Source organism: Dicentrarchus labrax, unplaced genomic scaffold (genome assembly GCF_905237075.1).
Source record: "Dicentrarchus labrax unplaced genomic scaffold, dlabrax2021, whole genome shotgun sequence".
Classification (NCBI taxonomy): Eukaryota; Metazoa; Chordata; class Actinopteri; family Moronidae; genus Dicentrarchus; species Dicentrarchus labrax.
In genome coordinates, this window is record NW_026136718.1 from 9,212,902 (window position 1) to 9,265,216 (window position 52,315).

At 38.8% G+C, this 52,315-nt stretch overlaps 3 protein-coding genes across 4 annotated transcripts; 2 read left to right on the forward strand and 1 right to left on the reverse strand.

Annotated features, from left to right (window-relative positions):
* The first annotated feature begins 9,635 nt into the window (after window positions 1-9,635).
* On the forward strand, window positions 9,636-13,458 carry pdcb (phosducin b). Its single transcript, XM_051377075.1, has 4 exons — window positions 9,636-9,880; window positions 11,069-11,130; window positions 11,578-11,726; window positions 11,949-13,458. The coding sequence occupies exons 2-4, from the start codon at window positions 11,085-11,087 to the stop codon at window positions 12,462-12,464; spliced, it is 711 nt and encodes a 236-aa protein (XP_051233035.1). The 5' UTR covers window positions 9,636-9,880; window positions 11,069-11,084; the 3' UTR covers window positions 12,465-13,458.
* Window positions 13,459-18,385: 4,927 nt separating this feature from the next.
* On the forward strand, window positions 18,386-41,559 carry tprb (translocated promoter region b, nuclear basket protein). Of its 2 annotated transcripts, none has more exons than XM_051376316.1 (51): window positions 18,386-18,559; window positions 18,907-19,011; window positions 19,102-19,175; window positions 19,692-19,788; window positions 19,881-19,984; window positions 20,112-20,276; window positions 20,537-20,629; window positions 20,802-20,882; window positions 21,246-21,333; window positions 21,503-21,643; window positions 21,784-21,887; window positions 22,651-22,848; window positions 22,976-23,083; window positions 23,192-23,418; window positions 23,602-23,765; window positions 23,950-24,092; window positions 24,798-24,946; window positions 25,130-25,292; window positions 25,472-25,606; window positions 25,690-25,830; window positions 26,047-26,215; window positions 26,806-26,972; window positions 27,508-27,660; window positions 27,812-27,928; window positions 28,152-28,355; window positions 28,437-28,624; window positions 28,816-28,963; window positions 29,280-29,417; window positions 29,560-29,691; window positions 29,869-29,999; window positions 30,097-30,307; window positions 30,402-30,548; window positions 30,786-30,984; window positions 31,112-31,305; window positions 31,778-31,851; window positions 32,040-32,236; window positions 32,422-32,712; window positions 33,197-33,351; window positions 33,463-33,540; window positions 34,054-34,242; window positions 34,352-34,507; window positions 35,892-35,985; window positions 37,681-37,841; window positions 37,968-38,021; window positions 38,128-38,213; window positions 38,668-38,777; window positions 38,872-38,970; window positions 39,134-39,278; window positions 40,200-40,318; window positions 40,445-40,537; window positions 41,275-41,559. In XM_051376316.1, exons 1-51 carry the CDS (start codon window positions 18,409-18,411, stop codon window positions 41,322-41,324), a joined length of 7,080 nt encoding a protein of 2,359 aa, XP_051232276.1. In that variant the 5' UTR covers window positions 18,386-18,408; the 3' UTR covers window positions 41,325-41,559. The 2 variants fall into 2 exon arrangements, with proteins under 2 accessions (XP_051232276.1, XP_051232277.1); XM_051376317.1 differs by having other exon boundaries at window positions 38,131-38,213.
* On the reverse strand, window positions 40,912-49,673 carry prg4b (proteoglycan 4b). The gene is made up of 13 exons (XM_051376318.1): window positions 49,437-49,673; window positions 49,247-49,331; window positions 48,792-48,908; window positions 48,202-48,324; window positions 47,541-47,600; window positions 46,265-46,504; window positions 45,177-45,974; window positions 44,574-44,660; window positions 43,641-43,777; window positions 43,345-43,501; window positions 43,147-43,254; window positions 42,378-42,506; window positions 40,912-41,679 (listed from the first exon to the last, which is right to left on the reverse strand). Exons 2-13 carry the CDS (start codon window positions 49,311-49,313, stop codon window positions 41,570-41,572), a joined length of 2,133 nt encoding a protein of 710 aa, XP_051232278.1. The 5' UTR covers window positions 49,314-49,331; window positions 49,437-49,673; the 3' UTR covers window positions 40,912-41,569.
* Window positions 49,674-52,315: the final 2,642 nt, after the last annotated feature.

Sequence of the window (52,315 nt, forward strand, 5' to 3'; positions counted from 1 at the left end):
AATGTTTGAATTCAGTACAATGTATTTTATGTTTGTATTATCTTACCTTATCTTATCTTGTCTTATTTGATCTTATCCGATGTACCATACATATATATATTATTGTCTGTTTTTATTTATAGATTTTTGTTCAATCACACTCTATCCCAGAAATATCCTAAACTTTGAATCATTAAAAACAAAACAAAACAAAAAGATTACCAGATGACAAAAGCAGAATGTCGATGACATAATGCTTCAGAAAACATGGAACCCCTCAGCAGTCGCTTTATAGTGGATGAGTCATTGTAGGCTAGAGGTTGCACATAAACACTTTTAGTCTGAAGGCGGAGGTGGTGCAGGTGGAAGCGTAAGACAAGCGGAAAGGGAGTGGTGGATGGTGAAGCGTAAGGAAGACATACACCTGAGAAAGGACAACTGGGTTCTGTCCTGCATAATGACCCAGAACAATTCATTTGTATTTTAAATACACTCACATAAAAGTGCATTTGGAAACATTTCTAATGTTAAAATAAGTTACCATAGATTTAAGATCAGGTCTTAAATAAGATTATGTTTCAACCTAGCTGAAAGCACTTTCAACTTCCCAACAAAAAAGAACATAATTTCTTTTTAGAGACATTCATGACCTATACAGCTCAATTTCTCAAGCTCTCTGGTGTAGTTTTTCATACTTTTAAAGTAAAGCCTAAAACATATACAATTTTGACATATTGTTCATTAAAAAAAGATGACACTTGCACTGAACAGATTAGTATTATGAATGTTTCATCTGGTATCAGGGCTCCCAGACTTGTCTCAAAATTGCAGTGCAATGACGTATGAACCACTGTCTGTGAACTTGTTGCTGGATTGAGCTGGTCTAAGCCACTCTGAGGTGATTCTTGAAGAAAGCAAAACAGAATGAATGTCAGGAGCAAATTATATATTACATATTTAAAGTTAAAAATCTTTGATGTGATTAATAATTTAAAAAAAATATATAAAATATGCTGAATTTATTATTCATTAAAAAAATTATAATAACTGTAGGCTTAGAGGTTCATTTACACCTTTTGCAGTAAACTGTCTTCTTGAAAACTGTAAAAATGACTTTTATTTTTATTTCACCTCTTATCTGTGTTTGTCTTATTTGATTAACTTTGCACTGATTTGATCTCTTCCATTGTTTTACCTTGTGCTCCATGTTGATTGATTTCTTCCAGTTATTTCACAGTGTTTTAATCTTTATTTGCTCACCATGTAATCTGAATTTGTGAGTTAATGTATAAATAGATATCAATATTAGTATCCTTTTATCTGCTGATTTATAACTTTCCTCCATGTGAAGTTCACTGACTGGCTGGGATAGCAGATTCTTTTGGGTTGCTCTGTGTTCCTGCAGCTCCTCCTAGTGGTAGATTAGATAACATAAATAAAAGACAGTACAATGTCTTTAAAGTGTGCGTCACTTTTTCCCTTCAAACAGTTGAGGAGGCCCTCTTGGTTGGAAACAGAAACACCAACATTACAGCAGGATGACTAACATTTATGAATGGCTTGCGATAGTAGCAACAGCGGAGAAGTGACTGCCACCTCGTCACTCCCTCCCTTCCTCACTGTTTTACGCACTACTGGCTCAACCAGCTTTAGTGTTGCACAACAGACACACACAAACACAGAGTGAATCAGGGGTCTCCGGGGTGAATATATTTAACCACTTAACCACTGATTACATCGATCCATCTTCCTGCTTTTTTATGACTTTCTCTTAATTCTGTGTCATGAAGGGTCATAACAGATGAGGAAAATTACTGACCAACAATGTTGGGTATTTCCACTGTGGCTGCAGTTCCTGTGTCCATATATTCACTGGAAAGACAAACATTAAAAATATGATTTCCAGGGATTCAAAAAGTATGAGTAGAACTGGATGTCTAAATCCCAGGTGCAGTGCAGAGATTGAGAAAGTCAATAAATGAACCACTTACTCCTCTAAAATGAATACTAGCAAGACAGTACTAGACCTATAGAGAGCTTAAGTTGCACGAGTTACACAGGAGCACGGTTAGGATTTTAGATAGTCCTTTTAATTAATTTATTTCAGTTATGCAGGAAAAGTTAACATTATTATTCATAGGCATTGTGAGTGTATAGAATAAATAACTAAATAAGACTGCTTTTTGCAACAATAATGTACTTTCCATTGTCTTATGTTCAGGAATCCACTTGGGGATACAGCTGTGTAAGAAAACGTCATGAAGCAAACTGCAACTCTATGAAGAAGATTGCAAGTACTTAACCCTAAAGAATTCAATACTTAAGAAATAGATATTGTTTTTCAGCCAGAGAGTCTCTGATTTGTATACCTCATGTGCAGTCAGATTTTGATTGGTCTTGCTAAAACATGGGAATGTAAATGTAAAAGGCATAAAATAAAAATAGCAATGAATCAGATTATCCTCCAAACTGCATCAAACCTTGATATAAAAACTGTTTACATGTGACATACATTTAAAACATTAAGAAGGAAACAAATTCTGAGCAGATACGTGCAGTCTCTTATTTTGTGAAAACAATTTTAATCCAATTGGAGTGATAAACTGACTTGAATTTATTCATAAATAACAGTGGATTACAAACTGTTTGCAGATTTTCCCTTTGAGCACAGAAAAAATTAGTTCATAGTTCATAAAAGAATACAGTATGGATTCATTTCTTATGGAAGGACATTTTGTGTTGGCTTTGTCTGCAGGACATTCGTGCCATTTTACACGCAGGGAGAGCCTTTAGGAAAGAAAAACATTTCCTCTCAATGAATCACTGAAAAAACAAAGGTTATTTTCTAATTTTCTCCGTAAGATCAGACAAGTGTCCGTGCATTTCCAGTGCTCACATGCGGACGCTGCGGCAGACACACACGCATATAGACGCAACATTCATACAAAAACATTTCCTTTTCTGTGTTAAACCATATTGGTCTATCACGATGTTGATTCATCCTCATCTCCATTGCCTGTTTCAGTTTACCCATTTCAAACCAGTCCTCAGTCTATCTGCACTTCATTACAATTTCCATCTGTTCCATCTGAGAGTTAACATGCACTCGATGCTTTTGGCACACGCTGTAAGTGAAGGCGGTAGGAAGGTATGTAAGTTTTGGGTTCATCCAGTTCATCAGGGCTTTAAAGGGTTAGATCACATTTTAGTGCAGTGGTTCTCTAACTGGTTTTTGGCATACCCCCTTCATAAACCAAAAAAAATTTATGTATGTATTGTAAGCAACTAATAAAAAAGTCCATACGATGGCATCAGCAAACTCTTGTTTATCACCCTTACATAAATCACATTCCTTCAATAAAGTTTCAGTCCATATTTTTCCCCTGGTCACCCAAACCCACCCTACAGTTTGAGAAATACTGATCTAATGGTAACTAGCCATGCAGATATTTTGGGCATTCAATTATGCACATTACCTGTATATATATATATAAAGTCATATGGTACGCAAAGATGGGGCCTGTTCAGTCCAATGAGAATTGCTCATCTGGTGCATACACCCAGTGAGTTTCTGCTCAGCACATAGACTTTACATTGTGACAGATTTTGAAATCGCCTTTCTGAACCGTTTTACAAATATAAAGCCTATATTCTATATTTTATACATATAAAAGAGTCATATATGACCTTGTTTGCAGTTTGAGGCATTAGAGTCATCTGTTTTATAATGGTGGTCTATGAAGAAATTGCTTTTTGGGGCTACAGGTGATTATTTTGCTGCAATAACGTGAGTGGCCACCGGGTAAAATTAGAAGCAAAGTTGGGCGTGCTGCTTTATGTAGTTCTGTTACATATCTGTGGTATGATTGCATCCTCCTTCTGACTGGAAACACGCACACACAAGCACAGACCAGGACAGGAGGACTCTGCCACGGGTGATTAAAACCACCCAGGAGATCATCGATTCTCTAATACCTAGCAACAGTGATATTGGTGAGGTGAGTCGCCTGCAGAGCCCAATAGATACTAAAAGACAGCACCCACCTCAGCGTCAGTCTGTTCACCCTGCTGCCATCTGGAAAGAGATACAGAAGCTTCCTCTGCCGTCCCACCAGATTTCAGGACAGATTCTTCCCTCAGGCTGTTTAATTCATCCTCTGCACTTCCTGATGCAAAATAGGATTATTTAGTATACTTTAAATAGTTTGTATGTTGTTGTTTTATGAGTAGCTAAAAGGAAACTACAAGGTGAATTTCATTATACAACCCTGCCTTTTAAATGACAATTTAATAACCTTGTATCCTTGTATCCTTACTCAGCCTCCTTTGTCTTATGTCCTTGTTCCTCTGCCAAGGAAAATGAAATAAAAACTTTATTAAAAAAAAGACATCTGTTTAATTTCTTCCAAGGGCACCACAAACAAAATCATATTCTCCTTTTAATATTTTGGTGAACTGACAATTTAATGAGTTACATTAATTCATTTGATCTTCTCAAAGGAGCTCCCAGGTTTGGCGTCTCCACTTGCTTGCCAGGACCTGCTGGGAGGAAGAGAAAAGGAGGGAAAGAGGCACTGGGGAAATTTTACCGATGAATTATGAAATTTACCAGAGTTTACCAAAGAAGTGAGGAATGTGCAGAAAAGAAGCGAGGTGGATAACTTGGAGCTTTCACAGCTGTGTGCACCTGGCAGCAGATAGTGAGTAAGAGATGGGACACTCTCATCTTGTCACTCATCTCAGAAGTTTGAGTTTGCTTAGCACAGAATGAAAAAAGAAAGTACTTCTTACTTTCATACTTCGAGTACATTTCAGAGCCTGTACTTTTTCACTTTTACTTGAGCAAGAAGTTGGATCAGTACTTTTACTGGAGTGTTTTATACACAAGTATCTGTTTATCTACTTGAGTAAAGAATGTGTTTTGCCACCTGTGTCTGTTATTGACCTTCGTACAGGAAAAGCAAGACCCTGCACCAGACAGACTTTTAGAGGAAGAACCGTCACTTCATACGCCATAAAAAATCCTTCATCTAGAGACAGGCTATGGAGTGGGATGGTGGGAAGTCTCATTAATCTGTGTCACTGAACTGGAAGTGAAAACCCCCTAGTCAGTGTAACAGAAATGAGTTGGTTGGCTCTGGGTCTGAAATAAAGCAAGGCTGGACTTTCAGACAGCCTCTCATAACAGTGTAATGGTCCACAGCTGTCATAACATTGGAAGACTCTCAATTCCTGTTCATAAAGGGGATTAAAATATCAGAAGGAAACCACATCTAGCTCGTAGCCTGGCCAGAGGAAAATTACAGAATCGTAAGCGTTTTCATTTTAACAGACCAAAAGCGCGGTCACAAACTCAACAGGCAATGTTACTGATTATGGAAAGGTTTGAGAGGGAAACTATGTAGTAGATGTTGAATAGTTGCACTTTGCATTGTAAAGAGATTACATCTTTATTATAGTGAATGAATTTGTCAGAAGGAAACACCGAAATAAATAGGCTACTCAAGAAGTTTGTTGTTATAAGAAATTACCGTGGTTTCCTGTTTCAGTATTCACATTCTTCAGCCTGACAGTTGCCATCAACTCATGACATAAAAATACCTTGTTAGAAATACATCTATATTATTCGGAAATAAATAATCTTACCCTGGAAAGAAACAACTCCCTCAAGAAACAAAGTGACATTGTGCCTCATGTGGCAGGTGTTTGATAAGAAAGGTATTTGTCACCTTATCTGTGAGTTTCTTCCTCCTAGCAATAGTCACTGATTAATAGCCTCGGGGGAAAGCCATTCCTTAATTTAACTGCTCCTAACACCATTAGCTTATCTAAGGTATGCATACATAGAAAATGAGACAAAGGGGGACTCACCTACATACCTAATACATAAAAACACATATATCTATATCATATATATAAATAAAGGAGTTCTGGAGGTTTACATTCCACATCTAATCTGTGTGACTCATCTTGCTGTGGACGTATGGGAAGCAGTGACTGGTTGTAATTGCAGGCTTTGAGAAATAAGGTAACTCTATACCCTTAGTTCCACATACAAAGATGTCATGGAGAGTATGGTTCATATAAGAAAATATGTGCTTCTAGATACTTATGAGGTAAAGACAACAATCACTTACTGTAAGTTTCGTGGTCCTGTATGTCTTTTGACTAAGTGTGTAAAGGTTATTTTAGGTATAAATACTGTGTGATATTTATATTGGTTATCATGGTTGTGTGAATATATTGTCACTCTTTGTACTCTCCGCCCCTGCATAGAGGGGACATACCGGTCGACGTAAATGCGTATTTGTAAACCAAACATAGACATACTGGTGTCGTGAGTCATAAAGAAATAAGGAAGTCCAACATTTCTTTTCTTGTTCTTTTAACTTTACATCCTGTGCACACTGGGATCAATCTAAATATTCTTTAGCACAACTGATAATGAAACCCGGTTATTTTTACCTTTGAACTTTTTTTTTATTATGACTGAAGTGTTCCTATGGTAATGTAAACTTAAAAAAAAAAAAGGTAGAGTACATAGCAGAAGTGAACACAATTTAGAAAGGTTAAAGGAAGTAAAAACACACAAGATACTGAGAAAACAAAAAGGTTTTATTTTGTTGCTGTGTAGTGCGAAAAAAACGTTTGCTCATTTGCTCATGCTAGAAGTAATCACGGCAAATGTCCACTTGTGGATTTGGGGGTTAGAGAGGTGGCCACAAAGATCATGAGCCTAGATCAGCATCGTGACTGCACGTAGGAAAGAAGACGACACTAATTGAAACAGTGGGGACAGGCCAAGAGATATTGGCTCTGCGAAGGCCTGCGTCAAGACGACACTAATTGAAACGACACTTAGAAAACAAAAAGGTTTTAGCTGTTGCTATTGCTATGTAGGGCAAAAAAAACAAAACAACAAACAACAGGTTGTGCATTTAGGGCACAACATAAACAGTTAAATAAGATGATATGTTATATTCAGATGTACACACTGTGAGACTAAAGAAAAAAATAAACTCTTCATGTGTCCGAGCTGTGCTGTATATCAACTTGAGGATATATAATTACAATAATAGGATTAAATCTACGGGATTAAATAGAATTAATTGGATATAACAAAGCTAAAAGTTAGGTGTAAAAGCAAAGATTTATTACACATGGGAAACTGTTATAATCTACGGTCAGTCAGTGTTCAGTATTTTAACCCGACATGGTCAATGTGTAAAAGATCATCAATTTAAAACACAGCTCTTTACGTTAGGCCCTATGAAGGCAGATGGCTGCCCTCTAGCTTTTAAAAAAAGGTGTGAAAGCTGACCTAGTGTTGCCTTATCCAGAGAACTGATCCAATGAGCCAGGATGATGTAACACAATGACTCTGAATGGGCTCAAATGCACAATCCTCTGTACCCATACAGACACTGAAATGCCTCTCCCATTTCCCTTTAAGGGATGTTTCTTCTCAGAAAGATTGCTCTCGGCCGTAATATGTTGTTGTGGCCTGTATTACAGTATTGTGTGATTGGTGGCTTTACAAATACATCCGTTCTTTGCTGTTTGAACATGTTGTCATGTGAGTTTAGTCATTGTCCTACAGGAAACACATCCAACCCTTTTCCATTATAATAATTGAATATGTGCTAAAGGCAGGTTCAAAACCTTTTTTTTTTAATAGAAGTTTAATGGGAAAATTGGATGATAGGTTATTGTGTCTTTATCTATGTACGTACATGTGGCTGTGTATTTGGTGTAGCAAAAAGAGAGGGTTTTTCTAGATAGATAGATAGATAGATAGATAGATAGATAGATAGATAGATAGATAGATAGATAGATAGATAGATAGATAGATAGATAGATAGATAGATAGATAGATGGACTCTAAGCTGTGGCTGACGGACATTTTTAGAACAGAACGCGCTAAATAATCTTCTGAGGTCCATTTTAAGCAACCCATGAGTATTTAGGGAGTGGGAATAATGAAACCCCACCTGACATGCATATACTGTGTCCCTGAATAAAAAAGTCTTGTAATCCTTTAAGCCAATAAATACAGGACGCCGACAAAGAGGACAGAAGTCAAACAAGGTTGTATGAGCTATCCCTGAAAATATTGTGTGGGTGTGGAGAGCGTGTACCCTTCCAATTTGCTCTGCAGTGATTCAGCACTCAGCTAAAGTAAAGCTTACAATGAGGCAAGAAAGACAAAGAATTAGGAGTGATTGAGGTATTGCAGCTGCAACTTATAGAAATATACACCCTGGAGTTTATTGGATGAATGTATGTTGTTCTAGTGTTGTAGTTCTCACAGGAGAATATAAAGTTTCGCTGGTACTAGTCTTCCATGAGCATAATAAAACAGGGAAGCTGTTTATTTGAGTACTATAATTCATTAAAATTTTAATTTAATGAGTATTTCAATTTTATGATACATTATACTTGTACTTCACCACATTTCAGAGGAAAATGTTGTTCTTCTGATTAATTTAGTCAATAATGTTTAGCTAAAAAAAAACCTGCTGCTTATTACCAATTACGGTAAGGATATGCTACAACTGCATTGAGAGTTATAGTTAAGTCAAGATTTTATGTATAAAATATGCATTGTTACAGATTAAAGTACCTAACTTGACAACATTAAAATGATGTTTAAATGTTAATGAATCAGTAATACTCAAAACATATATTTGAAAGAATATAACACTCTGAAAGGGGAAATTTTGTACTTTTACTTTTTATACTTTGAGCACATTTTGCTTCTGTACTTCTGAGACTTTCAATTGTCACTGAGTAATTGTGCACTGTGTAATTGGTACTTTTACTGATGTAAAACATTTCTACACATCTTCCAGCATAGAAAGCTTAAATTCTTGAGAGCGGGACAAACGTACAAGACAGCAGGCATCTTATTACAAATTTCACCTTTTTGATATATAATGAAATTCAGCCTTTTGACCATTAAATCTTCCATAACTTGAAGAACCTTAAGCGCTTAACTATAAAACATTCACTTTGCCATGTTTTGCTACCGATATCTTAATCTGTCTTTGTTGAAATGCATTGTTTTTATACTCACAAATAACATTTTTACATCTTCGTTCATAAAATAAAAGTATTTTCCTAACTTTAAAGCTGCTTGGGGGGAAATATAAAAAAAGGAAAATCACAGTTTAAGAAGAGTGAAAAGATTACAGTGTGATGTTTGTGTTGAAAATTATCAAGAAGCACATGATAAAACATCACTAGACATTCCCCGCCTGTAGCTAGAGGTGTTTTGTGTTTTGAAAGACTCCCATCATGTGTTCATTTTCATGTGAAGCTCTATGCCTTGAAGAACTTTGAATTCCAGACAAGATCACTTTATTTCAGAGTTCATCTTGAGGATATAGTGCCCTTGTTTGAGTTAACCCTTAATATGCTTTTCATAGTAGTGAAATACAATACAATAGCGCTTGTGTACTACTCTTGAATAGAAGAGGCTCTTATTTAAACTTTCCAAGGTTTTTTAAATGAAAATAAGCGTTCTGTTCTCTCTCTTCTCTCTCTCTCTCTCTCTCTCTCTCTCTCTCTCTCTCTCTCTCTCTGTCTGTCCCTCTTTCTCCTTCTCTTTTTATCTTTCCCTCTCCCTCTCTCTTCATTGGGTGTTGTCGGGCCTTTATCAAGCACAGGCGTCTAATTCCTGAAGTGAAATCCTCTTAGGATCTATGCTCTATTTCTGTTTGGTCTATAGGGTCTTTTTTGAAATCTCCATTAGACCAAGCTCATTGGCTGGAAAAGACACACGCATGCACACAAAAACACACACCATCCAGCAACAGATAGCTTAGTGAAGTGATCGAGTGTGGACCAGTGCAAGGTAAGCTGCTGACACAAAGGGAGGACTTCACTGTGACGGTGGGAGGTAAGAAAAACTCTATCTCTCTTATTCTTTTAACATAATGGCGTGAAGTTCACTTTGTAGAAATGTTCAGAAATAGGAAGTTTAGTTTTGAATGTATGTTACAGGAGATGAATTATTTGGTTTGTGTGTTTTTAAATATATTTGGGGGCCATCTTGATTTTTCATGTATAAGCTATATTTTGCCATTAACACTGTTGCAGCATTAAAGCATAAGATATCATATAGAGAGGACTTTTAAAGCAAAAAGTTTCTTTTTAAACTAAAGGCTTCTGCACAGAGTGAGAACAAAAGATTCTTTCTTTTGGTACTTAGTTAAGTCATGAGTCTGTGTCTAATTGAAAGTCAGCTGTTTACAAGAGTTTATTGTCTTGTCTCTTGCTCACAAACATACACATACAGAATTAAAACATTAACACATGACTTCAGTTGCTCATGCTAGAACTAATCACAGCAAATCTCCACTTGTGGATTTGGGGGTTAGAGAGGTGGCCGCAAAGATCATCAGCCCAGATCAGCATCGTGACTGCACGCAGGAAAGAAGACAACACTAATTGAAACACTGGGGACAGGCCAAGAGATATTGGCTCTGCGTAGGCCTGCGTCACACACATCTACTGATCCGAACACTGACACAACAGACGTTACAAAGCAGTGTGAGAATTGAACAGTGACTATATGAAATCACATCATCATCATAATATTGAACCTTAAAAGGACATATTGAAAAATGTATCTGTTTTCCTTTTTTTAATATAGAAATGAATACATCAACTGTGTTATATATACACACATATATGTATTGCTATCATTTAAATTATTATGTCATGCTGTTGTTGTCTGATTTTGTTTTGTTTTTTCTTCATGGTTTCATGTTTTTAGTTGCCAATCCTGTTCCATCTTAAAACAAAAGCAAGCAAGAGCAAGATCTGTTGCAGTTCAGTAATCCTCTTAGACTGCATTAATTTAATTAAATATCATGGGACTCACTTGGTATCCAGTAGCTCTGTCACAGTGCAAAGATTTTAAATCTGTAGCTATACGATGACCTAACTGAGGACAATAAGAGCAAACAAGTGTTCTAGCCTTAAAGAAGTAAAATGATTATTCATTCAAACATCAAAAGCCCCCATCATGTATACAATACCTGCATGAATGACCTCCTTTAACTGTCTAAATTTTGTCTTACAGGAAGCTAAACAGGACAATGTCTGACAGAATGATTGATTTGGAGGAGACTGCAACCCACACAGGTAAGTAGAAGCAGTGTGTTCAAATGTCACACTGTAACTGAGCCTCTGACAATCTTTGTTTTTACTTGCGCCTTCGGCAGTGGGTCTTTTTGATCTATCTGTGGAAACATACATACATACATTTCGAGTATTAGTCATTAAGAAATGACTTGTGCCTTTACACTGATGACATTGACCATGACCAACAACAGTAAGACCAAAGCAGAGTACAGATCTGTAGAGCTTTAACTAACACGCTAATCTTTTTCTTACGCAACAGTAGTGCATTTAGAAGTCTTCCTAGAGGATTGGGATGAAGCTTTAATCCCCAAATTAAAACCGGACACAATGCCCACCAATGATTAGTAGCTGCACAGTGTAATTTTATTCATATAGCACCTTTCTAAATTGAATGTTTTCTGAAAGCTTCAATAATTGAATACAAAATGCTATTTGCTTTGTCCATAGGTCCAAAAGGAGTCATCAATGACTGGAGGAGGTTTAAGTTGGAAAGTATGGACCAGGAAAACCTGCCTCCTGCAAAAAGGGAACTGCTGAGACAAATGTCATCCCCGGGCAAGCCAAAGGAGGACTCCAGAGGAAACCTTAACCGCAAAGTAAAACCAAACAGACCACAGCAAAGATGGCAAACTTTTACTTTGAAAGGCAGCAATTGCTTTTGATTGAGAAGGAAGTCTGGTGAAAGTTTGTTGTAGTTGTTTTAGAAAAGTCTTGCCTTAACGAATGGATGAATGCATCTAACCATTAAACCAAATGGCAAATAATGCGATTCCTAGCCAATATAAATTGTCACAATTGTTTCAATGTCATTTTTTCAGATGAGTGTCCAAGAGTATGAACTGCTCAAGGAGGAAGATGAGGGATGTCTAAAGAAATACAGAAAGCGGTGCATGCAAGAGATGCATGATAAACTCAGCTTTGGGCCCAAGTTTGAAGGTGTGCATGACCTGGACAGTGGAGAAGCCTTCCTAGAAGTCATAGAGAAGGAGCATTACAGCACAGTGGTGGTTGTCCACATTTACAATGTTGGGGTCAAAGGTTGTGATGAGCTCAACAACTGCCTTGACTGCCTGGCCACTGAGTACCCCACGGTAAAGTTCTGCAGGATTGATGCTGTCGCATCCGGTGCTGCAGAGCGGTTCTCGGATGAGGTTTTGCCTACGTTGCTGGTGTACAAGGCTGGAGAACTACTCGGGAACTTCCTGGCCTGCACGCAGCACCTAAATGAGGAGTTCTTTGCCACTGATGTGGAGGCCTTCCTCAACAGCTATGGCCTGCTGCCAGAGAAAGAGCTGCCTGGTGTGGAAGATGAAGAAGAAAATGATGTAGAGTAAACAAAGAGTTTGGCTGTGGAGAAAAAAAAAGAAGCTGGATAGAGATGAAAGACAATTAATGACTACAGCAAATAGAAAAACCCTACCATCTCCACTAGCTCACTAGTGTTGAGGATTGTTCTCTAAAGGAGAAATTTTACATCCAGTTGGTGAAGAAACCTTGATGTTCCAGATATGGGTGCTCTCATATATGGGCCGGGGTTACAGTAAGTTGAGGCGACACAGCATTTATTTATTTATAAAAAATATATCACAAATCCCCTCACCACCACCACGAAAGCCAAAACCTGCTGACTGTAATTTTAAATAATTGCAATGTATTATTTTGTAATGATAGAAACTATTATATGTATAATATATATGTATAATATATATAATGTATGTACTTTTTTGTAGCATTTTATTAGGTTGGGAAGTTATTTATAAATCCAGGAAGTTATTTATAAATCCAGGGTTCGTACGAGTGACATCTTCAAATGTAATACAATATTTAAACACATGTACACTTAGGTTTTTGGTTTTTTTTGCCAAAATGAAAAAGAAAAACTTTAAAGAGCTAAACAAAACAGAAACTCTTAAGACTGAAGAGGCCAAAGCACTCTGGATGTAAAAACATTATTGTGTAAACATGTCTTCCATCTGTCTGTAAGCCAATGTGGTGGGAAGTGCATATTGCATCTGGAAAAAACCTCCATGGGACTATTTTACTGATATTACCATCAGTGAAACATCATCACTGAGGAGTATGTCCATTTCTTCATCTCATATTTGAAAGTCTGGGAGAAAGTCATGGAAATACACATAACGCAAACTGAGGGTCTTGGGTTTTCTTAGTGTGATATGAATCAACCAACAATTCCTCAGCGATGATCAGTATCATCTTCATCATATGTGATCTTACTGAGGATGTGGATACTATTTGTAACTGTGTACTGGAATGTGATGAAACATAGCTGAAAATAAAAATAAGAATAAAATCACGTAAAATAGTGAATTTTGTATTGCATTTTATTGGTTTACGATACTAGAAGGTCTGATTCTGGAAAACTAACAGTGAGAACAAGACTCTAGGAAGTCAGGGAAGTAGCCAGAACTTTGAGGTGCTGATTAAGGAGCTATAAAGGTGCTTAGTAGGTGGATTTTTTTCACCTTGGACAGAGCCATGCTAACTTTCCCCCTTGTTTCCAGTGTTTGTGCTAAGCTAAGCTAACAAGCTAGCAAGCTTATGAGCTTATCATCTCACTCTTGGCAAGAAAACAAATAAGCATATTTCCCAATTGCTGAAATATTCCTTCCCTGTAGTTCCTTCTTACAGACTGAGCATTGCAAAATTCAAAGGAAGGGCTCCTTATTCAGCCCATCTGTTTTCAAGGGCCTGTCTTACACTTCGATACAACTAAAGTCCCAAAATGTGACTGAATCTCAAGTTTAAACCTAATCTTCTTTATTAAATATTTCTTTATAAGAACCATTAAAAAAAAACCCTCTCAAATTGCACCTCTACTTTTTGCAAGAAATCATCTCATCTCAATTCAAAACAAAGGCACCAAGCTCAGGAAATGGCAGGCATGCAGTGTTACATATCCCTGCAGAGGACATCTCTCTTCTCTCCCGTTGAAGCAGGCTGCCGCACGTTAAATAACCTCATCTGCTAGTTTTGTAACTTAGACTTGACTCCCCTGTGACCCCAGTGAGCTGCAGGCATGCCAAAACCACAACGTAAAAGCAGGTTAATATAAAAGTAAAGACTTGCAATACTAACCCACAATTTGATATGTTGTGAATTAAATGAACATGCCAAATACCTGTACAAACTGACAAACACATTACAACACAAGCACATCTACTGCTGCTGCAGGAAACAGAGATTTGTAACAAAAGCAGATGATTGACTCTAATCAATTTTTATGTTATATATTTATGTTATATTATATTTTTAGGTATGTGAACATTTCTATATTATCTATATAGAGCCAGTTCAACTTTCATGAGTCACAGCTTCACTTGACTTGCCAGGAAGTCCCAACAAGCTTTTTAATTGTTGGTTTGTTCTGCTTTTTATTCTCTTTAGCTGAACTAACAGTCATAGTGATTGTTAATGTGATGATTCAGCCTCACTTTAACCAAGCTTAAAATAGTCCTATCAGAGAGCATATAGCAGCTTCATCACATAGTATTATTTGATGATGCCCAGTGCAGACATCTAGATAATCAGGCAAATCCTCTTACAAGATTAAAGTTGTAGCTTTAGTAGTAATGGTACTGAGTGTTTTTACACCTGTTGAGGTCCAAAGGCAAAAGAAAAAGTGTTAAATAAAATCTCAATTCCCCTGTTAAAATGAATAACATGAGGTAATACACAATTTTCCAGCTGTATACCTTTGCCAAAGCACCTCCAAACATATTCCTGCCTACTTTTATGTGGTTTCATGTAAGTTCCAGTAATTTCTGACTTATTGCCTGCAAAAGGGCACTTGATTTCTAATTACTCAAAATGCAAGAGATAGTGAACTGTGACACGCTAACACAGTGCCTGCCTTTCCACAGTACCACATCTGGCATGGCTTGCATAGCCTCTAGCTGGTAACTCCTCACTTTCACACAGTAGCGTGTCTAAGATTTATCAAAACCTTTCTAGATACCTCCCACAAGAACGAGAAGGTTTGAGGTGCCCAAACATGTCAGCCAGGCTGGTTGCTGCTGACCTAGAGAACTGTCTGCAAGAGTGGCAGTCAAGTAGCCAAATCATCCTGACTCTTCAGACAAGTGCGTGTGTGTCACCGCTGCCTCACAGAGTCCACACCAATTAAAGGAGCTTCTTCCCAGGAGTGTGCCTCTGAGCTTCAACCACACTCGTACAGTATATTTGGCATTCTTCCAATACGGACCACGGTTCAATGAGTGCAACAGAAGAGTCCATGCAACAGTTGAGAGAAGTATCAGCTAAATAGAAGATGATTCATCTGTTAACAATAAACCATAGTGAGGAGGCGTATTTTGCCTCATAATTTTGTAGAACGTATCATATAACTGATTGATCTCTTCTGAGAAGCAGGTTTATTGAGAAATCTGAATAACTCTGCTGAATAAAATTTAAAAGAAAATGATTTTGCATGTTCAAGACTTGGGGGTGTTTCAGGTTTTACCCTGTAAAGTTACCCAGTTACCTCAGTGAACTTGATTCTTGGAACAGGCCTTGCATGATTTGACTCATCACTCCCCTCAAACCAATGTTTACCTCAATGTTTACCCCTGCAATGGCCACCTGATCCCACCCCCATTTCTCATGTTTTGTTTACAGGGCTCCGCTAATTGGAGAACTTTTGTCATTTTTGTTGTTTGGACTCATGGAAAGCCCAGTTGCCACGCTCTAGTTCACTCACATAAAAAACTACTTGCACTGAGGTGATGTCATGACACGGCAGCGGAGAGCAGATTTGAGGCGCGCATGGCCCTTGTGACCAAATATGGAAAGTGGATGTTGGTGAGATGACATAACTATGAACCTTCCTCACTGGCCGTCATCATATATGTGTATTAGGTTACTTTGTTTAGGTGTTTGTAAATCGGCTTGACTAATTTTTTAAATGATGAAGTGATGATGTTAATCTGCTTGACTCATTTACTCCTGATGTGATTAAACAACTACATCAACACAGAATACTATTGAGTTATTATTACTAAAACAAAGGTGGAGTGAGCAAACTCTTAAAGATAACAAGAGGGAGGATGGAAGTGATAAAAATCAGGAGTATATGGATGAGAATGAATAACGAAGTTCTAAACTACAGATCACCCCTTTATCACAAATCCGACCTTTGGGTTGGTCTTACTGGGGTTTCTCACGCAAGCCTGACTTTACAAATAGTTTGAATGAATGGACAGGTAGATAAATGGACTGATGTAGATATGGAGGAAGGGATGGGTGCATATCCTAATCATTACACATCATGTTCTTTTGAATTTATAGGCTACAGGTCACTGCTGGGCATTTCAGTGTTACATTGAACTTAGACCATGCCTCAACTACTTCAACCACCATTGATTGCAGTGTGTAGATTGCATACTTCTGGATTTCCCTCTAATGGCAAGTGCTGACAACAATTAACATGGCTGACTCAGATTTAGAGGTATGCAAAGCAGTGTTGGTATAGGTTACTGTACATCTTGGTATCCAGGCGTGACAGCAGAGTGTACAAAAAATAGTTGTGCTGCCTGGGGCAAACATCTGCCTTAACAGTTCTCGTGTTCGTGCCTTGAGTCTTTTGTCTTCTTAAGAACCAATAAACCACTCAGGTATTTGTCAAAACTGGCCCAGGCAGGGTCTAAATACCTACCAGGCATATATCATTAGGGACGCAGTTAATAAATGACTGAAATTGAAACTGTGGAAGTAATTAAATACCACACACAGAGTAGTCATTGAAACTTGAAGGATATCAATCATTTTTGACATTATCTGCTGTTAATGAGCTAAACTCTATAAGTGTTTAGCTTTTAGTGTGAGGGGTTTTCAAGGGGGTGAAGACAATGTCAGTTAATTCAAATCCATTCAATGACAATATTAGCTCTGTGGCTGTGGGAATATGTTGCATCTTTTCAAAGCCCTAGCCAGGATTTTAAAAAACGATAAGGTCAGGAAGTGTTATGAATATATCAAAGATCACAAAAACTCACATTTTTTTATTAATTTAAATTAAAAAAGAAATTCTATTTAAATTATGAGGGAAATTATGTTTCACAGCTTTCTCGTCACTGTCAGTTACAGTATGTTTTGCCTTCAGATTTTAAGATATTTAGTCAAACAAGTTGTAAAAGCTTAAAAAAAAAAAAAAGCTTTAAAAACGTGTAATTGTAGGAAACAAACACTGACCTCCTAATTACATTATAGGTAATGTTGCAGCTCATAATGACAAGTATTGTTAGATGGACACACTTTCTCATCAACCCTGTGCTTGATTAACAAGTTCACCAAAGTATATTGATGATACCAGGCATCTCCAGTAATGGTCTCTGCACAAAATACTCTCATCTGTTATTGCTTTACGAGAAAGGCTTGAATCATATCCAATATCAATGTTGTTGTTGGTGAGAGGTTCACTTGTGTGTGTTCTTTGCTGTGCTGTTTTGTATTATATATTGTTTTGCACCTTATTGTAATGTAACTGGAATCTGATAGAGGGGGGTTCTGCTTGGTCATCTCTGGACTTCCCAGGAGTGCACAATTTAAGTTTTTCCATTTAAGTGACACATAGTGATACTTTGTCACACACACACCAGCAGCACATAAGCAGTCTTTTAGTTGGCCTACGTGCTGGCGCCATCTGCTGACCATGTTTGACAGAGGGAGTTGGTATTCGGTCAACACCAGAGGTCAACACAGAGGATGTTAATAAATTAATGGTTTTCACAATGCTATTTAACTATTAAGTAATAACAAGAGTTTGAAAACCAAGCTACAAGTGATTCCATTGTATTTCTTTAAAGAATATATTGAGCATCAAAGTTTATCCCTGACCTTTTCACACAAATAATCTTAATTCAAGGTCCACTTACACATACTAGCTTTCTTAAAAAACAAAAAAAAATATTTATATATATATATATATATAGCATATAATGTGACTCAAATTTGAATTTCCTTGTAAATATTTGTATGGATATTTCAACGCACACAAGACACGTTTATTCTCTCTCTTTCTAAAATATAAAGTAAAGCTATTCGTTGCGGAATATGCCTGCTATAAGTGGGATACATATAATAATGTATATATATATATATATATATATATATATATATATATATATATATATATATATATATATATATATATAGTGCTTTCTGAAGTTTAAACGTAAGAAATACAACTCCCATGATGCACCAGCGGCACTGACGAACTCAAATCTCAAACTGCGCCTGCTCGAGCCTCTTGTTGTCGGAAAAATGGCGGCACTGCTGCTGCAGGAGTTGGACAGTTCCGAGATATCTAAGCTACCAAAACCAGTTCAGAACAAACTAGAGAGGATTCTTTCTGATCAGCAATATGAAATCGATTGTTTGAAAGCACAACAGGAACAGTTCCGGGTCGACAGCGGTAAGATATCGCCTGCTGTGTCGTTAGCTTTCGGTGCTCACGATGCTCACACGTTCGTTAGTTTAAAGTTAAAGTTAAAGTAAACACGCTGATGTTTTAATCTCACGTTGTTAAGTTATATGTCTGTAAACAGCCTTCAGGGGGGGGTTGGGGGTTAAAAGATAAAGTAAAACTGCAGCTTATCAATAGCTACGATTTGACGGTAACGCTAGCATTAGCTGTGCTAACTGAGCTAATGTTAACAGAAGACGACGGTCGGTAAATATAATATAATATATAATATAATATATGTTTATATAATATAATATATAAACATTTAAACGTTTCTGCCGGTCTTTTTCTTACAGAGCAACACTTCTTTGAAAAGGTGAAACAGCTTGCTCAGTGTCAGGAGGAGTTTCTGTCCAAGACTCAAGAGCATCTTAAACTCAAAGAGGAGTTTACCAAACTCGGTAAGAGTGAATTTATTGCAATATATATAAATATAAAGAGTTAAAGCTTCTCTGGGTTGTATTAACATTATACTTGTTGTCCTCCTTTAGATGAGGAACTTAAAGGTGTCCGAGACAAAAACAGAGAGTATGAATCCACCCAGGAGAGGTTGTCATCAGAGCAGGTAAGTCAGATATTTTAATATATAAACAGTTTGTTTCAGTCATGTTACTGTTTATGCTGCTGTGTTTTACAGAGTTAGCAGTGATTAACACATTATATCAACTGTACTGATTCTTTAAAAGGCATAGTAATTACTTAATCAACTAATGTGCTAATTGTAGTGCAGCCTTTCTGTGTAATCCTGATGTTGAGACTAATTTGTTTATTGTATTTTTTTGTAGTCTTTGTCAACATAATCCTTCACCTAAAGTTAAAGTGAAAGCACCGTAGCTACCCGTCGTATCTTTCTTAGAATTGTCTATTGACACACGTGTGGAGAATAATATATTGGAAAATGCTAAATAAACAAACACGTTGAAAAAAATGGAGCAAATGTTTGAATTGTGAAGCTGAAATGTTCAACTGACTAATGGTTGTATTGATTTTACCAGATTCTCAGTTGTCAGTGAAAGTAGTGATTCATTTGTTAGCTACACCAGCAATCTCTGTGGTTAAAATATGGTAATAATTTGTTTAGACTTCGCTGTCAAAAGCCAAAGAAAAACTGGAAGCAGAAAAGCAAGAGCTTGTGCGAACACTGGAGAGGAGATCCTTGGAAGTGGAACATTTAAATGGTATGTACAGATCAGAAACGTCTTATTTCTACTTGTACACACTAACGGTCAGGGGACTTGTGGCACTTATGTTATTTCTGTGACTCCACCAGATGACTTCCGGCAGCTCAATGATAAGTTGGTGGAGGTAAACACCGCTAAGATGACCCTGCAGATGAAGTTGGATGAACTTGAAGCAGCTGAAGTCAACATTAAAGTGAGCTATAATGCTATTTTTACTCTTTGTAAACAGCTATTACCTTCTTCTGCACTGTACATGTTCCCTTATACCTAACCCGTATAAACAAGTAACCGAAAGAAGTTGTGGTGGTTTGCCATTACAGTACAAAGAGAAGCGTATGGAACAAGAAAAGGAGCTGCTGCATGGCCAAACATCTTGGCTGAATGAGGAGTTGAAGGCTAAGAGTGAGGAACTGCTGTCCCTGTCCCGAGAGAAGGGAAATCAGGTCCTGGAACTGAAGTGCAACCTGGAGAACAAGGAAGATGAGGCATGTCTCTGTTTTTGTACTTACATAAAGATGGTTAAAGCTGAATGACATAGAGAAAACAGCTATAGTGTGACGCACCAACCATATCCATATAAAAGACATGGTACATGGCAGATACGTTGCAGTTTTGCAGTCACTTACTACCCACTACTCTACTGTTAGCGGTTTCTATATGTTTTAACTTTCTTCTAAGCACTTTAGTTATGAATGATTGCCTCCATCCTGGTTAATACGTTTTCTTTTTTGCTTGTGACTTTCAGTTGAACAGACTCAAAGACCAAGTGGAGAGTTTAAAGGCTTCAAATGAACACTATCAGAAACAGAATGAGGACCTGATCAGCAAACTAAAAGAGGTGCGTGTGATAATTCTTACAGCCTATGTCAAGTTCTAATCCTGTCTTGTTTTCCACAGAAACAAAAATTAAATGTTTGTCATGTACTCTACATTCTGCAACAGACTGATCAGTATTGTAGCACTCGGTGTGAAGTTTATTGATTGAAGTGTATGAATGGATCTCATTTTAGGCCAAGGAACAACAAGCCACCATGGAGGAAAAGTTCAGAAATGAGCTGAATGCCAACATTAAGCTTTCCAATTTATACAAGGTATGTTTATGTATGACAGCAAGTGATGTGATACTGTATTTTGGACCACCAAAGCATTTACTCCCCATCATTAATCTTACTTTTTGTTTCAAATTTTCAGAATATGCAAGCACACTTTATGTCTTTTTTGTTTGTTTAGATACAATTTTTAATAATAAAATTATGTTTGAATTTGTGGTATTTTTTCAACAACTTCTAAAATAAGAGATGTGATGCAACTTCCATGGGCTATGTGAATGTAGTAGCAGCCAGAACTTAAATGCAGACATGTTGCAGTGATTCCACACTACTACACATTTCTCCTTTTCAAACAGAGTGCTGAAAAGAACATGGATGCTAATTTATTTTTTTTTTTTTTCATAGGGAGCAGCAGCAGATTCGGAGGCAAAAAGTGAAGAGCTGAGTCAGGCAGTGGAGGAGCTTCATAAACTGCTGAAGGATGCTGGAGAAGGTGCAAGGCTGTCACAGAATAAACCACAACTACCATTCCCATTATTTAGTACTTCTTCCTTAAAGAAGAGAGTCATATGTTTTTATTCAGTTTGTTTAGCTCAGTTGCTTAACTGCTAGTTTAGTTTCTGGTTGTTGGTATTCCCTGACGTTTACTCCTTCCACCACAGCCAACAAGGCTCTTGAGGAGAAGTTGCAGGAGATGAATGGTGCCACAGACAAGAGTGTTGCTGAGCTAAAGGAGCGGATCCAAGGTCTTGAGAAAGAGTTGGACAATGCCAATGAGCTACTGTCAAGTTCTAAACTTAGAGGTCTGTTGGATTGATTGTTATATTCATTGCACTGGTTTATGCTGTGGACATTTTAAAGTAAACCAACCCCAAGCCATGCATTGATCTCTTAACTTGCATTAACAACTGTGACCTGTGATCTCTACTTTTTGAATGTCTAGGCCCTGTCGGTACAACATCTATGCTCTCAGAGGAGCAAATGACCACAATGTCTCCAACAGCAGCTGCTGTATCCAAGATAAAGCCTGGCATGAAGCTGACAGAGGTATGTGACTGCATTTCAACACTCAGATTACTTTAATATAAACCTTTTTAGTAGACTTTCAAAATAAGTCTGAGGGGATTCCTTGTGAAAATTAGTTTAATATTTATGTGCATGGACTTCCAGGATGGATTTCTAATGTCACTTGATGCAATGCAGTCTATAGGCCATGTTAAGGTCAAGCTTATGTTTGGTTTTAATTAGCACCTCAGTATTGAATTGCTGCATTAACAGTGCACCAATATGGGACTGTTTTAGTATTTCCAGACTGGTTGTTATTGAGCTACTTGTGCTTATTGCTCAGTAAACAGTATTCGACTAACAGTGAGCACCAGGCAGGGTCTAAAACGAACTTTTTTCACTGCCTGCCACTGTCGCAAGACATGCTATCTGCCACTTTTGAAACCTATGCGCTAAATAAAAGAATAACATTTAGATAATTAATTAAAGTTGCTCCCTACAAACTGAACAGTGCATTGCCTGTGCATTCTCATCAATCTAGCTAATCAATCAAGCTGAAACTGATCCATGAGTAAACTAATGAGGTTGATACAGTAAGAGTGTATCCATGTGTGAGCGCGTCTTTTTATTGATGGTTGTTGTATATTTTAATTTTATTTTTATATACCTTACAAAATGTGGTGGATGTCCTTAAACCCACGCCTTCCAATATTTTACCCACATTTGGTGGGTGTTAATTTCAAACCCTGGTGAGCACAGTCGTCGTCGCTGCTCGTGTGACACAAAATGTCGTCTGTATTTCCAGTTGTATACAGCATATGTGGAGAGCCAGGAGCAGCTGCAGTTGGAGCGACTGGAGAACAAGCGGGTCAACAAGTATCTGGATGACATTGTACAGGAAGTGGAAGCAAAGGCCCCTATCCTGAAACGACAAAGGGACGAACATGAGCGCATGCAGAAGTCAGTGGCTAGTCTCTCTGCCAAGCTGGAGCAGGCTGTTAAGGTGGGTAATGCAGACTAGTTGTATGTGTGTTCAGTGGAATGGGATTTTCTATTAGATCATGTTTCCATTTTTCTTCAATATTATATGATACTGATAATTTGCCTATTTAAAAACTGGTTTACTTCAGGAGGTGCACCGTCTGCAGAAGGAGGCGGATGAGGCTAACAAGTGCTCCTCTGTTCTTGAAAGGGACAACCAGCGGTATGAACTGCAGCTGGGAGACATGGCACAGCAGGTGGGTCCTCTCTCTTCCTCCAGTTTAAAGGACAATCCTTGTTATTTTCAGAAAGTGTATCAGATTTCTCCAATTTGTATCTTCTGTGCCATTCCTTGATCTTTCCAGGTGCGTGTACTGCTGATCGAGCTGGAGGAGGCGCGTGGAAACCATGTGGTTCATGAAGAGGAGGTGAGCTCTGCTGACATCAGTAGCACATCAGAGGTGATCAGCCAACACTTGGTGACTTTCCGTGGTGTGGAGGAGCTACAGAAGCAGAATCAACGTCTTCTGGTGGCCCTCAGAGAGCTCAGTGATGCCCAAGAGAAGGAGGAGTTTGAGGCCACTGGCAATAAGTACGTTAGAATGTGTTCTGATTTACAGAACTGTACATCAGTCTTTTCTGTGTGTTGTCTACGTATCCAAATCAAAGCATCCAAGAACGCCATCTTTTATATTAAATCCATTATTATTCATTTATTATTAGTAACCAACGATGATCAACTGTCAGTTAAGGCTAAAAAAATGAACTGTTGCAGGCGTGGTGAACTGGAGCAGAGTTTGGATAAAGCCCAGGTTGAGCTGGAGTCCCTGAAGGAGCAACGCAACCAACAGGTTAAGATGACTGAGTCCATTGTGAGGCAGAGGGACATGTACCGTGTGCTGCTGGCCCAGGCAACTGGAGTCAGCTTCCCTCAGCAAGGTAACCAAGATGAACCTGTATACTGTTGATATAGGACATCCTGTACGTGCACATTTAACTGCTTTGATTATGGTTACGAGCAGTTTAAAGTAATTCAGTTCTAGTCAGTTTTGTCACTTCCCCTTATACACAGTGTTGTGAGGATTTATTCTGGCTAAACTTGTGAGTGTTTTTTTTCCTGAAGGTACACCACCTGAGGAGTTCTCCCTGACCTCCACCCCCCGACGCTCACCTTCAGCCATCCCCACCACAGGAACGCCCACCGCACTTGTCTCCATGGCAACAGAGTCAGCTGAAGCATTGGAGGCAAAGGCAGCTTTGCGACAGGTGAGTGCCACGTTTGTCAAACAGGACTTAAACTGTAACATGTTTGCAGTTGTTTTACAGTTGCATTTGACTGTCAAAACAACAGCAATGACAACAGACATGAAGTGTATCATCATTATTATTATTATTATTATTATTATTATTATTATTATTATTATTATTATTAAATGAATAATCTCAGACTCACATAATGGTTAGTTTACTGTAAATCACTTTAATGGCTTCAGCTATTTTCAGTTCAAATTTCAGTTCATCAATGAAAGATCAGATGTCTGTCTGTGCATCAGTATTTGACATTGTCACCCACTGAACCTGTGAGCTTGGCTCTTTAGTGTCCCACATCTGCCACTAGATGGCAATGTGTCTATATTTATATATCTGAATGCCCCAAAGATTATTACACTTTTTGGCCAATGATGCTGGATAATTAAAGGGAAGAGGCTGTGCCAAGTGGACAAATCGGAAAGAAACTAAACAAAAAAAGATTTAGGTGTATTTGGTGATATTATTTTATTGAAAAGTCATCAGAAAATGTTATTCAGTGGTTCAGCAGTGTTGTGTATTGTACTACAGTTGCAGACCCAGGTTTCTGTAACACTGATGTTTCATATATTTATATGAATGGGTCAAAGGACTGTGTAACGAATGTCTCAGATAACAATAAGTGTGCTGATATAAAATAAAAATGTGTGGTTGCACCTACAGTTGCAGGAGGTGTTCTCCACCTATAAGAAGGAGCGTGTGGAGAGTGACAAGACAATGAATGAGCAGAACGAGAAGCTTCAGGAGCAGCTTTCTGACCTTCACTCCCAGAATGCCAAAATATCCACCCAGCTAGAGTTTGCCTCTAAGAGGTAAGTTTAAAAAAAACATGAGCAGGAACAGCTTTACGAAAGTAACTACTATTGTAAAGTAACTTTTAAGCAAAGCAACACTTGGCCATCACTTCTTCTGGTTTGCTTGACACCTAATGTGTTTAAAGAATAAATAACATAGCACACAGGTCACTAAAATGATGTCTGTGTCAACATTATCAGGTATGAGATGCTGCAGGACAACGTTGAGCGATACAGGAAAGAGATTGCTTCTCTCAGAGAGAAAGGACAGAAGATGGCTGCTGACACACAGAAGCATGAGCAGACCATCCACACTTTGAATGAGGATCTGAGAGCTGCCAAAGAGAAACTCACCATGGCTGAGGTTTGTATTCATTCCAGCAACCATGTCCTTTTCCATGGTGGTGTTGAGTGTGCCTGAGTTGAGCCTGTTTTCTTTGCATTTCATCGTCACTGAGGAGAATTGCAGTGGTGCTTGATTTAAATATGTGGTTGCTTGGGGAATCGTTGAGCCATCTAGACTTATCTCCTCCTGTCCTTTAGGGCCAAGTAGAGAGCCTACGTAAGGAGAGGGACATGCTGAAGCTGGTGGAGTCCAGGCTGAATCAAGAGAAGGAGACAATCCAGAGCCAACAACAGACCCAGAACCTGCTGCTGTCTAACCTCCAGACTATTCAGGTAATTAATAAGTACAAAATCTCTCACTCATTGTCTCTCACACACAAACACAGTTCAAAATGATAACTGCTGCATTCTTTCAGGCCACTCTTGAGCGTTCTGAGACGGATACACGTCAGCGTCTAAACAGTCAGTTGGAGAAGCAGGAACGAGAGATCTCCCAGCTGCAGAAGAGGCTGGAGAATGAGGTGGAACAGCGTCACCTGCTCAGCAGAAACCAGGAAGTAAGCGTAAAATTGTTTTCATGGTTCCACCTAAATTATGTCTGCTTTAGTCATTCTTCAAAGCTCTTGTGGAGTACTGATGAATCAATACAGTGTTTAAAGAATAACTCCTCGTAAAGTGTTGAACATTCTTCACACATTCACATGCCTCAGCTCATAAAAACTGAAGGTACAGACTGTTTGCTTACCGTACACTACATCATTTCTCATGCACAGATCCAGTTAATGGATGCAAAGAGGCAGCTGGAGTCACAGGTGGCTTTACAGCAGAAGACAAAGGAGCTGCTGAATGCTGCCGAGTTGGAGCTGAACACCCTCAGGCTGCAGCAAGGCAGCAGCGAAGCACGACACACCCTGAGTTCCCCCTCCACACCTATTATCAGAGGTAGGCACAAACTAACACACACACACACACACGCATGTAACACAACAGCACAATACAGAGGAATGCATACATGTACACTATTAAATGTATAGTATTGTCACTGGTTGTAATCAAATCACCTCACCTCAGATTTTAAGCAAAACAATTCCTAGGTTAACATCATTGGAAATCAAATATTTTATAGCTTTATTATAAAGTTACTGTCTGTGTAATTATTGTGCACCACACTGACCATTTACATGCTAGTTTACATTTTGGGAATGTAATAAGACAAGTAAATTGCTCAGATTTTACAGGTTCTGTCCATTTTTCTGGTCGACTCACCCATTTTTGTACTTGACCTGCTTTTTAAAATTAATATACGTAAAGATGATGTGGTCTCGTGTTGTTTAACAGTTTATATGAGATGTATACAGTAAAAGCTGTCCAAGCCACACTTCTTCTGATGTTTGTGGTTTTTTAGCTCAGACTTTTAACAATGTAATGGCGTTTTCATCAGTCCACAATCCATCCTCCCCTCCTAAAAGCACATACTAATTGCACTGTTGGCAAATTGCATCCCTCACTTCTGCCTCTGATTCTTCTTTCAGGCCTGCAGTGCTCAGATCAAGACAGAGAGGACCTACAGGGCCGCCTGCGGCTGGCTGAAGCCCGAGCAGAGGAGCTGACAGAGAGCCTCAGGGCTGCCACCTCCAGCATGGAGCAGTACAGAGCCATGGCTCAGAGCCTCGAGGAGTCTCTGGACAAAGAGAAACAGGTGCAAAATAATCCCAAACTGGATTTCAGTGTGCCACCTCTCATAAAACTATTGTACACAAAAATGATAGTTATTATAAATACTTGTGTGAGCAATTATGTTGGAAGCACCTGTGGTGTTGATCTGACATTAAGTTCTGATATGCAGAAATTTATTCATTATTAAAAATATGTCATTCTGTTGCATGATTTCATTTTCCTGTGCAACTGTCTACCAGATGTGCATTATGTCACACTGTTAACAGGTTTTCAGCATGCCTCTTGCTAATTAAGCAAATTACATAACTATTTGTTGAAAGTAGTCATGCTTGAATTTGTTTTATTTATTTTTTTACATCCTAATTACACACATTTGATTTTTTTATTTAAAACAAGCCAACATTTGACATTTTCTATCTGAATAACTTTTGATATTTGGTTACTATTAATTGGAATTTTGTTGAAGTTCAAAACGTTTTTCATGACATGGTATGTTTGGGCTTGCACATTGGGAAATTTTGGTGAATATAATTGTTTGAAATTTTATATTTGACCAGGTAACGGAGCAGGCACGCTCATCCATTGAAGCTCGTATGAAGGAGGCTGAGATGCAGCACCGTAGGCTGGAGGAGAAGGTTTCTGAAGCAGAGAAAGGGAAACAAGACTCAGATGAGCAGAACAGGAAAGCGCTGGCCTCTCTGGACGAACAGGTATGTCAAAACCCACATTATTGAACAATTTTTTACACTTATTGTGACAATTTTTTTTAGATTTTCCTTAAATAGTTTGACCCTCTGAACAGTGTTTTGGTGGTCAGTTAAATTCAACATTATACAAATAAAGAAAACTGTTTTATTTTAGATGAACAGTCTGAGGAAAAGTCTCAGCAGTGCCCAGGCTGATCACCAGGAGGCGCTACAGCGAGTGGTGGTGGCTGAAGCCCAGCAGCAGCAAGCTCTACAAGACAGCCAAGAGCAGGTAAGCAATTATAAAATTTAATGTTAAAAATAATGACTTAATGAATTAATTCATATTTTTTAAGAGTGTTCCAGATAAGGCCGATACAATCACCTTATGTTATTAAAATCAATGAATCTGATACTGATCACCACTTAGTTCCTGTTCTCAAATATCTTTTAGAAATAGCTTATAATTATATCTTTTGACATGATCATTTCAAATCTTGTTTCTCATTTTCAAGGCTAAGATGGCAGCTGAAGCCCAAGATAAGTACGAGCGGGAGATGTTGCTGCATGCAGCAGATGTGGAAGACTTGCAGGCTGCTAAAGCTCAGGCCCTGCAGGCTGTCGAGCTCAAACACCAACTGGAAGAGAGAGCCCAGAGGATCAGTGCTGAACTTTTGGAGGCCAGGGTCTCCTGGGAGGAACAGGAAAAGATCCTCAAGGTTGGCTGTCAAAAGGATTTGATAGATCTATAGGCGATAACCAGACAGTTTTCCATCTTAATTTCTTTGCTCATATCATAGGAGGAGATGTCCAAGATGGAGAACCGCAATGAAGAGTTGCAGAGGCAGAACACCCTCCTGCATGAGCAGATCCAGACGATTAGCAGCAAGATGGCTGAAAATTTGCAACGTGCTACCAGTCAGAGTTCAATGAACATTTTGTTGACTGAAGAGGGAAAATCTCAAGACCAGGTCCTTGAGATTCTCAGGTAAAACATGTTTATCTCAAATTACACAATCCTTTCTTGTACTTGAGGAATCTTGCAAATAAAATCATTTGATACTAAATCAGGAAATGCAGAACAAATGAGGTTGACCATTTATACCGCCTATCCGTGGTCTCATGGTTCTTTTCATGCTTGTCACTATTTACGATATCCTTATTTGGTCACCATCACAGGTTTGTTCGTCGCGAGAAGGAGATTGCAGAGTCTCGTTTTGAAGTTGCCCAAGGGGAGAGTTTGCGTTACCGTCTGAGGATGGAGCACCTGGAACGAGAGCTGAAGGAGGTGCAGGACAGCTTAAGTGCCGCAAAGGAGAGGATGCAGGTATGTTTTTATACTCACTGATCTTACATTTGCCTAATATGTTGTTTATAACAACCACTTTTTCAACAAGATAAGGTTGCAGCGTTGCAGGTGTGGGGAGCATAAAGGCTGTTGGACTCAGATGTGTGCTTTTTTTTTGCACCCCTCTTTACGTTGATTAATCTGTGTAAAGAAAACCTCTAGAGGTCAACGTGTGGTCAAGGACATTTTTACTCAACGAGATATACTGCAAATATTCAGATGCACAGCCTCACCATTAGGACTCTAACCTAGAAATAACACTTGTGACTAAAGGTCGTATGCTATTCTTACTCAGGTGACAGCAAAGACCCTGGCTCAGCATGATGAGCTGATGAAGAAGACCGAAACCATGAGCATCCTGATGGAGACCAACAAGATGCTGAGAGAGGAGAAAGACAAGATGGAGCAAGAACTGCAGCAAACCCAAGCTAAGGTAGTGGTTGTTGAATAAACTCTAAATTTAAAATATTAATTTACTCCATTATCCTGTTAGTACAAGCTGTTACATTTTTGAGAAGTATTCCAGAGTCAATGTCAAAATCCAGATGTGTCAACTCATCTTCTGTGTGCTTCAGGTACAAAAGCTTGAGTCAGACATCATGCCACTGCAGCAGGCCAACTCGGAGCTGAGCGAGAAGAGCGGCATGCTGCAGGTGGAGAAGAAGATACTGGAAGAGGAGATCAAACGCTGGAAAGCTCGAACACAGGTCAGGGAAAAGTCTAGAAAGAAAAAACCTAATAATGCTGAAGGGAAAAAATACATCTGTCATTAGAAAAGTAGAATTTCTTGCTTCATTGGCTGTTTTTATTCCTAATGTTATAGCAATGTTAGCAATGTTATATCATTTTACACCACTAACACACAACATTTGTTGTTCTTTTAGAATCTGGTGAGCCAGCAAAAGGATTCAGATCCAGAAGAGTACAAGCGTCTGCATTCTGAGAAGGAGCTACATCTCAAACGCATTCAGCAGCTCACTGAGGAGAGCACCAGACTTAAAGGAGAGGTTGCCAGGTGAGGGGTTATAAATGATGTAACTGTTACATTTTTATTAAGCAGGATATTAGTCAAGCGTCTACCTTTTCATCCTACCTATCCTTTTTCTCTATAGGACCAATAATCTGACAACATCCCTGCAAAGCCAGATACAGAACTTGCGTGACAATATGAGTAAGATGACTGATGAGAGGAATTCTCTGGAGAAGGAAATGGATAACAAAAACCAGGAACTCCTGGACAAGGCGCGAACTATCACCCAGGTCAAGAAGATTGGACGCCGCTACAAGACTCAGTATGATGAACTCAAGGTGGAACACGACAAGGTGAGTACTCAGTAGCTGATAACCTCACGGCCTTAGTCTTTAAACAAAAAATGCATTTGAGCATAATTAATCTTTCACACTTAATTTCTTCCAGATGGTTGCCGAGGCTGCAGCAGGCCCATCCCAAGACGAGGAGGCTCGTCAAGCCTCAGTTCAGGAGTTGCAGAACCTCAAAGATTCTCTGAGCCAGGCCGAAGCCAGGACCAAAGAGCTGGAGGGACAACTGGAGAACCTCAACAAGGTTAAACACCACAAGTTACAGCCTCTGTAGTTAGACTCATTTATTCTTAGTCTTCTCTCAGGGAGAGAGGTCATACTTGTGCACTGTGAACAGTTTGAATAAAGCTTGGTTTAACAGTTTGCGTTACTACAAACGTATTCTAAAAGGGGCAATGTATAGGCAATGCTCCACCAAATAAGCTTGTCCTTTACAGCATACATTCATTCATTAGTATCATGTCTTCCTGGCCTGCGACAGGTGGTTACAGAGCGTGAGACTGAAGGGCGCAATGCCCAGGAGCAGTCCTCCAGGCTGCAGGCAGAGCTGAACAGGCTGAGGCAGGAGCTGCAGGATAAAGCTTCTCAGGAGGACACGCTGAGACAACAGATGACTGAAAAGGAGGAGAAGACCAGAAAGGCCATCGTTTATGCCAAACAGAAGATCAACCAGCTCATGGGTGAGAGGGTGTCTCTCATATTACAACCAATGATGGATATTTTATAGATTCCTCTCTTCTATATTCCCCAGTTGAAGCGTTGCTTTTTCTGTATTTGAATCCTACATTTTAAAACGTTAATGTCCAGGCACCAAAGACCAGCTACAGAAGGAAAATGAGGAGCTAAAGCAACAGCGTGAAGAACTGGAGGTACGAGTGAGCGCTCTCAAGTCTCAATACGAGGGCCGCCTGAGTCGACAGGAGAGAGAACTGAGAGACCTGCGAGGCCAACAGGAGAGACAAGAACAGAGAGATGAGCCACCTGAGGCAGGTCCAAGCAAGGTGAGAGTCTGCTTAAAATACTTTTTTTATTTTTTCTCTAGTTTTACATAGAATACTTGTATTGAGTACATAATGTAAAGACAAACAGTTGAATTTATTAGTAACTTCTTTTTTATTATTTTAAACTTGCATCCAATAGACATGAGTACCCATGATACATCCAGCCAGCTGTTGATGCAAATTGCTATAACAGGCATAAAGCAAAACCAATAACAAGAAACAAACACGTTAGGTACTTATAACAGATGTTTTAAATTAGAGCTGGGCCATGATTGGATTAATTCGAATTTATGTTTTAAAACTGAGGAAAAAAGGGTTAAACTGCAAATGTTATAATACGAGGCTGTACAGCTGCTCATCTACACTGAACATGTAGAATAATTTTCCACTAGTATCCCATCTGAGAAGAAGAACACATACTTGATAATCTAAGTTCTCCATCATGACTTTGTCTTTCTGTCCTGATTTTCAGACCCAGGAGCAGCAGAGGAGCACAGAACAGAGACAGATCAGTCTGAAGACAACCCCAGCTGCAGACAGGGGCAGGTATGATACACAACCACTAAAACACCATCAGTTATAAGTTTACACAGCAGTGCAACATGAATATATAGAATTGAAAACTTTAAACTTTCCCTACAGTTCCGGGATGCTCTTTAGAACACTTGATTTGACTTGCATAAAATGTACATTAGTAGAGTGTTTATTCATGTCCTAATCTTTGTCTCGGTCAGTGCCAGCACGTCTGAGCCTCCCACTGCCAACATTAAGCCAACACCTGTAGTGGCAACAGCCAGCAAGCAGCCTGTCAATCCAGGGAACAAACCTACTCCAAGAGCAAGCATCAGGCCTATGATCACCCCAGCCACTGTACCCACCCCAACACCCACAGCTACTGTCATGCCCACCACACAGGTGGAGACCCAGGAAGGTAAGTCTAACTGCAAAGCTGCAGGCATAAGCTTCCAAAGCAGTATTGCCCCTAAAGAGGAGTGTCAATAATTATTCTAGTAAAGGCATACCTTTACAAAGGACATGTTTGGTGTGTTAAGCCTGATGAATGCATCCACAAGCTCAATGAAAAGCTGAATCTGCTTTCCACTAACTCCTCTACAGCCATGCAGTCTACTGAAGGCCCACCAGTGGAGCATGTGACTGTGTACGGCAGTGCCAGCGGCTCTGTGCGCTCCGCCAGCCCCAACGTCCAGACCACATTAGCCAGTCCCATGCTGAATGTGCAGCAGACCCAGACACAGGCTACAGCATTTGTCCAACCAACTCAGCAACAGAGCGTGACCCATGCAGAGCCAGCCAATCAGGAGCCACCACCTGTGGTGATTGAGGCAACACCTAGCTCGCAGGTGGAATGGCCTTCAACGTCCTCTACCTCCTCTGTGTTTGGGACTGGTGAGACAATACGCTTTTTAAAGTTTAGATGATGATAGGTTTATGTAGAATAGCAATACAAATGTATAAAATTGCTGTATTTTGGGAAGATATTAGGATAGGATAGGAGATAAATATTTAAAAAGGATACAGCAGAGGTACATATTCATATTATAATGAACTCAGAATACAAGATTTAACACCCAGGCTCGTGTTTTGCAAAACAAATCACTGTTGTTGGTGATGTTTATACAGATGCTAAATTTTGGAATTATCATAAAAGTTGAGGAACAAGTACAGTCAAGTCCATTTTGCTTTCTTGTGTAACCAATTAAACGATGAAAGACATGAGTGCAGCAAGCCCCACTGAGTTTCCATTTAATGTATTACTTGCTTACTTTTATTTTTTCTGTTATAATATAGCCACAATTTAGACATGGATGGTTCTCAAAGTATAATTCTACCCACAGTATCGTGGAGAAATCTAAACAATGCCCATCTCCAGTTTCAGCAACACCAGGAACCTCCTCCATGTCCAAGAGGCCTCGTGAGGAGGAGGAGAGCTCCACCATGGTCACTGACACAGAGACCACCCAGGAGGATACCTCCAGGGCTCCGATATCCAAGAAGCTGCGCATTATCCAGAGAGTGGACCCAGAGGTGAGAAGATTACATAGAAGATCTTAATTGTTTTGTTGTTGGTGGTGTTTTTTTCCCCATTATTTTTAATAATGACGTGGGCGTCATGTAAGTGTTTTGTGCTCTCCTCAGGAGGAAGTGTTGGTGGAGGACAATGCTGAGGCTGAGGGGGTGGTGCCAACAGACAGTGACGGTGCAGAAGCAAGCCAGGTTGGTCATCACTTAATATGAACAATATTAGTAGTGAGACAATCAAGCCTGGTGGCCGCCTACCTAGAGCCTTAATGTGCTGGATGTTTTTCCTTGTCACTCACACTCTCAAGTGCTCATTGCTCATGGTGGGAATTGCTGGGTCTCTGTAAATTTTATAAAGGTTACGGTCTAGACCTGCGCTATACGAAGTGTCGGTAGAGAACTGATTGATTCACATACATATAAATAAATCAATCAATCATAACAGGTTCTCTCCCGACACTTCGTATAGCGCAGGTCTCTACTGTATAAAATATATATATATATATATATACACAAATAGAATAGAAATGAAGACTAAGAGCATTTCTCAATATGATCTTCACTTCTCCTGTTAAATTAGTTGTTTCCTGATGAAGAGGAACTTCAGTCCACATCAGTCGGATTAATGTTTTTGTAAGATATTAGTTATTCAAAAGGAGTTTAAATGAGTACAGTGTTGTTTATTGTATCCATTGTTTCGCCCTGCAGACTGAGGAGTTTCCAGCACTGGAGGAAGGAGATGAAGGTGCAGACTCTTTCCCCCGCCCAGTAGAACTGGCGCTTACCCTGAGCCGAAGTGACACCCCTGACCAGATGGAGCATGAAGTAATCGTCATAGTGACAGACACAGAGAGTGAGGAGGACCAGGAAGAGGATGATGAAGAGGAAGAAGAGCCGGTAGAGAGTTTTTGTCAAGCATTTTAAAAGGCAATATGTAAAGTGTCCTTAGGTGCCAGTTTGGGTTTTGATTTCCTGCCACTCATGATTTGTCCACTGCTCAATGTAGGACTATGATGAGGAAGAAGAGGAGGAAGAGGAAGAAGAGGAGGAGGAAGATGAAGAAGATGAGGAGGAAGACGATGGAGAAATGGGGGAAGAAGGAGAGGACAGTAACGAGGGGAGCGGAGACGGCAACGAGGCATACGAAGGAGATGACACAGAGGTTCGATTACCTATGACACATAATGTATTTACCGTAACTACTTTGACCTTTTATACGTCCTCACCCACTCAGCTCTCACATCCAGTACACCGTGTTAACCCTTCCCACACTTTCAGTCAGGGATAGGTACCCTTTCCAGCTCACACACTCAGTTTTTCCACAGTCTCATTTAAATGTCACTTGCATTTTACTCCGTGTTGTAACTTTCTGTCTGCGTGAAAGCTGTGTTTTTGTGTTGACTTTAGTTGTTTACCTTTTTGCTCAAGCGGGATGAGTCAGTGTCTGCAAAGGGACACGTAACCGCCTTTCATTTGTAATCTGCATGTATGAAAGTTGTTTGAAGTGGGGAATACCATTAACTACTGTCCAGTGTTTTTAAATGGATTACTTTTGAAGCCAGTTGTTAAAAGAAAAAAGGGCCATACCAGCTGCAACGATGACTGAAGTTTATTACCAAGCAAATTGAACATAAACTACGGGTGTCAGCTCTGCACACAAGAGTATTATGAGGGAGTATTTACTTACTGAATTCTATAAACCTGGATGAAAAGTTTAAAAGAGACTAAACAAATCAGAGATGATCACTGAATAATGAAATAATTTAACATATTTATTAAACACTCATTAACTAAATTAGTCTTTAAGTCACATTTAAACATTAATTTCTTTAAATCTAAACAATATATGTCAGGTCGTGTAGGTACAGTGTGCTCTCTTTTTGAACGGCACACCATGCTGTATAATGCTGCCCTATTTTTTTACTTTTGTATCTATGGTAGCATCAGGATTAAAGTGTTTTTTTTTTTTTTTTTTTAATCATCTCAGGTTTAAAAATGTATTTACAATATTGAGAAAGTACAGTAGTATTTTAAAGGGAGATTAAATATCTATCGTGGTTTACAGCTAATGATTCCCAATACAGGGTTTTTCCCGCTAGCTTTAAAAGGTTATTTTCTTTTTAGAAGCAGCATCATGGACAAGACCCTTAAATTTGTACACAAAAAAAGCTGATTTGAAATTGTGCGTTTAGTTCACCTACTGTTTGTGTGGGTTCTGTAATGGGTCCTCAGCATTGAAAACTAATATATATGGAAGTACTTAACCCAGAGCTTTTATCCCTTTCTGAATGGAGCTTTCTTCCATATAGAAAGAGAATTAATTATAATGTGTATATGGTGCTCTGCCGGTATACCCTGCCGTCTGTACTGTGTGGGAACCATCCCATAAGCTGCTTCCTCTCATTCTACCAAACTCCTGTTTCCCTTTACTACTCATCTTCACATTTCCTATTTTTCTCACTTTAACTTTTTAAGATTGTACTCATGGTTTTCCTTTTCTCTTTTTTTTTATTTTTATTAATTCCCTTTGTTCTCTCTACTCTCAGGGAGCTGATGTAACAGACCCGGGCACAGAGACCGAGGAGAGTTTGGGGGCGTCTGACTCCACCCAGAGGCCAGCAGATTCCCAGACACCCAGCTGTAAGATCCAGGAAACCTTGTCAAATGCACATACGTAGATCTACCTCAGTCCCTCCCTATGCGCTCACAAACTGTCCCGCCATCCATTTAGTTATCTGACACGATGACTGAGAAAGTTGTAATATGTTGTTGTCTGTCTGAAGGGAAGAGTGGTACAAGTGGTAGCCAAAATAAAGGTCATTCCCAACTAAAAAGGCACATAAAGGTTGGTCTACTTGGAAAATGAATCAAATGATTCAAGATAATTTGTTCATGTTGTAGCCCTATATAGCTGTTTTTAAGCATAAAACACACAAATTGAGTGCCTTAGGCTTTTTAAAATGAGAAAAATATAAAATACTGGTTTCATTAGTAAACCAGACAGATTCTCAGATCTAATAAAATATTTATTTACATTTGAAACACAAACAATTTCGGATTAAAGAATAGAAAAAACAAACCATTAATAATCACTCCCAGTAAAACAGTACAGTAGAGAACAATATAACTTAACTGAAAGTTTATAGTTCAGTTTATAGCTGCTACTATAACACCTTTTTATTTACTTTTAAGTATTTATAAACTTAAAAGCACTGTTCATGAGTCCCTTCTTTAGTCCTTAACATAGTGAGTCAGTGTTTGGAGTAGCCTTTGTTCCCTCTACAATGTTCAGCAGGATTTCTTCTGAATTATACCACCAGGTATTAATCCCAGGTACACAATCTGAGAGTCTTGTAACATAAAATTTCCTGATGGCTCTGAATAACTGTCCCAGAATGTTTGTATTCTTATACTTGACCCAGAAACATGTAAGTGACTTGCATTCATCTCCCCACACAACTGTTGATATTTCTTTATGTGGGGTGTTATAAAAAAAAAGCAGCAGATTAAATTCTTCCATCTGAATTTCCTCCATCTTTTAGAGCTTGTTGCATTCTGCTCACTCTTCAACAGTTTAATGTTCAATTACAGTTCCCATTTCAGTTTTACTTATAATGAATTTCTTCCGTTTCCTTTTTGTAATCCACTGTGCAGTTTAAAAACAATCTTTGAAGGGCTTCGTTTGTATGCAACTGTTAATCCTACAATCACTTCACTACATACTGCTGAAATTCTTTTTTTTTTTTATTTCTATATCAGAAATGTCTCAGCTGTAAATATCTGAACAGATCCCCGTTTTCTAAAATTAAATTCTCCTTTGAGTTTTTCAAAAGTCTTCCCCTCTATGAGTGTACATACAGTTGTTATTCCTTTTTCTCTCCACCTTACAAATGTATTATCCATCTATCTCTCCAGATCAGAAGTTAAATGTCTCCTTACAATTTGTATTTTCTGATCTCAATCAATATTCTCAGTGAATCTTAGATGAAATGTTCTCCCTTTTGGTCTGTATATTCTTCTCCACCTAAAACACGACCTATAGTTTTTATAGTTGTCCTTTTTTAATTGTTTTTTAAATGTTCAAATTGTGCCACACACTTTCAGTTCCTCTACAGCTGTTCCATATATTCACCCCTTTAAGAGAATTACAATTATTTATTCTCTCATTAACTTTTTTTTACCTTAAACATGAGTTGTAGTATTTCAAATTCTTCCAAGTCTCAGAATTTCAGTGCCTATTAATAATTTAATGAAAAGTGGGTTAGTTGGTCTTTGATAAGTAGTTTTGTTCACAATGGGCCGCTGTTTATTTGAGCATTTCCACTATTGTTTTAGTCGAGGGCAGCACAATGGAGGCCTTCTCAGCAGAACAACCTATCACAAGCTCTGGTACAAGGATGCCCCAGTCGCCACGGAGACCATCACATCAGCTGCCCCCTCGCTTGAACATCCACACCGCCCTGACATCAGAACTGGGACCACCTGCTCAGGTTCAGGTATGAAGAGTAATCTGTCCTTTAGTAAGGAAAGGAAAACTCATTTTTTTAGTATTAACCTTTTTAATATTATCTCTATCTGTAGATCACATGCACAGCTAACCAATTTTTAACGTTACTTCACAGCGTATCCCTGTTCGTCGAGTCCCTCAGCTCACTCCTGGGGTGTCAGCCAGCGCTGTAAGTCCTCCTATAATTAGAATTTACAGTAACTACATTTACATTTTACTACTGTGTTTGTGTGCATGTTTGCGTCCAACATTTTCTGCTTTTTCTCTCTCTGCAGCAGCATTTCTTTGATGAGGATGACAGGATGGTTCCCAGCACTCCCACTCTGCCTCATCGCTCTGATGGTTGTGACCAGGCCATCCAGTAAGTTTCACACGTACGCAGACCAGAAAGTCAGAATGTCTGGGGAAACTCATGATGCAGTACATGATCTCACATATTATGATTTAGTATGGTCATATAATATGAATACAAATACTTGTGGTCCACAATGTGGAAATTTGGTTTCACCATAAGACACAACTCACTATACACTGTACACAATATCACATTAACCTACCATGCAAATAACTGAGAGCAAAGTCAGGAGCACCACTCTGTGTCCTAGTCTACTGGATCCTACTTTCATTTATTATCTTTTATATGACTTTAAAATGTATTCAGACCTCTAAGTTATAGTCTTGAACAATTATATATTTTGAAATGTTTAGAGTTGGAGGCTTGCATGTATATTTCGATATTTGTATAAATAGAAAACTGTGGTAAAAATAACCTAAAATACTTTATGGCACTGGATAACTGTGTGTGTGTTTGTCAGTTCTCCCCATGTGGCAGGTGTGTCTCGCTTCAGGTTTGGTCTTTCAGACGACATGCCACAGACCAGCTCGTCCTCGCACTCTGACCTTGGACAGCTCGCATCACAAGGAGGTACTCCACCTCCACCACGTCATGTAGAGTAACAGCTTATGTAAAAACAGCATTAAACACAACACAAACAACTTTTTTTTTTTCTTGTCTTCAGGCCTTGGTATGTATGAAAGCTCCTTGTTCTTAGCAACTCACGAAGAGGAGTCTGGTGGACGCAGCGTTCCCACTACACCGTTACAAGTTTCAGCACCAGGTATCCGTCTCTCTGTCAGTCTGAGATCTGTTTTGTTTATCTATGCACCCACCCGTTTCATCAACATACTCAACATCTGAAAATAATTTTCAGATTTGGGAGCATCGTCAGAACAACATCAATCAGTGTGTCTTTATCTTGTTTTTATGTTCTTCTCTTCCAGTAACTGTCTTCTCAGAGGACACCACTGAGCACGCCTCTCAGTCGGTTCCCATGGTGAGCACGTCCACACCGGGCCTGGTTGTGCCAGGAGCAGCCAGCACAGGGGAGGAGAGAGACAACATCTTCCTGGAGCCAGACACTGATAGGTGAGGCTCACTTCTCTCAGCTGTTTGTGTTTTCATGTGTCTGGGTTTTTTTTTTGGCTGCTGTTTAAATTGAGACCTCTGGCTCTCCAGTCAGCTGGCTTTCCTCTGCCCTTCAACTGCAACAGTCATTATTTATTGCCATGCACACTTCAAGACTGATACAAAATGTGACCCTTTCCTTATTCGCTATAAATCTGTTTCTCTCTCTCCCGCTGTTAATAACGATAGCTGAGTCTAGGGAGTGCAGCGGATCACAAAACTCACAGTTCGGATTGTACCACAGTTTACAGTCACAGATTGGTCTCACTCCAATATCTGATTGGTTTCTACGTCATGAGTAATAGCCTTTCAACACTGACGCTGCTGTGCCCCAGGCAGAGACTGTAGCTGCTCCAGTGAGCAGAGCTGTTTGTTAAGGGGAAGGCTGCAGTTACAATAAACATAATTTTATTATCCATTTCTACAACGACAAGCATGTCCAGTTTCCCACTTACAGCACTGAGAAGTCACAGCCTACAGGATTTCACTGAATTGAGTCGAAAGCTTCTAAAACAGTTGTTTTTTATTGCAATTCAGTGAGACAGCATGCATCTGTCTTGTTGACCTTTTCACATTGAGATTTAGGGAATTATTACTTTACAAGTAACAGCAGCAGTGAAAGTGTAGGTTTAAATTTGGTCCACAGTTCACGTGCATGTCGAATTGTGCTGGGAAGTCTGTACAGATCAGGGATCAACTGTGATCCATTGCACCAATAGCTGAATCAAATATAAAACTCTACTGAAAGTTAGCAGGTTTATAAAAAGTGCCTTGTTGATTTTTGTGATCTTTCATTCATGTTTTTCAGCTGATTTTAAGACTGCAGGACTATATAATTTGATCAGATCCCATGCATGTTGTATGTTGGTTTGTTTATTCCAGGTCCAGTGCAGAAGTGTCAGTGGAACCAGTGGTCTCACAGGGGGATATAGAGGAGCCAAGTCAGCCATCTGACAAGGCCAGCCCCTCCACTAGCCAGGAGCCCTCCTCCAGCTCTGCAGGTACAGTGTAGCCACATGACTATTCAGATCCCTGCTGTAAATTACTATTTTTATCATTTAATCTCTCATTGTGTGTCCTAATTAGTGTTGAGTTCTGACTGTGCTGCGTTTTTTTTTTTTTTCTAGATACAAGCAGTGCTCCACCTAGACCCTCTAGACCTGGAACCAGCAGACAATTGCAGCGCTGGCCAGAAAACCGTGGTGGCCGCATGAAGAGAGGTAACATATGAAAGTACTCACACAAATTGGGTAGTAAGGCAGCTAATGTTGCTCATTACTGTGAAACTGTTCAGGCTCTCGTTAGCTCTGTGCTCACTTAATCCATTGCTCATTTTCAGGCTAATACAACAAGGTGTTTAAAATTCATAAAGAGCATTTAATTCTCTTCAAAGTCTATCTGGCTAATTGTGTATTTGCAACAAAAGTATTGCAAATGGATTATAAGCATTTGTTTATGATGATTGAAAGCAAGAGTAACAAAATTATGCTGTAAAGTTCATGTATTGCAAGAGAATAATTATTTTCTGCTACAATACAGAAACAAAATCAGTAAACCTGGTAGTATCACTCTGATTTATCTTCCATACACACACTTTTGAAACAATATTGTAATTTATTGTAAGTCAAATATAAAATTGCAGATTTCCAGTTTGATGTTTCAGACTTGTAAAAAAAAAAAAACACAACTTTGAATAATAAAATACAATATTAACAACAGTCATAATGTGAACTTAAATCCTGGCAAAGCATTTGTTTCATTGTAATTACCAGTCATTGCAGTTAATATATGTTGGTGTATAATAATTCAGTTTGATGTTGAGAAAAATAACAGAGGAAATACTTTCATTCTTCTCATTCTTTTATATTTCATACACATTTTATACAGCCACTGTACAGAATCTTTACATCAGTATAGCAGGCTATGTTTTAAAAAAAAAAAATGTATATCTCAACAGGTCAAGGATTTCCTCCTCGGGGTGTCCATGGAAGACGTTTCGCCAGATGAAGCACTAATGAGAAAACCTGACAACCATTATCGGATAACTTTTCATTCCCGTCAGAAACACATTTTCCAATCATAGAGTTCAGATTCTGTATTCAGACTCGATAATGTTGTTGTTCTGAAGCTTGTTGTTTTTGGTTTCATTTTGAATGTGCTTGTAAAGTACCTATTTTTTAATGAGTCTATGCTGAAGCAGTGTGTTTTATGAAGAATGTAATAAACTATTAGAAAAACACAACTCTCTCTGATCAGACTTTCTTTGGGCATTTGAAGATGTTGTTGCTCTGAGGTGGCGTGTTGGCTGGAGGAGCTGCAATGACAGGACGTTCACCATCCACCCTTACGTTGTAGGATTTGGCTGCAAAACACAGAATGGTTGATTAGTTAATTAAGCATTTTAAAATATGCATGGTATTGAAGATGTACTTTTTATCCGTGTTCCTGCCAGTTTCCCTTTTAGTGGACATGAATTTGGCAGGATTTTATGCGTCTTCAAGCAGGCCTGTCTTCAGCTTTTGGCTACAGCAGGACATTAATTTTAAAAGCAGTAGTGTGTCTTCAGTGACATAAATGACTAGACAGACTCCTGGCGTGAGACATCTACTTTAGATTTTAAACTGAGTGAAATATTTTCCTCAGGAACTACAGCATTCTTTAAACTATAGGTACCATCATCAAAATGGGAACTTTTACTGTGGTTTCTCCATAATAAACTCGAGCCATAGGTGAATGGAAACCGCCCTTAATGACCTTTACATCTGCCTAGTCCCCCACCCCACCCTGACACACACACCCAGACACACATGGTCCTCGTTAGGCATTTCAGACATCATGTGAATGAGTAACAAATGTCTTATTGCGGGCAGAAAAGTGAAGGAGCTTTTGTTCTTTTGAAGATATTATGAACAGAGAAATGAAGGAAGCGGTATTTAAGGAGTTGGGAGTTCAATTCTTCTGGGATCTTGATTTCAAAACCTTTGTGCTAGAAGGAGTTTAAACTAAATCTGCTCCCTAACCAAGAAATAACTACAGCACTGGTATGAACTGCAGACTTACATCTTGAGAAGACGTAGTATTTGTATCCTTCTGGCTCTCTGTTGCTTGGGACGGACACAGCAGCAGTGACGGTGGTGGGGAAACCTCTCCAAGACGTCCGGATGTTGACGGTTGGCCCCAGAAGAGACACTGAAAAGAAAAACAGTTGAGTGTAAAATTTGTGGATTTCATAGTGTTTTTATTTTTATTTTTTTAAATATATCTTTCTGTTTCTGCATTCCCATGACCAGAACACAGGTCAATTCATTTCCACTTTGCCAATTATTTACAAGATGGACCTTGCTGCCCCTCTCACCCCCACAAAAGCATGACTCACTTACAACTACATGTGTGTGTAACTCAAATAAAAACATGTTTACGTGAGTTTAAGTTAAATCTGTTAAAATGCTCAGCAAATACCCAGTACACTCACCACAGTTACATCAATACAGGACCACACAAATGAGAAAAATATAATGCTTTGGTTAAGGTGAGTGGCACAAATCAGAGATTTCTACTCATATTTGAGTTTTTCTTTTTCGTTTGGTCCAAATCAGATTACAGGTCTGATGTTTTGCAATGTGACCTCAGTGTGAGCAGTCGTATAAATTGCTGTGACTTTTACGTCACTCTAGATCAACATTAATCATGCGAGGTACTTCGGGACAGTGACCTGTTCACACAGGATTCTGACATAGGCCACATTTTAAAAATCAGCCAAACAAAAAATAAAGCTTGCAGTGTGAACATGTAACACAAGTTAAAAATATTCCTTGTCCCGTATAGTTACCTGCTTGTCGAACAATTCGGTTGCGGACTGTGTAAGTGGCATGCTGGACTTTCCTGCCACATGTTGGACTGGTGCCAAACTGGTATGAATATTTCTGGACCGATCCCCCTGGAAGAACCATGTGCATATGAGTATTTAATGAATAAAAGTTTTACACTAAAAAGACAAAAATACAATAACACAGAAGCAGTTCATCACCTCTCTTGAAGAAGTAAACAGACTCCCTCCTCCTCTGGTATTGAGGCACAGACAGAGCAGCTGTGATGTGGCCCCGAAGTCCATCAAAGCCTGTTTCAATCACCTTTGGGTATCCAGTGTCCAAAACATCATTTTCAAATCTCCAGTATTGGGGTCCCTGCAAAGATCACAAACCAAAATGTTAAATGCTCGGGCAACTAATTCCTGATATAGTGCAAATGGTCACATCCATGAAATCCCTCAAATTCAGGTTTGTCAAATACCGTCATGGGTTCGTATTAGATAAGTTTATTTACCCTGAAAATGTAGGTTTTGCCCTGACAGTTGCAGCGGGTGAACACAGTGTCAATGGGGGAAGGGACGCCCCACACCTGTGTGATGCCACGAGCCGGACCAGGCAACCTGTTTGTGCCCAGAAACCAGAAGTAGTGCCCTGAAAGACAAAGTTGTTACATAAGGTGGTCAATTACTATCAGAGTAATTTCAAAGTCTGTTCTAATTTTTTTTGTCAATTATATATTTTATTGTTATGTTTATATATATTCTTTATTTTTGCTCCTTATTTCAGGTCTGTTCTTTTTAAGTAAAAGTACCAATACAACAATGAGAAAAAAACTCCACCAGCAAAATTGCTTTAAAGCATCAAAAGTATTCATTTTACTGTTGTAGCTAGTCCTGGTGCTGCTAGTTTTAACTTCTTTATTTACTGTTTTTTACTGTTCTTTAGTCCAGTGATTTCCAACCTAGGGGTCGGGCCCCCAGAAAAGGGCCACAAGATAACTGAGGGGTCAGATGATTGATTAATAGGATAGAAATAATACTGTATAATTTTACCTCTTCAAACTGTTAAACATAAACCACTGTGTAAATGTAAATCACTCTTCACAGTACAATGTCTTGTATTATAAAAGCTCATCAAAGTTTTCTAAACCGAATTATATATATATATATATATATATATATATATATATATAATAACTATAGTTGTCAGATAAATGTAGTGAAGTGAAAAATAATACAATTTATCCCTTACAATATTGGATTTAATGTATAAAGTAGCATCAAAAATGACTTAAGTTCTTGAGTAAATATACTCATATATACTTGAATATACATTTTCCACCATTGGTCTTTTATATGTTATTTAACTGGTTGGCTTAACTCGTAATACAATTGTAGATCTGCTCACTGTGAACAAACTCAGCAGCAGCTGCCTGGTTGGCACTAACCTCTGAAAACCACAATTGTGCCGTTCCTCAGCGTAGTGACTCCGCTGACAGGCCGCCCACTACACAGATTTGTATCGTTGTTGTCATCTGGGAAAAAGGACATATTTGTGAGGAAACCATCTGTTTGAATAAACAAGCAATAATAGAAGAAAAAAAAAAAACCTGCAATCACAGCCTGTGTTAAATGTAATGTTGTGCTCCAGGAGCTACAAGGACTTTCCCTGCTTTGTGAACTTTTCTTTCCATTCTTTAAAGATTTATGTCCAATTTCAAAGGACTGTTTCATTTATATTGTGGGAAAGCAGCCACCTCTGTCATTTAATATAGTGTAGCTACGCTTTGAAGGAGGACTCTGTTGACCCACAGGCGCAATGAAAAAACAACCAAGCTTATAAAGCAGGCTTCGAGTAGAAATAAATATGTACTAGGAACTAAAGGCCTCCATTTTTTTCAACAGTGTTAGACCCGTGTAAAATAAATCCTTTATTAGCAGGAGCTGCAGGTAGGAAATGTCTTCTCTCAGAGTCTCAGAATTAACCTTTAAGGCAATTCATTTTCTTACCTTGAGTTGAGAATCAGATCCAATGATAAAAACCTTCTTACCTGCTTGGTAGTTTCTGGGATCGTCTATGTTGAGAGTCTGTGACGTGTCCAGAGGCTTGGTCTCAGGCTTGGTCTCAGGCTTGGTCTCAGGCTTGGTCTCAGGCTTGGTCTCAGGCTTGGTCTCAGGCTTGGAGCTGGGTTCAGCCACAGTTGGTATAGCTGGCAACGGTTTATCTTGAGGTTTTGTGGTGGCTTCAGATTGTGTGGGTTTGGTCGGGTTTGGGGTGACGTTTAGTGGATCTGCACTACTTACTTCTGGTGCAACATCATCTATATTGTCATCCCGCACTGTATCTGTGGATGTAGGGATGTGGGTCGTCAAGGCATCGAGCTCTGACAGGTTCCCGGACCCCGCTGGAGAAACACTGGCGGAAGGATCTTCAAGGTCTCCCAGAGAAGAAGGAGGGCCTGTTATGACATTTTGCGCGTTGATCTCAGCATCATCCAGTTTGGGATTTGAAGTTGTGGGCACTGATGAGGTGGGGATGGTGGTGACCTGAGAGTTTGCCAGGGTTGTGGAGGAGCCTGTGGATACTGAAGTGTCCACAGGTGGGTAGGAGGTTGTGGTTGTAACTTCTGGTTTATCAGAGGAGGCTACAGTCGGTTCTATAGTCTGTATCTCAGGAACAATGTCATCCTCGGGCTGTACTTCTGCCTTCTCGAGCTCTGGGGTGTTGGCTGTGGGAGAATATTCTGTTTGGGGTACTGAGGTTGCAGCAGGCTGGCTGGAGATGTCGTCAACTGCTGTTGTGGGCGGAGGGAGAGTTGTTCCTGAGTCAGGTGAGCTTGTAGGATCATCTGGAGGAGGAAAAACATCATATAAACTCTTACATTTACATTTAAATTGAATGTACTCAAGGGTAGGCACAAGTATGTTCTTTAGAAAATGAATAACAGCATGTACAGATGGGTGGCAAAGTAAAGGAAAAACCTGAATAAAAGAGTAGATAACATACATGTAACAAATGCAGATGCTTTTATACACTGAATGGTCTAATAACTGATGGTCCCTCCACACAAAAGAAATATTTAAGCATATTATTTGCACAGTGTGACAAGTATAAGACATATGCCACTGGATCACACACCTAAGCTCTCAGTGGTGGGGTAAAGGGTGGAGGGGCTGTCATTGGCCTGTGTTGTTTCATCTAGACGAGTCGTCTCTGTACTGAACTCTGGATCCTGTGTGGGTTCAATATCCATTTGATCCAGCAGGTCAGATGTAGACAATTCATATCCACTGGTACCCTCTGGGGTTGGAGTTGCCTCCGGGTCCTCCCCTCCATTGTAGGAAACGTCATCATTGGGAAAAATCTGGCTGTACATATCTAGAGGAATGTGAAAGTGAGAAAAGATGTGTGTCACACTCATGAAACTTTACTGGGGAAAATAAATGCTTCACTTCATTTATTATCCATGCACATCACTGCCCACCATCACTGACAGCTTCTTGAGGATATGAGGTTGGACTGACCAGTGGAATTAAATAGTCATTTGTGGGCAAAAAAGCCAGAATTAAATAATATAAATCAGGGGCGTAGCAAGATGCAAAGCGGGGGAATGCTCCAGGGAGATATTTTTCCCATTTACAGCAGCTATGGGCACTATTTTTCAAGCCATTTGAAATAAAAGAATACATAAATTCTGTACATAATTTGGGAAAAACATGATAGTATACATCCTATATTGTATTTATTTGTTATGTCTTAATCATTCTGAAACCAGAACACAACAAATGTTGAGGATGACTAATATACTTGGCATTGTTTATTAAATGTTTTTAATCAACACTTCTTATTTTCCTGCCTTTGTTTTCTTTATCATGCACTGTGACATTCCAGACGGAAATGTCACAACACGTCTTCCTCCTAAGAGAGAAGTAACAAGGATGCAAGAGTATTTCCACCAACAAAACTATTCCCAGCCATTTACTGAATTAAAACCTCCAAGAAAATGTTCTGTCATCCTTTCTTGGCTTCATTTGGTACTTTCCTCTCTTGTGACTGAGCCTGTGCCCATAACCCTCCTACATACTCTTGACAACACTGCTTCCTTGTGTATCTTTTGGCCAGCGAGGCTTGTGCACTTGGCTTGTTCTGGTGAGAATTGGCACCCAAAGAAAACCGCAGCAAGCATCCACAGTGTGGCAGTCAACCATAGACATCTTCCTGCCGTCTTCCTGACATATGCCTTATTACATCCACTGAGTTCGGCTCATAATTATCTTTGAAGTATTATAAAACAAATGACTTAAAGAGTCAGTTTAGAAAGCATTGGTTTCTGTCACTGGAATCAAGTGGCAGTTTAAGATGTGTGTAAAGTTTTGTACAACTTCCTTGAGTACATTTCAAAACACGTATTCACCTGCATCGTCTCCCTCGCTGAATGTAGAAGGCTGCTCTGTTGCTTCATTCTGAATGGGCTCTGTGGGAATATTCATGAATAGAGGTTAAAGGGTAAAAAACTAATTATTCTTAAATCCCAAATTACTGAAAATGTAAAAAAAAAATATAATCTTTGCCAAGTCAGATATACCTTTGGGTTTTTTATCATTTACATTATGGCATGAATTAGTCTTCACTGGTGCTGTAGCACTGGGTGCTCCATTGATTTCTTCTGTTGTATGTACCAAGACAGAAAATATTGTCAAATTTATCCCAATGCATCAATGCAGATTACTGCATGCATTGCATGCTACTCCACATGCTGGTGGACATGCATATTTATAACGTCAAAAATAATGTTAACTCCTTTGCACTTCATGCACGTGTACTGATCTCAGATGAGGGCTGACTTGAACTTGCAGCCATGCAGTCAAATGACTATCACTGTATTTGCTGGTCATGTAGCAAATGACAGTCAAATTTTAAAAGACGACCCCAAAGATGTACAAGCACTTTTAGGGATCAGAACATCAAATATCACGGTGATACTACTGAGTATGAAACTGTGACGTAAATCTGTTAACATGCAGAAAATAAGGCACACACACACAATCATGCTGAATTTGTCGGACAAGCCTTACCTTCTGCATCACAGTGGCTCTTGTAATCTGAACAACACTGATTGTACTTTATGCAGTTTGAGTCGCAGCTACACAGCCGACCTCTTTTGAAGTTTTCTCCACATCGTCCTTTACACGAGTTTGCTGTTGCACACAAACACAGCAGACTTAAGCAAAACAGGCCTGCACAATAAGACTACTCAGTACTGATTATATTTGATTTATATAATTATTTTTGTAATTATTTTGTTTGAAATATTCAGACAATATATGAAATGTTGCTCTCAGCACTGATGGGGGTTGGTAAAATAATCACTGCAGACTTGGAAAATCTGTGATAAACTGACATAAAATAATGTTTGATGAGTGTAAAAACTGTGATTAGTAACACAAAATGTTTAGGTATCGGTTTTCTGTTAGTATAGCAGTACTACATAGCAGTTTTTAAATCCTATTATATTCTCAAGCACTTTTGCCAAAATGTTTCTAAAATTCAAGGTATAATTATTATATAAAAAATATATATAAAATAAATTTTGTGCTTTATAAATAAAACTGCCTTGCCATAATAGTGACAGACTGATACGTATATCAGAAGAGAAAAGTCTCACCTGTGGTGCACTGGGATTCATAGTCTCTGCAGCACTCTTCATAAGACAGGCAGGTATAATCACACTGGCACATGTAACCCCTGTAGTACTCGGCACCACATCGTCCTTTACAGCTTGCTGTTTATGAGAAAGAGTACACAGTGACAGAAAGAAATGTCAGAGAAAGACATACTATGTGGATAATAAGATGGCATCTGTGGCTTTAAAATGGATCATTATTATCTCCAACAACACAGTCTACTTCAGGACATAGTCTGTAAATAATACAACTGTGCCAGGAATTGATTTCTGTACTGGCAAATACAGATACATATGTTACCCCTCTGGTAAATAATTATCAACAGAGTAAACATGAATGAGTACAAGCACAGAAAGCACATGATACATTCCAGGAAAGCCCTTAAATACATTTCAGTTTCTCTGTTGAATACAAATGTCACATAAATTATACTCACCCTGAGCAGCACTTAATGTGAAGGAACAAGCCAGAAAAATAACAGCACAAAGTACAGCAGAAGACATCTTTCTGTAAATCTGAAACTAAGCAGACACACACAGACAATACATCCATCAGATTCCTCTTGTGTCAGGAGTTCGTTTATGTTCATAACTGAGAGATAAAAGAGGAAATAAAAAGTGACCTACCTTATTCGAGCCTCTGTCAGAATCCTGCCTGAAGGTTCGACTCGGCTGCTTTTAAAAGGCTGAAAGAGAGACCGGCTGACTTCCTGTTAATTGACAGATCCGGTCTAATTAAAAGTGGTGATCTCACAGGCTGTAAGGGAGGATCCCCCAGTCCTTCCAGACCATAGGTCTAGACATCATGAGTCCCCACAAACAGCTGGAAGCACATCAACACACTTCTGTGCCAGACAGACGACTGACTTCACACACCTCTGAGCAAAAGAATAAAAAAAAGTGTTTGTGACTACCATATGGACGGACAAATAACTCAGCGGAGCGAAAGCCAAGTAGTTTCTGTAACTTCACAGTCGGCAGGGTGTTTCATAGTTTAGTCTTTAAGGACGGATGTTTGTTGTAGGCTACCTTGTATGGTTACCTGGTATTAGAGTCACATGGCCTCAGTTTATCCCTCTGATGTTTATCATCATGTATCATTGTATGTTATGGTTATATGTGATAATACGTGAGAAAATAGTAAAAGTCTTGCATTCAAAATTTCACCCCTAATGAAAATGGACTTTAAGTATCAAGAGTAAAAGTATTCGTTAGTTAATAATAGTTAATAGTTAATATCATATTATCATATTAATGGATTATTCTTAATCCAGCAGTACTTTTTGTACTGCTGTATAAACTCTTGTTTTATAAACTGATCATAGCTTTTTATGTGTAAAATCTTAATCTGAAAATTTGTTATGAAATAAATATAAGTTAAAAATGTAATGAAGGACAAACTTGGGCTATTGGCCGTAACTATATTTGAGGTTTCTGTCCACAAACAAATATTTTCCATTATGGTATGTAGTCAGTGAGTTAACATGAATTTAAGTAAACTGTTTACTGTACGGTGACCTTATTGCAGTGTGGCCTTCAGGGACCTTATGTCAACCTGTTTGATGGCCCTGTTTGTCTCTGTATATATTCACCACTGCAGCAGTTTACAGTTATTGTTGTGTGAACATTAGTCTGATAAAATCCTGTTTTATTCTCTTCTGAAAATATGGATGTAGCTACAAACCAATATAATGTTTTTAAAACCATTATTACTTTTCCTGTCTGTTTGTATGTTTGGTGTTCAAGGCTGAAAACAACTATAAGCTTGTTTTAGAAGTGTAACTATAATGTGACTCCTTAAAACAAGCTATGTTTTACCCCTCATCTGTTTGCATATGTTCACATGATGTGACCATTTCAGGTTTTATTCTTTTTTGAATACTTTTTAAAGGTCTGCAAATGGTAATATTGTCCATGAATTCATAGGACAAAAACAAAGATTAGAAGATAGCCAACAAATGAATCGCATAAAATATAATGCTTTTGTTTACATTTTAAACATCTTATTATTGGATTTATCCAGCAAACCCTCTCTAAACCCCCTCTATCTATCTATCTATCTATCTATCTATCTATCTATCTATCTATCTATCTATCGATCTATCTATCTATCTAGTTTTTCACATGTAAATTAACTACATTTGGCTGTGATTCCCCTCTACAGAATCACTGTAGATTTTTTTTAATTATAATAAAACAACAGGCAGGATCCTTCTCACTATGCCAGACTGATTACTGTGCTGATGTATTTTTATGTTTTAGGGCTGGTCTGCACTATGGGAATCTTGTGGTTGGAAGTGCTGATGGACCACATCACGCATGTGGTATTTTCCAATCATGTCATGATCCAATTAGAGGTAAAGCGCTCATTAGTGCACTTGTGTCAAGGCAATAATGACAACAGGATCTGGTTGAAATGACTTTGGTAAACACAGACACTAAGCGAAATGTCTTCACAACAATTCCCCCACTATGAAAAGAGGAAGTACCAAGCCCCTGACATCTTAATTTGAAAAGCACTGACTGAGAGTCAACTCTAGCCACAGAGATAAGTTAAGTGGGTCAAGTTGAAGTTTAGAGTTGAATCTGTGCGCCCCCTTGTGTTTACAAGCTTGTCTAAGTTTAATTCTGCTCTGCAATAGTTTGACATCTCAAGAGAAAAGAGTTTCTGCACATGGGTTCAACTTTTATCTGTAAAGCTTGTCGTCCTAATTAAAGTTTGACAATTAAAAGTTTTGCAGTGTGGAAGCTGTCTTCTCTTTGTAGACTGTTGCCTCTGTGGCTTCCTGTGCCTGCTAGGCCCTTCAGTGTGTGCAAACACTGCTCTCTAGTTGAGACTATTTAGAAACTGAACCTGCTGTGACGTACCACAGAGGAGGAGATGGCAGGTTTAAGATTAGAGAAACCAGCGTGTGGTCCATCTGGATGAGGAGTGAATGAATCACTGACATTGTGTTTATTCCCTGATGCTTCAGTGGTGCAACTCTCAGGTAAAATGTGTGTAAAAAACAAAGCTCAGGTGTAGTCATGAACCTTTTTCGGGGGTAGCTTTTCCCTCAATCTGTGAAATCAAGTATGCAAATAGATCACAAAACACAAACATTCATGTTACATAATAAATATATCTACATGCCACTTTCTCTCTCATCATATTTCAGTAATTTCTTCAATCTTAATCCACTAATTTATCCTGGACGCCTCACCATACTTTCCTTTATGAATTATATTGTGCAAATAACGCGCCTCTTTTCTATATTTTTATTTCAGCTGATAAGAGACATAGAAATGTCTCTTATTTTGCTTTAGTTTGTTTTATATTTTTCTTAATTCATGTTTTTCCCAATTATTTATTTATTAATTTAGGGGTTGGACCAATGGCTTCTTGATCTTCCCTGTAACATCTGTTTTACTTGTATGTACATCATACTTTGAATTAATAAAACCTTCAAGAAAATGTAACCAGACAATGCAATCCATTGTAGCAATGGACAATATCAGCATTTTGC

Coding starts and splice junctions, on each gene's coding strand:
- pdcb (XM_051377075.1), top strand. CDS start 11,085: ATGTCTGACAGAATGATTGATTTGGAGGAGACTGCAACCCACACAG. Junction 11,131..11,577: donor GGAGACTGCAACCCACACAG/GTAAGTAGAAGC, acceptor CTTTGTCCATAG/GTCCAAAAGGAGTCATCAAT. Junction 11,727..11,948: donor GAGGAAACCTTAACCGCAAA/GTAAAACCAAAC, acceptor TCATTTTTTCAG/ATGAGTGTCCAAGAGTATGA.
- tprb (XM_051376316.1), top strand. CDS start 18,409: ATGGCGGCACTGCTGCTGCAGGAGTTGGACAGTTCCGAGATATCTAAG. Junction 32,237..32,421: donor ACAGGTGGAGACCCAGGAAG/GTAAGTCTAACT, acceptor ACTCCTCTACAG/CCATGCAGTCTACTGAAGGC. Junction 32,713..33,196: donor CTCCTCTGTGTTTGGGACTG/GTGAGACAATAC, acceptor GCCCATCTCCAG/TTTCAGCAACACCAGGAACC.
- prg4b (XM_051376318.1), bottom strand. CDS start 49,313: ATGTCTTCTGCTGTACTTTGTGCTGTTATTTTTCTGGCTTGTTCCTTC. Junction 48,909..49,246: donor CACATTAAGTGCTGCTCAGG/GTGAGTATAATT, acceptor TCTCATAAACAG/CAAGCTGTAAAGGACGATGT. Junction 47,601..48,201: donor GAGCCACTGTGATGCAGAAG/GTAAGGCTTGTC, acceptor ATATTCCCACAG/AGCCCATTCAGAATGAAGCA.